The 70,931-nt window shown below is 33.5% G+C and overlaps 4 protein-coding genes across 6 annotated transcripts; 3 read left to right on the forward strand and 1 right to left on the reverse strand.

The window, feature by feature from the left end:
• The first annotated feature begins 3,151 nt into the window (after positions 1 to 3,151).
• LOC306794220 (DNA-dependent protein kinase catalytic subunit-like) lies at positions 3,152 to 9,510 on the forward strand. The gene is made up of 11 exons (XM_079292209.1): positions 3,152 to 3,430; positions 4,393 to 4,469; positions 4,553 to 4,657; positions 4,909 to 4,983; positions 5,181 to 5,289; positions 5,413 to 5,525; positions 5,641 to 5,740; positions 5,843 to 5,898; positions 6,004 to 6,034; positions 6,118 to 6,275; positions 6,408 to 9,510. The coding sequence occupies exons 1-11, from the start codon at positions 3,268 to 3,270 to the stop codon at positions 6,666 to 6,668; spliced, it is 1,248 nt and encodes a 415-aa protein (XP_079148335.1). The 5' UTR covers positions 3,152 to 3,267; the 3' UTR covers positions 6,669 to 9,510.
• Positions 9,511 to 19,837: 10,327 nt separating this feature from the next.
• On the reverse strand, positions 19,838 to 27,253 carry LOC306794292 (uncharacterized protein; the record flags this gene model as incomplete). The annotated part of the gene is made up of 3 exons (XM_079292331.1): positions 26,467 to 27,253; positions 21,779 to 21,934; positions 19,838 to 19,851 (listed from the first exon to the last, which is right to left on the reverse strand). Exons 1-3 carry the CDS (start codon positions 26,636 to 26,638, stop codon positions 19,838 to 19,840), a joined length of 342 nt encoding a protein of 113 aa, XP_079148457.1. The 5' UTR covers positions 26,639 to 27,253.
• Positions 27,254 to 27,256: 3 nt separating this feature from the next.
• Positions 27,257 to 33,481, forward strand: LOC306794029 (uncharacterized protein). Of its 3 annotated transcripts, XM_079291890.1 has the most exons (5): positions 27,257 to 27,700; positions 27,834 to 27,964; positions 28,058 to 28,278; positions 28,959 to 29,071; positions 30,899 to 31,150. In XM_079291890.1, exons 3-5 carry the CDS (start codon positions 28,171 to 28,173, stop codon positions 30,978 to 30,980), a joined length of 303 nt encoding a protein of 100 aa, XP_079148016.1. In that variant the 5' UTR covers positions 27,257 to 27,700; positions 27,834 to 27,964; positions 28,058 to 28,170; the 3' UTR covers positions 30,981 to 31,150. The 3 variants fall into 3 exon arrangements, with proteins under 3 accessions (XP_079148016.1, XP_079148017.1, XP_079148015.1); XM_079291891.1 differs by lacking the exon at positions 30,899 to 31,150 and adding an exon at positions 31,903 to 33,481 and having other exon boundaries at positions 27,257 to 27,964; XM_079291889.1 differs by having other exon boundaries at positions 27,257 to 27,964.
• Positions 33,482 to 44,156: 10,675 nt separating this feature from the next.
• LOC306793990 (DNA-dependent protein kinase catalytic subunit-like) lies at positions 44,157 to 47,497 on the forward strand (the record flags this gene model as incomplete). Its single annotated transcript, XM_079291837.1, has 11 exons — positions 44,157 to 44,255; positions 45,222 to 45,298; positions 45,382 to 45,486; positions 45,738 to 45,812; positions 46,010 to 46,118; positions 46,242 to 46,354; positions 46,470 to 46,569; positions 46,672 to 46,727; positions 46,833 to 46,863; positions 46,947 to 47,104; positions 47,237 to 47,497. The coding sequence occupies exons 1-11, from the start codon at positions 44,228 to 44,230 to the stop codon at positions 47,495 to 47,497; spliced, it is 1,113 nt and encodes a 370-aa protein (XP_079147963.1). The 5' UTR covers positions 44,157 to 44,227.
• Positions 47,498 to 70,931: the final 23,434 nt, after the last annotated feature.

Raw genomic sequence — 70,931 nt, forward strand, 5'->3', positions numbered from 1 at the left:
GTGGCCTACTTGGAAAAATACCATACACTTAACATTATTTTGGATGATTACAAAGAAATTGCATCATATATGTTTTTTTTATAACATTTGGATCCACCAATTTGCCCGGATGGACACATTGAATAAAATGATACTGGCTATTGTAACACTCCAAGGTAGGTATCGTTTGCTAGATGAATATGCTGAACTCTGGGATAGTATCAGATGGTTATACGCAGTGGCGCTGGTGCACATGTAGGTAGGGCTGTTTTCTATTTCCCTTTAATAACTTGAGGGTTACCGTAATAATTCCCTTTAACAGGAAACGATACAATCTAACTATATTCAGGTTACCTTTAATTCGAGTTTACAACAAACGCAACACACACAATTTGGAAAAATTAAATGAAAGAAAACCCCTCGTCGCTCCACGGCGCTAAATCTATTTGAGGACGCTGATTGGCAAAATTGGATTTCACTCATTTATATCTTTAATCAGCATTAAAGCATCATTGGCTAAACTGTTTCATAGACCCGCCTCTTTGGGGCAGATTGCATGCTGGGTGTGTGTGTGTGTGTGTGTGTGTGTAGGGGTGCTGCCGGCTCGCAGATGGAAACCACGAGTGTGAATACAGATCGCGAGGAGTAGTATAAATCTTCGTCAGTGACTATGAGCTTTAAGTATTAGAGTAAATTTAACGTGTTCTGTGAAGCATAGAACACACTCGGGGTCGGCGATCTCAGAGCGAGGGCCGGTTGATGATGGAGGTGGTCCGGTATTGGACCGGCCCAAACCCCGTTAGCCTACCGTGGATTTCCCCGGTATCCCCGATGGCCAGTCCGCCCCTGTCCTCGTTAGTGGCAGGCTATATAAGGCTGCCATAATCATTACATCTAGTGCTGTCGCTGCCAGGACCACATGCTGCCCGTGGTCCCTGAAAGAGTTATGCCATGTATTTGTTTGTTTTTTGTCGGTGAAATAAACACCTGGTTGGTTTACACGTACTCTCTGTGTCCGTCCTCCTGCTTCCGAAGTCCGGCCGCTGCGTGCCAGCGTAACAGACGGACAGACAGAGATGGACAGAATGTCAGAGAGACAGACAGAAAAATCACATAAACAGACCGTTACATTCCCCTTTTTGGCATCTAAGGGATGCGGGGAGTAAAGGTGCTAATTTCCCGGGGACAGGGAGACTGAGCAATGATGAAAATCAACAAAATAGTATTTATTTAGAAGTAGCAGGATCTGGGAGTGTTAATCTTGCACAGTGTTGTTTTTACACTAGAAACAGCACACGGGTCAGAGCTGCTCTCATCAGCTGTGAAGCTGTTTCCATCCACACGTTGTCTCACTCACAGGTCTGCTGTCGTGTTTCACAATGTGTGTAATGTGTGTGATATTTCTCCTTTTGTCAACTGACTGACATGTTTGGATTTGTACCACCTTAACCTCGATGCACATTAAGAGTTTTGCTGCATGCAAGTCGATGATTGAAAGATCAATTTGAAAAGTCGTGGTTCACGTCCATTAAACGCTTTTTCTGCTGACATGTCAAAATGTCTGTTAAAAAGCACTACACTGACAAGTGATGGATAAATAAAATCGCATTTCTTCAGAATGTGGATACAGGAAGTGTTCACTTTATTAAAACATATGGGTCAATGTTGCAAATGTTACTCAATTGGACATTATTACCGTAATGTAACCAGTTGTTTTGTAACCAGGATGAAAACTCACCTCTTCAAGAAGGCCTACCCTTAGCCTTCCTCTAAGCACTTACTGAGCATCTATTGTATTCATACTAGCTTATTGCACTTATTCTATTCATATTAGTTTGTGGCACTTATTGCGTTTGTTTCTGCACTGTACGTTGGCTCTGGTTATGCTCTTAGATGCTTGTTTGAGGAAAGGACATGCACTTATTACTTCTGGTGTCTAGTTGTCTCGAAAACCGATGTTGAATACACTAATTGTAAGTCGCTTTGGATAAAAGCGTCTGCTAAATGACTGTAATGTAATGTAATGTAATAATGCACGGGGAAAGTCATGTCACAAGTAATGACACAATAATAGTTAAATAAGTGAACTTGGCCGCAAAGGATGCTCCTCTGAATGATAGTGCAAAGGGCTAGATTGTAGAGACGCAGTATTAAGGGTGCAGGTCTGCTGGGGGGGGGGGTCCTCTGGGAGGTGGGTACTGGGGGGGGGGGGGGTACTGGGGCTGGTGTGGGGCTGCTGTGGACCTGGTAGCTCTGCTCAGACAAACAGCTAAAACAGAAACAGATAGATTAGTACAACAAACATGCTCTTCATATCAATGCAGTCATTGATAACGTTATTACGTATAAAGTTACAGAGACACACTGGAACTGATCTTCATTGACTTACATCAGCAGCATAGTTTTAGGAAAACGCAATCTTTCCTGCAATGAACTAAACGCCCCATTGGCGCACGATAGCAATTCATCTACCACATCGACAGTTTTACTTTGAAATATTCACCGGAAAACGTAGCACGATATTGTGTCTGCGGATACCATATATCCATGGATTGTTGATGGCTGAGAAACAAAGCATTAACAGATCATTAGTGTACACTGCCCCCCAGTGGTCATAGTGTACAACTACAGCGTTGTTTGTCAAAAATTGTATTCTATTACATATTTTATTAATGCGGTATTATATGTTCTGTGACCCCTAAAAGGCAGGGACAATCCTTTCACTCATGTTAAATGAAGATTAAATTTTCTTGGAAGTTGTCGGCTCTTCTGTCTCCTTAGTGGCCTTTCCCCTTTGCAAAGACGCTCTCCAAAAGTGATTTACTCATTTTCGCTAATTTGCGGGCTTAATTTTTGAGGTCACGTGACCGAGAAAAGCGTCTTGACATGTCAAGAGCCACAGACGGATGAAATTGCGAGAGAATCCGGTCATCTTTCAAAATAAAACTTCTTTCAGACGTTGATAATCAATAAAACGGAAATAATATAATATGTATTCTTTCTGTGCGGCACGGTACCGGTCCGCGGCCTGGTGGTTGGGGTCCACTGAACTAGAGGATACTTTATTTCACCAGAAGTTCACGGGACCTTCGCCATCGGAGCTTTTATTTTGAAACAGATGCATCCCATCCTGACTCTTCCTGATGTGCGTGACTGTTTGAAATGTAATGGCTCTTCCCTAGCATGTCTGCCAGAGTGTACTCTTTCTGACTACTTACTGTTGTACTTATGAGAGAAAGTAATGTGGCTGATGGGATGCTAATGTTAGCTTAGATCCGCGCTGCAGTTATGTCTTCCGAGAGGAACCCTGCTGGAGGCATTCAAGTGCTTCTTCTGAAACTTCACGAATCTCTCTCGGACGAAGACACCCGAGCTGCAGCTTTGAGATGTCACGATATCATCGGTGACTTGGGACAGGAGTGCATGCTAACAACAACCGAGAACGAACTTGGTAAGACCATAAAGTCCGTCAAATACTCCGAGCCAAACTCCAATAACAATCTGGCAGTTTAATGTTGACGATGCTTCTGCTGTGCATGAGCCTTAAACACTTTGTAGGGTGAGGTGGTGTGTGGATCTTTAGAAGCTACTTGTTGATTCGTAATGCATAAATTATTTCAATAATTGCGCATTTACTTTTGTTTTGTTTTGCTTGCCTGCATCACATCAGGCTCTTCCGCCAAAACTCTCTGCGGTGGGCGGTAACGCTCAGTCAGAATGCAATATAAATACCACGTGACAATAAGCCAAGCGTGGACGCTCCTAACGCTACTCCATTGGAAGTCTGTAATAGTACACGAGTGAAACAGTCTCCAAGCATAAAGTGTGGCAGCATTAAAATACTTAAGTGGATTTGCAACAACGGATTCAAAAGTCTGCACGCCACAGACTCCATGCATGACTCCTTTTCCTCAGGGGAACCAGTTAGTTCTTACCTCATGCAAAACATAACATTATGACCATATTTTCATACTGCATGCTCGACCTATGACCGTGGCCATCTCTCTTTCTTGGCTCCACTCAGCATCCTGGCATCAGCTTCTGCGCTCAGTGAGAGCTACAGAGTCACTCCCTGTTTATCTAACATGTGTTCTCGCTTGCTCTCCACTTCACTTCAATTCAACTAAAGTGTTCTTCATGATATCTAGATTATTGTTTTAGGTCCTCAAACTGATCAAGTGTGAAGTAAAGTTATAGCACATTACTAACACAGTTGGTGTTTAGTTGTTGTTTGGAGGCAGAATAACACATTTGATGATTAGAGGCTTAATTAAAGATTGCACAGATGTATTCATGTATCAAAGTTCACAGTGCTCCTAAATGTGCAGAGTTTTGTGTTTGGTGACACACACACTGCGAAAACAAATATTAACATTTCCTTCTGATTCCGTCTTTGCATCTTTGGTCTTGAAGCTTTACAGACGTCCTTATTGTTCTCAAAAGACTGTGGACTGCTCAGCTTCCTCAGGAAGTCCCTGGCATCAGATGAGGTAGGCATCTAGGAACATCGAGTGAACAATGACGTCGCTACACTGAAAAGTTCTCGTGTTGACAGAAAACATCTGTTTTCCAGTTCCGGGACACCCGAGTTGAGACCTTGGGTTTTTTGGAGAAGTTCTTGGACAGGGTCTCACCAAGAGTCAAAGGTTGGGAGAAGACTTACGCCACTGACATAAGAGTAAGTTCCCCCTTTAGAACCATGAAAAGGAACAATCTTTACACATAATGCTGCATCCGTGCACTCAAAGTAAATTCAGTGTCCGACTGAAACTGATACTGACGCAAAGTAGCCTCTATATATGTATTCTTCATACACCTCTCAGTATAACACAAGACAAGTGAAACGTACCACAAATAAAACTGACTTTTGTTTGTGTACATGTAATACCTCAAATGAATCATGTTGTTTTTCTCCATTTCTTTGTGCAGGACACATGCATGGCTGTGTATACAAAGGAAAAAGCAGCCAAGTGTAGGACTCTCGTGCTGGAGCTCCTTATCAAGGTTGGTTTCTCTTGGCCTCCTGGGTTCTTTGACATCAGCCGAGTGTGTTAGCTGTGCAACATGAACTGAGCGAAAGAAAAGATCCACTGTTGACAAAATTCCTTATTTATATGATCTTGCGAGAGTCTGTTTGACATATTTGTGAATATGGAATATATCTGCTGGCTGGACCTTGTTCTTGTTCTTACTCTCCTCAGGTTCTCCAAACAACAAAGGCTTCCAGTGTGGTGGCAGAGCTTCGAATCTGTGATATATTCAACAGATATTACGGCGAGCTCTGTCAGAGGAGCAAACTGCCAGATTCAGGTGAGTCTTCGTTTTACGGCCCGAAGCCAAAGTTTGGTTTAACGCTGGAATGGAGATGACCGGAATTCATGCAGGAGATGAAAATGTAAATTACGTACATTTAAAAAAAATCTTTTGTTTTAGTCCTCGGCAAAATCTACGAGTTGCTGGGAGTTCTCGCAGAGGTTCACCCCAGCGAGATGGTCAACAACTCTGACAAACTCTACAGAGCCTATCTAGGAGAGCTCAAAGAACAGGTGTGTGAACAGGGGAGATGGCACCGAGTGTTTGGGCAGAACTGCTGTCCTCTGCACTTATTGTATTTTCAAACGTTCCCGTAATCAGTTGTGTCTGTCGATCTGTTCCTTTCAGATGACCTCTTCAACAAAGGAACCAAACCTTTTTGTTGTAGCTGGATGTTTGAGAGGAATCACCGCTCTTATGGTCAACTTCACTAAAACAATGGAGGAAGGTGGGACGCTATATCTATTTCTTTCACAATTTTCAACCAAACATGCCGTTTCTATGATTCGTGCGTGATGGTGCATGATTAGTGTGCGTCTCTGACTTGCAGACCCAGCGACGTCTAAGGACATTTTTCAGTACGCCCTGAAGGCCGTCAGCCCCCAGGTAAATATCCCCGTCTCTGCTGTCCAACTGTCGAAATATAACATCCCGATTGAAATTGACTGATATATTTTTAAAAAACGCTTGTTTTCTCATCTTTTGTTGTAGATGTCAATGACACGCTACGCAGTCACATTTGGTAAGGACTGTTATTTCCATAGCAACACGAAGACGAAACTCCCTGAAAACTCACGCGTCTGTGACTCTTTGTCTCTTGAACAGCCGGCCTCAGATTACTTGCCAGACATGCGTCCCAGTTCAGCAGCTGCCTCATGGACAACTACAGAGCTCTGTTCGATGTCATGTCCAGGCTCTGTGGACACATCAACGCTGAGATGAAGAAGACGAGTTACTACGCACTCGAGGCCTTCCTCAAACAGGTAAAAGCTCCGAGGCTTTTCCACACAGGCGAAGAAAACAAGTCGGGACGGGTTATCGGCACCATGATGAGAATAAAACCGCCTGTGATACACTCGTTGTCATTCCAACACATGTTTTTTTGTTATTTTAAGGTTGCAATGCTGGTGGCGGACAATATCGAGGAGCACAAAAGCAAGTTGAAGTTCTTCATGCAGAAGTTCTGCGGCATCATTAGAACCATGGACTCGACACATAAGGAGCTGTCCATTGCTATACGAGGATATGGATTCTTTGCCGCCGTACGTTTTATTTGCTTTCAATACAGCTGTAGAAACCAAAACCTATTTGACAATAAACGTATGCACATGCGTTTCAGACGTGCGTGTTTGCTGCGTCAGAGTCATGATGCCTAAGGCAAGGCAAGGCAAGTTTATTTGTATAGCACATTTCAACAACAAGGTAATTCAAAGTGCTTCACATAAAACCATTAAAAGCATCAAAACATAAGGCAAAAGAAAAGGAGATTTAAAAAAAATTAAGAACATTCATTAAAACATTAAAAAACAATGCAAGAAATAAAATGCAGTGGTAAAATGCAGAAATGCAGGAAATTGATTAATATATGAATTGAATGTGGTTCAATTAAAGGCAGCAGCAAACAGAAAAGTCTTCAATCTTGATTTAAATGAGCTGAGGGTCTCAGCAGACCTGCAGCTTTCTGGGACTTTGTTCCAGATATGTGGAGCAGAAAAACTGAACGCTGCTTCTCCATGTTTAGTTCTGACTCTGGGAACAGAAAGTAGACCGGTCCCAGACGACCTGAGGGGTCGGGATGGTTCATAAGGTAGCAGCAGATCAGAGATGTATTTTGGCCCTAAACCATTCAGTGCTTTGTAAACCAACAGCAGGATTTTAAAGTAAATTCTTTGTTGGACAGGAAGCCAGTGCAAAGACCTCAGAACTGGAGTGATGTGATCCAGCGTAATACACACGCTTAGTAAAGAGTCAAAAACAAAAGCCAAACAATGTAACAAGCTCTGCACCAAAGACAAACTGGTTTAAAGAATCACAGGAATTACATTTCATAAGATTTCTAGGAAATACAAAAAGTTATGAGTCTGTCAAATAAAATGTTACAAAAGTTTCAGTAACACAAAGAAAAAACAAACCCATTGATGCAGTTTCTTTAAGGCTACATCCACACTACATCTGAAAACCGAGTTTTAAAACTAAAACGATCTCGGTCCACACAACGTTTCAGCACCGTTTTCGAAATCTCTGTCCATACCAACGACTGAAAACGAATATCACGTGACTCTTCACGTACACTGGGCATGCACGTGGGTGTCTATGTAAACAGCAAGTAGATTGGTTGCTTAGTTAAAACAAATATGACAGAGTAATGACTCGTCTTTAATCATGAAAGGTCGTGTTTGATACTTAAGATCTTCTCTAAAATCTTTCTCTATGAACTCAGACACATTTCGTGGAAAGTTTTAGAAGTTTTATTTTCAGACTTAACGTTAGTTACAGCGCTGCAGGTCTTTCTCACACATCAAATTCACTTCAAAATCAACACTTACACATAATAGTTTACTAGCTTATGGATCCATGAATGTGGTCAACACACGTCTCTCACTCGTTCCCTCTCGGTTTTGTTGTTGTGCGTAGATCTCACTCGTAGCTCTGCTGGTGGCTGAAGTATCTGTCCTGCTGGAGAGCAATTACTGCTTTTGTTCCTTTACATTGTATCTGCGGACTTCACAACAGCTGTGCAGAACAAAATAAGCATTAATAAGGACAGGAAAGTCCTCCGTTTTGTGTCCATCACCCTCCCTAAAGCCGCCAACTGTGGCTTCAGACGTCCGCTCCGTAGATCTTATAACGCCGCTGGACACGCTGCTCACTGATCGCTCCAATAGCAGCTGCTTCCTCCGTAATAATGCAGACTTTAACTGAACAGTTGCTAGTAAAGACAACAAGGTCAGTACCGCCTGTAATCAGTTGTCCATGTTAAATTAACCTGGTAGTCGATCGGTAATCAATGTTGTTTGACTTCCGGGAATCGGTCACGTGATAGGTGTGTGACGAATCAGGGAAGGACACGTCATGACTGTTAAGAACCAATCAAGTAGCGAACGTGGGTGTGGGCGTCATCGGTTCCAAACGTATCCGTTTCAGACCGTCCAAACGAATAAGCAATCCCGGCGTTTTCAAACTCCTCCGTTTTCGGTGCTTGAAAATGCCAGCGTAGTGTGGGCGCTCAGTGTAAACGTAGCAAAACATGTGGTTTCAAACGAAAACAGAGTAGTATGGACATGGCCTAATACAGAAGGTCTCCTATTCCACCTTGTTAGAGCCAAATATGGCATTATAAATACCACTGCATTTCTTTCTTTGTACATTGGGTGGCGCTGTATTTCTGTCCTGGGCTCGGGTATATAGGTCCGGAAATTGGTGTGTTCGTCAGGTGTTTCACTCTGGAAGGGCAAACGGTTTTAACCGCAATACGTTACGCATTTACTGCGGTGTGGGAAAGAGTGGCTTTTGTGTGCATTGTTTCCACGACGAAAATAAATGAGCTACAGATCATACAGCAAAGGTCTCTGTGATCTGTCGAATGCACCACACCTCACAGGTAGTTTAGGCTGCCGCGAGCGCGTCAACCAGGCGACTCCGGAGGGAGCAGCACCTCAGGAGCTTACAGCCACACGACTGGGCTTCTTTAACACACCTATTACACTTTTAAAATACAATCAGTTTGAATATGTATCGATTAGACATTAAACTAAATGTTGCAATTCAAATACATATATTGCCCCTGATGAACAAAGTCTTTGGTTCCTGTTTTAGTTTCCACCATCTCAGACCTACTGTGTGTTGTCATTGATTTGAATGTAATTAAGATAGGAACCTGGTGACATCTGCCTCATCCAGCCCTTTGAGGTGCTCTGCCTCCAGACTGGTCCAGAGTTCCTCTGGTTCCTCTTTTATGGAGAGGGGCTCTTGGTCCTCCTGCTCCTCCTTTATGCGGAGGGGCTCTTGGTCCTCCTGCTCCTCCTTTATGCGGAGGGGCTCTTGGTCCTCCTGCTCCTCCATATGCGGAGGGGCTCTTGGTCCTCCTGCTCCTCCTTTATGCGGAGGGGCTCTTGGTCCTCCTGCTCCTCCTTTATGCGGAGGGGCTCTTGGTCCTCCTGCTCCTCCTTTATGCGGAGGGGCTCTTGGTCCTCCTGCTCCTCCTTTATGCAGAGGGAATCTTGGTCCTCCTGCTCCTCCTTTATGCGGAGGGGCTCTTGGTCCTCCTGCTCCTCCTTTATGTGGAGGGGCTCTTGGTCCTCCTGCTCCTCCTTTATGTGGAGGGGCTCTTGGTCCTCCTGCTCCTCCTTTATGCGGAGGGGCTCTTGGTCCTCCTGCTCCTCCTTTATGCAGAGGGATTCTTGGTCCTCCTGCTCCTCCTTTATGCGGAGGGGCTCTTGGTCCTCCTGCTCCTCCTTTATGCGGAGGGGCTCTTGGTCCTCCTGCTCCTCCTTTATGCGGAGGGGCTCTTGGTCCTCCTGCTCCTCCTTTATGTGGAGGGGCTCTTGGTCCTCCTGGTCCAGGCTGGGGCTCCACTCAGGAGGAATATCTTCCTTCATCACCAACAGCGGCTGAACATCTGCAGGGAGAACATTATAGACAACTGTGAGGTCACACTGATGTCTCTGATATCATTACATTATGTTACTGAGATCTAGTGTCACACATCATACCGATACTAAAGAAGTGTCGCAATACCCTGCTGTTAAAAAACAGTTCAATACCCCATTTCATGTACGGTTACTTTAAGAATGGCAGTACTTTATTAAGAGCCGTATTCCACTCGCTACAGACGTAGTGGGAGTGTTTTTCTCTCATTTGTAAATACAAGTGTCCTTATCTAATGTCCACGGCTCGTCTACAAATACGACAAACCGTGAAATAGGGCTCTAAAGTGCTGCAGGGTTTTAAATTTGTGTCTATATTTATCAGAGAGGCTCAGTCGTCCCCAAGAACCAGAGAATCAGACAGCTTTACAAAATGTTAAACACATGGTGGACTAGTGATTACTGAATGTCTTGGGACACAGTCTACTGTACAGGCCTATTGTACTGATTGTTAGAGCCAAATATGAGATCATAAATACCACTGTATTTCTTTCTTTGTGCATTGGGTGGCGCTGTATTTCCTGTCCTGGGCTCAGGTATGTAAGTCCCTAAATCGCTGTGTTTGTCAGGTGTTTGACCCCGGAAGGGCAAACGGTTTTGACCGCATACGCTACACATTTAATGCATTGTGGGAAAGAGTGGCTTTCGTGTAAATTGTTTCCACGACGAGAATAAATGAGCTACAGATCATCATACAAAGGTCTGTGATGTGTCGAATGCACCACACCTCAGGTAGTTTAGCCTGCAGCGAGCGCGTCAACCAGGCGAGTCCGGAGGAAGCAGCACCTCAGGAGCTTACAGCCACACGACTGGGCTTCTTTAACACTAATCATTGGACTCATTTACACAGTAACACAAGCTGTGTCTCAGTTCAGGGGCTGCATCCTTCGGAGGCGGCATTCGTAGACCAGTTCCGTCACAGCGCTGCGACTAGGCTGTCCCATATCGCATGTTTTCGAAGACTCCTTCAAATGCAGCTGACGAATGCGGCCTTCAGCCCCCAGATTCGGAGGACACAACTGATGTATCCTTCGCGGCCCACCGTATCCCAAGATGCACTGCGTGCCGATGAAAATATTATTTTATCCAACATGGCGGTGATTGATGCGGGAGCCGGAGAAGTAGCAGGATTCACTTTTAAATGCAAGTACTGGGTTTCAACTCACTCGAATGTCACCGATACCAATGTTAAAGCAAAATAAGAGCTCTTATAACATCACATGTGTGCTAAAATAATCCGTTAAGTCATGTGGCGATGTCTCATTAGAATGTCTGTCCCATCAACTTTCGATGGTACTACTCCGTAATATCTTACGGAGTTTGTGATGATTTTACAGATTATTTCTACTTCATATCATGTACATAAACGGACCAACGTGAGCTCAGGTAGACTGGTTGTGAACCTGAAATATCACTTTAAGACCGGTTAGGTTACAAATGTTGAGATTAACTACACGAATACACTGAATGAGTATTTTGCTGATTCTGTTCGTGTTTTGTTACAGAGAGCCAATAGCTGAGGAGAGAACGATGGACAAACATTCAGCAACCGTAGCTTTGAATTAAGACATTAGTGCATTTGTAATATCTCCATTTGACCATGATCCTGAACTTACGGTTACAGTTACATGAGCTCTCATCCTGTACAAAGCCTTCACTAATAAGACAACCAGTAGATCCTTCTGATGTGTTCATGTTGCCGTCAGAGAGATGACAGTTGTGATGTCATCTTTTTATTTTATTTATTTAAATTGAAATAAGACATCCATGTAAATTGTAAATTGCAATTTTTGCCCCCACTGACTGAAATCCAGGGGCATTTTCAAAAGATTGGGGGCACTTTTTGAAACTTGTGAAATAATATTTAACCGTTGTTCAAAATAATAAATATACTTAATTAGGCTTACAGTATATGAGCAATTGTCATCAAATGGCAATAATAAGACTATTAGGCAGTGGCCTACAGATTCAAAGTGTTTTCTTAGATTTGTTTAAACAAAAAACAAACAAATCAGACAATCATATTCAATTTTATTCTTATTTCGTTGTGGTTATTTATTGTTATTAAATTTTCTAAACAACTATTAACAATTATTAAGTCAACGATGCCTTGATTACATATACATCAGTCATTGTATGGAATTATTGAGAAAATATATTTTTGTAGCACCTCAAATATTGTGATATTACCCATTTTTGTCCTGAACTTATGCATTCGTCATTGTGTGAAATATTTGAGAACAACATTTTTATATCACCATAAAAATAAAAAAAATGTGCCATTTGAAGATACAAATTCAGTTCAGTTTTTACCGAGTAAAATATCTTAATTGACTGTCAGTCAGGTATTATTCATTTCCAGCAACCCTCAAATCACTTTTAGGTGTATTTTACCTTTAACTACAAATACTTAATGTGAATATAATTAATTTAATCTAATTACCATTATGCAATATGTGTACTTTGTTGGCATCTTATTCTGAAAACCGGATGTTCGTCTGAAGAAACAGGATGTTGTCTCACGTTAATCTTTCCGGTAACTTTCAAAGGCCTTCACTCGCTCCCGATCTGCGCCGTTGAATTTACCGTGAATTTCAGGATATAGGTGCACTAACATGTAAGTGTCTACTGAGTTGACCGCAGTCTCGCAGTCACAGGTCTGATTAAGAAGCGCTCCATTTTTTTATTCGTTTAGAAAGCATTTTTTGCCCCTCTCCTGGTGATATCAGGGGCAAAATTTAATTTCTTAGGGGCAGTTTTGCCCTTTGCCCTCATGTATTTCCAACACTGATGTAAACATATATGTATCTGTGAATGAAATAAAATAAAGTTATTGATAAATACATTGTTTTAATTACTAGAACTAGAACTGACGCGGCCGACGTAGAGCGTGAAGGCGGGTCCTCCGAAGGATGCAGCCCCTGAATTGGGACACAGCTTGTCTCACCCCTAAACTTTTATAGCTGTGGAAAACCAACTGACAAATCACGACATGGTCAAATGTGGATATGTGAAACACCAGGAAAGGAAGCCAACTCCAAAGCGGATGATACACGGATTACATCCGTCTCACCTGACGCTGTTTGGAGAGCGCTGCCTTCTCGGAATGGAGGGGCTAGTGCAGCGGCCGATGGGCCATCGCTAGTTTTCCCAGACAGGGTTTTACGGTTGCCTGCAGGCCGAGCCGCAGCATGCCCTGGAGGGACTACCAGCGCTGGAGCCGAGCCTGGAAGCTAAACTGACGGCCGGGAGCACCGCGGGTTTGTCGGAGGCTTCGTGCGTTTCGACATCGAGAAATGAGGCGGACACTACACTGACTGAGCCACAGAGTGTTCCGACCACTAATGACATCTGTTCAGGCAATACTACAAATTATTAGTTCGTTCATTTAAACGTTGCACTACTGTTTAGTGTATTTAATATTATTATATTTTATTGTATGTATTATGCATTTTTGATTGCTTACTTTTATCATAAATTCTGCTTTAGCGAACAAATCTCAGCTTTTGGGATTAATAAAGTATCTATCTGTCTTAATTCACCTTTCAGATGAAATGTTCCCTTTGTTTTTGTTTCTTTTCAGACATCATTTATAGCCGCACCGCTCCACAACCCGGAACTACATCTTACCAGTGTACGTGGGACACGTTTAAAATATGTTTTACTGTATGAAGAGGAGCAGCGACTCCGAGACGCTCGACATGTCTAAAGCCGAGATTCTGAGAGGAATAGTTACCGAGAAACTCACCATGTCCGCGCAGGAGATCTTGGCGGTGGTGGAGAGGACCGTGGCCGGCTACGAGGAGGAGGCGTCGGGCTTCAGGCGGGAGATCGACCGGCAGAAGAAGCAGCTGGCGGTCCTCCTGCAGCCTCGTGTCTCTCTGGAGAGGAGAGGTCTGTGGCGGAACTCCGTTCATCATTTCACTTTGTTTGCTTCCTGACGAAGCTGCAGACTTCAGAGTACATCAAATAAAACGCGTACACACTTTGTGATGATGTGGTTCACAACTCGGAACACATACAGTTGAACAAAGTAAGCCCGTTTTCCACGAATCAATGTGCTAATACGGTGAAATATCTTTGCGGGACCGTCGTGTGTGTCTCACTCTCTTTTACTTCCGGTTGGAAACACGAAGCTCTGTTTCCGGATGAGGAAGGTCACGAGGTGGTTGTTCTGAGTGAGTGAGGAAGGGGAGGAGTCACGGCAGTCACGTGAGTTACTTTATAAGTATTAGTGAAACTATGAAAATATAAATAATATATCATGTTCCTTCAGAATCAGAATCAGCTTTATTGGCCATGTATGTGTGCGCATACATGGAATTTGACTCCGGTTACACATTACTCTCATCGTACATACACACATATGAAATATATACAATAAACAAGAGAAATGTAAGAAAAACAAGGACATTTAACAGCTATATACAATATAAGTACAACTATATCCACCACAAAAAGTGTATGTATACATATACAAAATACAGGAGTATTTTTTATATTGTTCATATATATTTATTGTTCATGAGAGTGACGGCCAGTGGAAAGAAGCTGTTCCTGTGTCTGGTGGACTTGACGTACAGAGCCCAGTGATGCAGGAAGTATTCAGGTCCTTTACTGCAGTAAATGTACAAATAACACACTATAAAGTAGAAGTACTAGTACTACACTGTACAAATATTCTGTCACAGTAGAACTACTAATACCACACATTTAAGGTACTCTGTTGCAGTGAAAGTTCAAAAACCACACTTTAAAAGTACTCTCTCACAGTAAAAGTACTTTGTCACAGTATAAGTACTCGGACCCTCACTTAAAATGTACAGTAGAAGCGTTTTGAAACAGTGAAAGGGGTTGAAGTGTCTGTGATGAACTGAACTGGGAGTGGTGGTCTGAACTGGTCCAGCTGTGGAGGACACTGGGAGTCTGGGCCTCCTGTGGTTCGATAAGGAAGACGACCTCCAGACGGAGACGAGAAGACCTAAAGGACCCGGACTACCAAACCACTCAGTATGTAGCATGCTAGTTAGCTTAGCATGCTAGTTAGCCTAGCACCATATTACTATTTCAGTAAGCTTAGCATGCTAGTTTTAATGTATATTGAAATAAGTTCACAGTCTTTTATTTTGTTGTTCAGCCGAAGGTTAATTTTCCCCAGAGGCCGGTCTGACAGGAGAAAGCCCGGCAGACCTCGGCGCACTGACACATAGATCCAGCTGGTCCTGAGGGTCTGCGTCCTGGAGGACTCTTGGACCGTCGTGCTCTCGAACACCGGTTCGCTTCAAAAAGACAGCAGAGCGTCTTATTTTTTACAGCCGTGGTGATAAAAGTTAAAAATGTGTTTTTATATCTTCTTCGGTTTTTAAGAAGTTCCGGTTCAGGAGGTAAGGTGTCCTCGAGGACTCCAGGAGGAGGACTTCCTGGACCTGCTGAGGTCCACGTTCCCTCGGCTGGCAGATTAGAGACCATTTGACGTCTTCATGTCGGACCAGACGAAGACGTTCCAGCCTCTGAGGGTGGAGACGCTCACGCCTGAGGAGATCTGCAGGAGCATCCGGCTCTCCGGGGGAGGAAACTCTGCCCTGAAGGTGAGTCACGAGTCAGCTGGTTTACGAAAACATATATAGATTTAGCTGTAATTAAATCACAATAAGCAGATCAAAAAGATGCAGAAATAACAACATAATGATGTTGATTTGTTAAAAGTCTGAATTGATGTTTTGAAGCGTCTGTACGCAACACGACAAGCAAACAACTTTTAAACTGGTTGTTTTCTGAATGGAGTTAGTTTGATCCGTGCTATGCTTAGGTAACATTGTAGCAGCTCCAACAACACTCAAAATAACTTAATCTAGACATAAATACAGCAGCGATGGTATTGTTTAACACAAATAAATGTTACAGTTAATACACATACATATACACAGTTTCCTCTTGTCTGTGTACTACTATGGGGTAGAAAATTGTCTCTCTAGCTGACGGTGGAACATTGAGATAAAAACTGAAATGTTGATCTAATGTGCACTTTTTAATTCAATGTAATTTAATGGACATTCAGTTGAAATTTAATTTAATCGACCTTAAATGGAAATTAAATGAGACCAGTGGGTCTGTGGGACCACAATAATCTTTTTTACTGTCATTTCCAATTCAAAAAAGTCAGAATGTCAAAGATGAGAACAGAGACTGTGATTTCAGGAAAAAAATAAATGAAGAGAAACTGGCCGATCGTTAAAATGTGAGATGTGAACTTTAAATTGTTGTTTCAGAGCGGAGAGGATCCTCAGAGCAGCAGTGAAGACCTTCATGGTCTGCAGAGACCTGCTGGGTCTCAGTCCTGCTCGGCCACGACGTCGGTTGATTACATGGGAACCTTCATCAGGTAAATACAGAGAGACGAGACCTCAGGTGTCTGGTCACCGAGAGGAGAGACCTCAGGTGTCTGGTCACAGAGAGGAGAGACCTCAGGTGTCTGGTCACAGAGCAGGAAAACATATTTTATATGTTTATATGTAAGCAGATCTGAGTAAAGTAAATAAGTAAATAAGTAATCAAATAGTAAAATAATAATCATTAATGAATAATTTAAAACAATTTAATAAGAAATTAATAAATAAGTAGTAAGTAAATACAAAAATAAAATTTATGAATAAATAAAAAAAAGAATAATTATTATGAATAAATACATAAAAACTCTAGAATGAATACATCATTTCAAAAATGAATAAATCTAAAATAGAAAATAAATAAATGATAATTAATACTTTAATAATTAATATATAAAATATCTATCTTAAAATCTCCAAAATTAGTTTACAGGGCCAGGGGGAACAACATTCTTGCAAATTTATGATTTTATAATCTCAGAGAATTTTCAAGTTTTTTTTCTGTAAATGTACAAATTAAATCTCAGAAAATATTTACTTTTTTCAATAAATATACATCTTTTATTTGAAGGTTTTTCTCATATTTCCCAGTCTCCGTAACTACTATTATTGTTTCCCTAAAATTCCCTGAACATGCCGTCGTCATCCCACAGAAAAAAAACAACTTGAATAAAAATCACTAAAATCAGAATAAGATATTTACTGGATCATTTATATAAAAGTCGGAATAAAAAGCTATTTAAAAGATATATTTTAAATGTACTCGGTCAAAAATAGTGTTCTACATTAACTAATAAGCCCTAGCCCTATTTTTAGGCCTATGCTCGAAAATTGCATACCCATACTAAAAAGACGTACATTTGTAACTACAAGATGTATTTTAATAATTTTGATGGTATAATACAGGTAACACTTGTGAGATGTGTTCAGATGTGTACATATTGTGTATGTTACTGGTTAATCGTGAATGAAATGGCACACAGCTCAAATTGAAAAGTTTCAGGTTTACCTGAAAAAAAAGCACTGAAAGCATGAATATCTTTTTTTAATGATGCAGGTGAAAGCTAAAAACTCCCAAATCATAGCACAACATGTCAGAAGTCTCTCTGCAAATTATCTTGCTTTGATAAAGTGAAGCAAAAAAAATGAGGTTTTAGTATTGAGGTGTCACGGGAGGTCGAGATGATTTGTCATTTTGGAACCAGCTGTTCCATCTGTTCCATTGTACTTTTACATACTATAACTATATATTTCACTTGTTTTATCACTAATAGTATTCAATCTATCCAAATACAGCAGTTTGGCATCATTTTGAGAGCCTGAGGCCTCTCTAAACCCTGTCTGTGTCTGTGAACCACCGATCAATTCTCGTCTGCCTGTGTGTATGTGAGGCTTTTGTCAGCCTATGATTGGCCAATCCCAGACTATGACACCTCTTTAGACGCGTCAGAGTCATGATGCCTAAGGCAAGGCAAGTTTATTTGTATAGCACATTTCAACAACAAGGTAATTCAAAGTGCTTCACATAAAACCATTAAAAGCATCAAAACATAAGGCAAAAGAAAAGGAGATTTAAAAAAAATTAAGAACATTCATTAAAATATTAAAAAACAATGCAAGAAATAAAATGCAGTGGTAAAATGCAGAAATGCAGGAAATTGATTAATATATGAATTGAATGTGGTTCAATTAAAGGCAGCAGCAAACAGAAAAGTCTTCAATCTTGATTTAAATGAGCTGAGGGTCTCAGCAGACCTGCAGCTTTCTGGGACTTTGTTCCAGATATGTGGAGCAGAAAAACTGAACGCTGCTTCTCCATGTTTAGTTCTGACTCTGGGAACAGATAGTAGACCGGTCCCAGACGACCTGAGGGGTCGGGATGGTTCATAAGGTAGCAGCAGATCAGAGATGTATTTTGGCCCTAAACCATTCAGTGCTTTGTAAACCAACAGCAGGATTTTAAAGTCAATTCTTTGTTGGACAGGAAGCCAGTGCAAAGACCTCAGAACTGGAGTGATGTGATCCAGTGTAATACACACGCTTAGTAAAGAGTCAAAAACAAAAGCCAAACAATATAACAAGCTCTGCACCAAAGACAAACTGGTTTAAAGAATCACAGGAATTACATTTCATAAGATTTCTAGGAAATACAAAAAGTTATGAGTCTGTCAAATAAAATGTTACAAAAGTTTCAGTAACACAAAGAAAAAACAAACCCATTGATGCAGTTTCTTTAAGGCTACATCCACACTACATTTGAAAACTGAGTTTTAAAACTAAAACGATCTCCGTCCACACAACGTTTCAGCACCGTTTTCGAAATCTCTGTCCATACGAACGACTGAAAACGAATATCACGTGACTCTTCACATACACTGGGCATGCACGTGGGTGTCTATGTAAACAGGAAGTAGATTGTCATATTTGTTTTAACTAAGCAACCAGAGTAATGACTCGTCTTTAATCATGAAAGGTCGTGTTTGATACTTAAGATCTTCTCTAAAATCTTTCTCTATGAACTCAGACACATTTCGTGGAAAGTTTTAGAAGTTTTATTTTCAGACTTAACGTTAGTTACAGCGCTGCAGGTCTTTCTCACACATCAAATTCACTCCAAAATCAACACTTACACATAATAGTTTACTAGCTTATGGATCCATAAATGTGGTCAACACACGTCTCTCACTCGTTCCCTCTCGGTTTTGTTGTTGTCCGTAGATCTCACTCGTAGCTCTGCTGGTGGCTGAAGTATCTGTCCTGCTGGAGAGCAATTACTGCTTTTGTTCCTTTACATTGTATCTGCGGACTTCACAACAGCTGTGCAGAACAAAATAAGCATTAATAAGGACAGGAAAGTCCTCCGTTTTGTGTCCATCACCCTCCCTAAAGCCGCCAACTGTGGCTTCAGACGTCCGCTCCGTAGATCTTATAACGCCGCTGGACACGCTGCTCACTGATCGCTCCAATAGTAGCTGCTTCCTCCGTAATAATGCAGACTTTAACTGAACAGCTGCCAGTAAAGACAACAAGGTCAGTACCGCCTGTAATCAGTTGTCCATGTTAAATTAACCTGGTAGTCGATCGGTAATCAATGTTGTTTGACTTCCGGGAATCGGTCACGTGGTAGGTGTGTGACGAATCAGGGAAGGACACGTCATGACTGTTAAGAACCAATCAAGTAGCGAACGTGGGTGTGGGCGTCATCGTTTCCAAACGTATCCGTTTCAGACCGTCCAAACGAATAAGCAATCCCGGCGTTTTCAAACTCCTCCGTTTTCGATGCTTGAAAATGCCAGCGTAGTGTGGGCGCTCAGTGTAAACGTAGCAAAACATGTGGTTTCAAACGAAAACAGAGTAGTATGGACATGGCCTAATACAGAAGGTCTCCTATTCCACCTTGTTAGAGCCAAATATGGCATTATAAATACCACTGTATTTCTTTCTTTGTACATTGGGTGGCGCTGTATTTCTGTCCTGGGCTCGGGTATATAGGTCCGAAAATTGCTGTGTTCGTCAGGTGTTTGACTCTGGAAGGGCAAACGGTTTTAACCGCAATACGTTACGCATTTACTGCGGTGTGGGAAAGAGTGGCTTTTGTGTGCATTGTTTCCACGACAAAAATAAATGAGCTACAGATCATACAGCAAAGGTCTCTGATCTGTCGAATGCACCACACCTCACAGGTAGTTTAGGCTGCCGCGAGCGCGTCAACCAGGCGACTCCGGAGGGAGCAGCACCTCAGGAGCTTACAGCCACACGACTGGGCTTCTTTAACACACCTATTACACTTTTAAAATACAATCAGTTTGAATATGTATCGATTAGACATTAAACTAAATGTTGCAATTCAAATACATATATTGCCCCTGATGAACAAAGTCTTTGGTTCCTGTTTTAGTTTCCACCATCACAGACCTACTGTGTGTTGTCATTGATTTGAATGTAATTAAGATATATATAATGTTTGGAAACACTTCCCCTTTCTTCTCATTTACAAACAAAGACGAAAATATAAGAATGAAAACTGCAGTGGTTCCAGACAACATATTTATGTAATTCATCTTTCACAGCAAAGTGAAGATTTTATCCTGCGTGGATTCTTGAGTGTTTCTTCAGATTTCCCTGCTCTGTAAATCTTTTCCCACAAACATCACATCCAAATGGTTTCTCTCCTGTGTGAACTCTCATGTGTGTCTTCAGATTTCCCTGCTGTGTAAATCTTTTCCCACAAACATCACATCCAAATAGATTCTCTCCTGTGTGAACTCTCATGTGTTTCTTCAGATTTCCATGCTCTGTAAATCTTTTCCCACAAACATCACATCCAAATAGTTTCTCTCCTGTGTGAACTCTCATGTGTTTCTTCAGACTTCCCTGCTGTGTAAATCTTTTCCCACAATCATCACATCCAAATGGTTTCTCTCCTGTGTGAACTCTCGTGTGTCTTCAGACTTCCCTGCTTTGTAAATCTTTTCCCACAAACATCACATCCAAATAGTTTCCCTCCCTTTTGGATTATTTTCTGTGAATGAAAACCCTTGTCAGAAAATCTATTGCTACACTTGAAGAAGCTGAAGGATTTCTTGCCAGCGTTACAGACTACATCCCTAACAATGGTTTCCTTAACTTTCAGAGCATGTGTAGCAGAATCTGGTGCCCTGGTCACCTTCCAATCACTATCACTGTTCTCTGTTTTTGATCCAGAATCTAACAAAGGCTTTTGCCAATCATCAAAACGGACTTCCATCTCAGAGGAGTCAGAAACCATTTCATCATTAGCATTCGGTTGTGCAAGACGATCTGGATCTAGGTTCCCGGCTGGTCCTGATCCTCCACAGTCCTCTCCATCAGTAGCTGAGCTGCTGGCTGGAGGCTCTGCCTCTCTGTTATCCTCCTTTTGACGATGATGAAGCTGTGAAGACTGAGGTATCTCATCGTCATCTTCAATCTTCACACGAACAATATTGAATAGGAACCTGGTGACATCTGCCTCCTCCAGCCCTTTGAGGTGCTCTGCCTCCAGACTGGTCCAGAGTTCCTCTGGTTCCTCTTTTATGGAGAGGGGCTCTTGGTCCTCCTGCTCCTCTTTTATGCGGAGGGGCTCTTGGTCCTCCTGCTCCTCTTTTATGCGGAGGGACTCTTGGTCCTCCTGCTCTTCCTTTATGCGGAGGGGCTCTTGGTCCTCCTGCTCCTCCTTTATGCGGAGGGGCTCTTGGTCCTCCTGCTCCTCCTTTATGCGGAGGGGCTCTTGGTCCTCCTGCTCCTCTTTTATGCGGAGGGGCTCTTGGTCCTCCTGCTTCTCTTTTATGCGGAGGGGCTCTTGGTCCTCCTGCTCCTCTTTTATGCGGAGGGGCTCTTGGTCCTCCTGCTCCTCCTTTATGCGGAGGGGCTCTTGGTCCTCCTGCTCCTCCTTTATGCGGAGGGGCTCTTGGTCCTCCTGCTCCTCCTTTATGCGGAGGGGCTCTTGGTCCTCCTGCTCCTCCTTTATGTGGAGGGGCTCTTGATCCTTCTGCTCCTCTTTCATGTGGAGGGGCTCTGGGTCCTCCTGGTCCAGGCTGGGGCTCCACTCAGGGGGAATATCTTCCTTCATCACCAACAGCGGCTGAACATCTGCAGGGAGAACATTATAGACAACTGTGAGGTCACACTGATGTCTCTGATATCATTACATTATGTTACTGAGATCTAGTGTCACACATCATACCGATACTAAAGAAGTGTCGCAATACCCTGCTGTTAAAAAACAGTTCAATACCCCATTTCATGTACGGTTACTTTAAGAATGGCAGTACTTTATTAAGAGCCGTATTCCACTCGCTACAGACGTAGTGGGAGTGTTTTTCTCTCATTTGTAAATACAAGTGTCCTTATCTAATGTCCACGGCTCGTCTACAAATACGACAAACAGTGAAATAGGGCTCTAAAGTGCTGCAGGGTTTTAATTTGTGTCTATATTTATCAGAGAGGCTCAGTCGTCCCCAAGAACCAGAGAATCAGACAGCTTTACAAAATGTTAAACACATGGTGGACTAGTGATTACTGAATGTCTTGGGACACAGTCTACTGTACAGGCCTATTGTACTGATTGTTAGAGCCAAATATGAGATCATAAATACCACTGTATTTCTTTCTTTGTGCATTGGGTGGCGCTGTATTTCCTGTCCTGGGCTCAGGTATATAAGTCCCTAAATCGCTGTGTTTGTCAGGTGTTTGACCCCGGAAGGGCAAACGGTTTTGACCGCATACGCTACACATTTAATGCATTGTGGGAAAGAGTGGCTTTCGTGCAAATTGTTTCCACGGCGAGAATAAATGAGCTACAGATCATCATACAAAGGTCTGTGATGTGTCGAATGCACCACACCTCAGGTAGTTTAGCCTGCAGCGAGCGCGTCAACCAGGCGAGTCCGGAGGAAGCAGCACCTCAGGAGCTTACAGCCACACGACTGGGCTTCTTTAACACTAATCATTGGACTCATTTACACAGTAACACAAGCTGTGTCTCAGTTCAGGGGCTGCATCCTTCGGAGGCGGCATTCGTAGACCAGTTCCGTCACAGCGCTGCGACTAGGCTGTCCCATATCGCATGTTTTCGAAGACTCCTTCAAATGCAGCTGACGAATGCGGCCTTCAGCCCCCAGATTCGGAGGACACAACTGATGTATCCTTCGCGGCCCACCATATCCCAAGATGCACTGCGTGCCGATGAAAATGTTATTTTATCCAACATGGCGGTGATTGATGCGGGAGCCGGAGAAGTAGCAGGATTCACTTTTAAATGTAAGTACTGGGTTTCAACTCACTCGAATGTCACCGATACCAATGTTAAAGCAAAATAAGAGCTCTTATAACATCACATGTGTGCTAAAATAATCCGTTAAGTCATGTGGCGATGTCTCATTAGAATGTCTGTCCCGTCAACTTTCGATGGTACTACTCCGTAATATTTTACGGAGTTTGTGATGATTTTACAGATTATTTCTACTTCATATCATGTACATAAACGGACCAACGTGAGCTCAGGTAGACTGGTTGTGAACCTGAAATATCACTTTAAGACCGGTTAGGTTACAAATGTTGAGATTAACTACACGAATACACTGAATGAGTATTTTGCTGATTCTGTTCGTGTTTTGTTACAGAGAGCCAATAGCTGAGGAGAGAACGATGGACAAACATTCAGCAACCGTAGCTTTGAATTAAGACATTAGTGCATTTGTAATATCTCCATTTGACCATGATCCTGTACTTAAGGTTACAGTTACATGAGCTCTCATCCTGTACAAAGCCTTCACTAATAAGACAACCAGTAGATCCTTCTGATGTGTTCATGTTGCCGTCAGAGAGATGACAGTTGTGATGTCATCTTTTTATTTTATTTATTTAAATTGAAATAAGACATCCATGTAAATTGTAAATTGCAATTTTTGCCCCCACTGACTGAAATCCAGGGGCATTTTCAAAAGATTGGGGGCACTTTTTGAAACTTGTGAAATAATATTTAACCGTTGTTCAAAATAATAAATATACTTAATTAGGCTTACAGTATATGAGCAATTGTCATCAAATGGCAATAATAAGACTATTAGGCAGTGGCCTACAGATTCAAAGTGTTTTCTTAGATTTGTTTAAACAAAAAACAAACATAAATCAGACAATCATATTCAATTTTATTCTTATTTCGTTGTGGTTATTTATTGTTATTAAATTTTCTAAACAACTATTAACAATTATTAAGTCAACGATGCCTTGGTTACATATACATCAGTCATTGTATGGAATTATTGAGAAAATATATTTTTGTAGCACCTCAAATATTGTGATATTACCCATTTTTGTCCTGAACTTATGCATTCGTCATTGTGTGAAATATTTGAGAAAAACATTTTTATATCACCATAAAAATAAAAAAATGTGCCATTTGAAGATACAAATTCAGTTCAGTTTTTACTGAGTAAAATATCTTAATTGACTGTCAGTCAGGTATTATTCATTTCCAGCAACCCTCAAATCACTTTTAGGTGTATTTTACCTTTAACTACAAATACTTAATGTGAATATAATTAATTTAATCTAATTACCATTATGCAATATGTGTACTTTGTTGGCATCTTATTCTGAAAACCGGATGTTCGTCTGAAGAAACAGGATGTTGTCTCACGTTAATCTTTCCAGTAACTTTCAAAGGCCTTCACTCGCTCCCGATCTGCGCCGTTGAATTTACCGTGAATTTCAGGATATAGGTGCACTAACATGTAAGTGTCTACTGAGTTGACCGCAGTCTCGCAGTCACAGGTCTGATTAAGAAGCGCTCCATTTTTTTATTCGTTTAGAAAGCATTTTTTGCCCCTCTCCTGGTGATATCAGGGGGAAAATTTAATTTCTTAGGGGCAGTTTTGCCCTCATGTATTTCCAACACTGATGTAAACATATAACGGAGTTGTACCCCAAACCGGACAGTTTTTAGCTAATGTTTCAATACAATTCACTTACAATGTTGATAAAAATGTGTAATGTTTTCAGTTGATTTAATGGTGTTAAACTGAAGTTAAACTTCGTACCTTTCAAACGAAATATTGTTGTAATTATTACAGTTAGCTTTGCCTTTACCAGAGTCGTTAAAACGATGCTAACACCGGTGAATTAGCCGTGCACTGCTCTTGGCCTAATCCGTACAAACACGTTGTAAACACTGGCTGCTGCTGGTTTTTCGGGGATATTCGCTTGTTCGAGGGTCGCAAAAATGACCATCAATGCTGTCAACACATCCGGGACCGTAGTTCCCTCCTTCACAATAAGATATCACGCTTCAACAACTCCAAATGATGCAATAAAAGCTCCTTAATTTCCATTTGAGCTGTTTTAGCGTCGCCCGAGCGTTCTTTCTGCTTTCTCTCATCAAAGTCACTTTCCTATAGTATTTAGACATATAAACGTCCATATATATTCATGAAATTTGACACATAGATTATTTGATATGTATGAATTAATATTATTTACGTATGGTTGGCGATCGCCGAAGAAAATGACGGCGTAATGACCGGAAAGGGCGTCACGACGGAATCGTTCGAGACAGGCCAATAGCAGCTAGCGCCGACCGAGGCAGGCCACCGTTACGTTATGTATCTGTGAATGAAATAAAATAAAGTTATTGATAAATACATTGTTTTAATTACTAGAACTAGAACTGATTGAAAATGAGTTATTTAACATAGTAACTGATTTAATAATTAATTTAGAAAAACAATATTATGAGAAAGAACTATGAAAGGACGCGGCCGACGTAGAGCGTGAAGGCGGGTCCTCCGAAGGATGCAGCCCCTGAATTGGGACACAGCTTGTCTCACCCCTAAACTTTTATAGCTGTGGAAAACCAACTGACAAATCACGACATGGTCAAATGTGGATATGTGAAACACCAGGAAAGGAAGCCAACTCCAAAGCGGATGATACACGGATTACATCCGTCTCACCTGACGCTGTTTGGAGAGCGCTGCCTTCTCGGAATGGAGGGGCTAGTGCAGCGGCCGATGGGCCATCGCTAGTTTTCCCAGACAGGGTTTTACGGTTGCCTGCAGGCCGAGCCGCAGCATGCCCTGGAGGGACTACCAGCGCTGGAGCCGAGCCTGGAAGCTAAACTGACGGCCGGGAGCACCGCGGGTTTGTCGGAGGCTTCGTGCGTTTCGACATCGAGAAATGAGGCGGACACTACACTGACTGAGCCACAGAGTGTTCCGACCACTAATGACATCTGTTCAGGCAATACTACCAATTATTAGTTAGTTCATTTAAACTTTGCACTACTGTTTAGTGTATTTAATATTATTATATTTTATTGTATGTATTATGCATTTTTGATTGCTTACTTTTATCATAAATTCTGCTTTAGCGAACAAATTTCAGCTTTTGGGATTAATAAAGTATCTATCTGTCTTAATTCACCTTTCAGATGAAATGTTCCCTTTGTTTTTGTTTCTTTTCAGACATCATTTATAGCCGCACCGCTCCACAACCCGGAACTACATCTTACCAGTGGGACACGTTTAAAATATGTTTTACTGTATGAAGAGGAGCAGCGACTCCGAGACGCTCGACATGTCTAAAGCCGAGATTCTGAGAGGAATAGTTACCGAGAAACTCACCATGTCCGCGCAGGAGATCTTGGCGGTGGTGGAGAGGACCGTGGCCGGCTACGAGGATGAGGCGTCGGGCTTCAGGCGGGAGATCGACCGGCAGAAGAAGCAGCTGGCGGTCCTCCTGCAGCCTCGTGTCTCTCTGGAGAGGAGAGGTCTGTGGCGGAACTCCGTTCATCATTTCACTTTGTTTGCTTCCTGACGAAGCTGCAGACTTCAGAGCACATCAAATAAAACGCGTACACACTTTGTGATGATGTGGTTCACAACTCGGAACACATACAGTTGAACAAAGTAAGCCCGTTTTCCACGAATCAATGTGCTAATACGGTGAAATATCTTTGCGGGACCGTCGTGTGTGTCTCACTCTCTTTTACTTCCGGTTGGAAACACGAAGCTCTGTTTCCGGATGAGGAAGGTCACGAGGTGGTTGTTCTGAGTGAGTGAGGAAGGGGAGGAGTCACGGCAGTCACGTGAGTTACTTTATAAGTATTAGTGAAACTATGAAAATATAAATAATATATCATGTTCCTTCAGAATCAGAATCAGCTTTATTGGCCATGTATGTGTGCGCATACATGGAATTTGACTCCGGTTACACATTACTCTCATCGTACATACACACATATGAAATATATACAATAAACAAGAGAAATGTAAGAAAAACAAGGACATTTAACAGCTATATACAATATAAGTACAACTATATCCACCACAAAAAGTGTATGTATACATATACAAAATACAGGAGTATTTTTTATATTGTTCATATAGTGGAAAGAAGCTGTTCCTGTGTCTGGTGGACTTGACGTACAGAGCCCAGTGATGCAGGAAGTATTCAGGTCCTTTACTGCAGTAAATGTACAAATAACACACTATAAAGTAGAAGTACTAGTACTACACTGTACAAATACTCTGTCACAGTAGAACTACTAATACCACACATCTAAGGTACTCTGTTGCAGTGAAAGTTCAAAAACCACACTTTAAAAGTACTCTCTCACAGTAAAAGTACTTTGTCACAGTATAAGTACTCGGACCCTCACTTAAAATGTACAGTAGAAGCGTTTTGAAACAGTGAAAGGGGTTGAAGTGTCTGTGATGAACTGAACTGGGAGTGGTGGTCTGAACTGGTCCAGCTGTGGAGGGCACTGGGAGTCTGGGCCTCCTGTGGTTCGATAAGGAAGACGACCTCCAGACGGAGACGAGAAGACCTAAAGGACCCGGACTACCAAACCACTCAGTATGTAGCATGCTAGTTAGCTTAGCATGCTAGTTAGCCTAGCACCATATTACTATTTCAGTAAGCTTAGCATGCTAGTTTTAATGTATATTGAAATAAGTTCACAGTCTTTTATTTTGTTGTTCTGCCGAAGGTTAATTTTCCCCAGAGGCCGGTCTGACAGGAGAAAGCCCGGCAGACCTCGGCGCACTGACACATAGATCCAGCTGGTCCTGAGGGTCTGCGTCCTGGAGGACTCTTGGACCGTCGTGCTCTCGAACACCGGTTCGCTTCAAAAAGACAGCAGAGCGTCTTATTTTTTACAGCTGTGGTGATAAAAGTTAAAAATGTGTTTTTATATCTTCTTCGGTTTTTAAGAAGTCCCGGTTCAGGAGGTAAGGTGTCCTCGAGGACTCCAGGAGGAGGACTTCCTGGACCTGCTGAGGTCCACGTTCCCTCGGCTGGCAGATTAGAGACCATTTGACGTCTTCATGTCGGACCAGACGAAGACGTTCCAGCCTCTGAGGGTGGAGACGCTCACGCCTGAGGAGATCTGCAGGAGCATCCGGCTCTCCGGGGGAGGAAACTCTGCCCTGAAGGTGAGTCACGAGTCAGCTGGTTTACGAAAACATATGAAGATTTAGCTGTAATTAAATCACAATAAGCAGATCAAAAAGATGCAGAAATAACAACATAATGATGTTGATTTGTTAAAAGTCTGAATTGATGTTTTGAAGCGTCTGTACGCAACACGACACGCAAACAACTTTTAAACTGGTTGTTTTCTGAATGGAGTTAGTTTGATCCGTGCTATGCTCAGGTAACATTGTAGCAGCTCCAACAACACTCAAAATAACTTAATCTAGACATAAATACAGCAGCGATGGTATTGTTTAACACATATAAATGTTACAGTTAATACACATACATATACACAGTTTCCTCTTGTCTGTGTACTACTATGGGGTAGAAAATTGTCTCCAGCTAACGGTGGAACATTGAGATACAAACTGAAATGTTGATCTAATGTGCACTTTTTAATTCAATGTAATTTAATGGACATTCAGTTGAAATTGTATTTAATCGACCTTAAATGGAAATTAAATGAGACCAGTGGGTCTGTGGGACCACAATAATCTTTTTTACTGTCATTTCCAATTCAAAAAAGTCAGAATGTCAAAGATGAGAACAGAGACTGTGATTTCAGGAAAAAAAGTAAATGAAGAGAAACTGGCCGATCGTTAAAATGTGAGATGTGAACTTTAAATTGTTGTTTCAGAGCGGAGAGGATCCTCAGAGCAGCAGTGAAGACCTTCATGGTCTGCAGAGACCTGCTGGGTCTCAGTCCTGCTCGGCCACGACGTCGGTTGATTACATGGGAACCTTCAGCAGGTAAATACAGAGAGACGAGACCTCAGGTGTCTGGTCACAGAGAGAAGAGACCTCAGGTGTCTGGTCACCGAGAGGAGAGACCTCAGGTGTCTGGTCACAGAGAGGAGAGACCTCAGGTGTCTGGTCACAGAGCAGGAAAACATATTTTATATGTTTATATGTAAGCAGATCTGAGTAAAGTAAATAAGTAAATAAGTAATCAAATAGTAAAATAATAATCATTAATGAATAATTTAAAACAATTTAATAAGAAATTAATAAATAAGTAGTAAGTAAATACAAAAATTAAATTTATGAATAAATAAAAAAAAGAATAATTATTATGAATAAATACATAAAAACTCTAGAATGAATACATCATTTCAAAAATGAATAAATCTAAAATAGAAAATAAATAAATGATAATTAATACTTAATACTAATAATTAATACCAAAATTAGTTTACAGGGCCAGGGGGAACAACATTCTTGCAAATTTATGATTTTATAATCTCAGAGAATTTTCAAGTTTTTTTTCTGTAAATGTACAAATTAAATCTCAGAGAATATTTACTTTTTTCAATAAATATACATCTTTTATTTAAGGTTTTTCTCATATTTCCCAGTCTCCGTAACTACTATTATTGTTTCCCTAAAATTCCCTGAACATGCCGTCGTCATCCCACAGAAAAAAAACAACTTGAATAAAAATCACTAAAATCAGAATAAGATATTTACTGGATCATTTATATAAAAGTCGGAATAAAAAGCTATTTAAAAGATATATTTTAAATGTACTCGGTCAAAAATAGTGTTCTACATTAACTAATAAGCCCTAGCCCTATTTTTAGGCCTATGCTCGAAAATTGCATACCCATACTAAAAAGACGTACATTTGTAACTACAAGATGTATTTTAATAATTGTGATGGTATAATACAGGTAACACTTGTGAGATGTGTTCAGATGTGTACATATTGTGTATATGTTACTGGTTAATCGTGAATGAAATGGCACACAGCTCAAATTGAAAAGTTTCAGGTTTACCTGAAAAAAAAGCACTGAAAGCATGAATATCTTTTTTTAATGATGCAGGTGAAAGCTAAAAACTCCCAAATCATAGCACAACATGTCAGAAGTCTCTGCAAATTATCTTGCTTTGATAAAGTGAAGCAAAAAAAATGAGGTTTTAGTATTGAGGTGTCACGGGAGGTCGAGATGATTTGTCATTTTGGAACCAGCTGTTCCATCTGTTCCATTGTACTTTTACATACTATAACTATATATTTCACTTGTTTTATCACTAATAGTATTCAATCTATCCAAATACAGCATGCAAGTTTATTTGTATAGCACATTTCAACAACAAGGTAATTCAAAGTGCTTCACATAAAACCATTAAAAGCATCAAAAACATAAGGCAAAAGAAAAGGAGATTTAAAAAAGAATTAAGAACATTCATTAAAACATTAAAAACAATGCAAGAAATAAAATGCAGTGGTAAAATGCAGAAATGCAGGAAATTGATTAATATATGAATTGAATGTGGTTCAATTAAAGGCAGCAGCAAACAGAAAAGTCTTCAATCTTGATTTAAATGAGCTGAGGGTCTCAGCAGACCTGCAGCTTTCTGGGACTTTGTTCCAGATATGTGGAGCAGAAAAACTGAACGCTGCTTCTCCATGTTTAGTTCTGACTCTGGGAACAGAAAGTAGACCGGTCCCAGACGACCTGAGGGGTCGGGATGGTTCATAAGGTAGCAGCAGATCAGAGATGTATTTTGGCCCTAAACCATTCAGTGCTTTGTAAACCAACAGCAGGATTTTAAAGTCAATTCTTTGTTGGACAGGAAGCCAGTGCAAAGACCTCAGAACTGGAGTGATGTGGTCCACCCTCCTGGTCTAGTGAGGACTCGAGCTGCAGCGTTCTGAATCAGCTGCAGCTTTCTGACGGACTTTTTACAGAGACCTGTAAACACACCGCTACAGTAGTCCAGTCTGCTGAAGATAAATGCGTGGACACGTTTTTCCAAATCCTGTTGAGACATAAGTCCTCTAATCCTTGATATATTCTTCAGGTGATATTAGGCTGATTTTGTAATTGTCTTGATATGGCTGTTCAGGTTGAGGTCTGAATCCATAACTACACCTAGATTTCTGGCTTGGTTTGTGGGTTTTAACATCAGTGACTGAAGCTGAGTGGTGATTTTCATTTGTTCGTCCTTGGTACCGAAAACAATTACTTCTGTTTTATCTTTGTTTAATTGAAGAAAATTCTGGCACATCCAGTTGTTAATTTGTTCAATGCAGTTACCCAGCCCTTGTATGGGATTATAGTCCCCTGGTGCAAAACCTCTGAATCCTCTTGCAAAATGAAACTTTCGCCTCAAAACAGTTTTACCTGTGCTGAAAATCAAACACTGCTCTCAAATCATAAACAAAGTGATCAAAATAATATACACTATCAAGCAGTCAGTAAACAATACACCAATAAATAGAAAACACATTGTTCAAAACATATAGTTCTCAGGGAGAAGTAGATTTTTAATCTCAAAACAAAATTTCATATGAACGAAAACATGTTCTATGACAGTAGCTCAAAATTGATCAGAAATTACTACTGTGCTTTGCTCTTTGCAATTTATTTTGTTCTTCCTCCTCCTTGTACCCCTATTTTTACAGCACTGTACCCTGCATCTCACAAACGTGTCCTTTGTCTCTGTGATACTGTAATTCTTGTTCTTTGTTGATATGAACCTGCAGCCAGTCAAACTCTATTGAGCAGTCAGTGCTGTTACTGTAACAAATAGAAAGCACGATGTCCTCTCACATTGTTTCTTCTATCCATTCTCAGACTTTCTCCTTCCCACCTTCAACCACCTGTTGAACCACCTCTCTGAACTGGCTTATATTGGTTGTGTCACATCATTTGATACAAGTGAAATCAATTTTGAGTGATTGTGTTTAATCAATGACATGTGTTCTCTATTTGTATTTGATTGTTGCCACTTGTGTTTACCAGTATGGATGACATGTGCATTAGAGTGCAGAATGTGTTTTGAGACTGAGAATGTGTTTAGAGTTTTGCTGAAAAGTCTAAGTGAGATCTGAAAATTGTGTTTTACCATGTTAAACAGTTTAAGGTATTGACAACAGACTGCACAATTAGCTAAATGAGTTCAGGCAACTGAGAACTTTGTTCAGCCAATGGGTTTTTAGTGTTTTAGCAATTGAGAAAAACTGTAAAATGATACTGGCTATTGTAACACTCCAAGGTAGGTATCGTTTGCTAGATGAATATGCTGAACTCTGGGATAGTATCAGATGGTTATACGCAGTGGCGCTGGTGCACATGTAGGTAGGGCTGTTTTCTATTTCCCTTTAATAACTTGAGGGTTACCGTAATAATTCCCTTTAACAGGAAACGATACAATCTAACTATATTCAGGTTACCTTTAATTCGAGTTTACAACAAACGCAACACACACAATTTGGAAAAATTAAATGAAAGAAAACCCCTCGTCGCTCCACGGCGCTAAATCTATTTGAGGACGCTGATTGGCAAAATTGGATTTCACTCATTTATATCTTTAATCAGCATTAAAGCATCATTGGCTAAACTGCTTCATAGACCCGCCTCTTTGGGGCAGATTGCATGCTGGGTGTGTGAGTGTGTGTGTGTGTAGGGGTGCTGCCAGGGGCGGACTGGCCATCGGGGATACCGGGGAAATCCCCGGTAGGCCAACGGGGTTTGGGCCGGTCCAATACCGGACCACCTCCATCATCAACCGGCCCTCGCTCTGAGATCGCCGACCCCGACTGTGTTCTATGCTTCACAGAACACGTTAAATTTACTCTAATACTTAACGCTCATAGTCACTGACGAAGATTTATACTACTCCTCGCGATCTGTATTCACACTCGTGGTTTCCATCTGCGAGCCGGCAGCACCCAGAGATGGACAGAATGTCAGAGAGAATGTCGGACAGAAAGTCAGAGAGACAGACAGAAAAATCACATAAACAGACCGTTACATTCCCCTTTTTGGCATCTAAGGGATGCGGGGAGTAACGGTGCTAATTTCCCGGGGACAGGGAGACTGAGCAATGATGAAAATCAACAAAATAGTATTTATTTAGAAGTAGCAGGATCTGGGAGTGTTAATCTTGCACAGTGTTGTTTTTACACTAGAAACAGCACACGGGTCAGAGCTGCTCTCATCAGCTGTGAAGCTGTTTCCATCCACACGTTGTCTCACTCACAGGTCTGCTGTCGTGTTTCACAATGTGTGTAATGTGTGTGATATTTCTCCTTTTGTCAACTGACTGACATGTTTGGATTTGTACCACCTTAACCTCGATGCACATTAAGAGTTTTGCTGCATGCAAGTCGATGATTGAAAGATCAATTTGAAAAGTCGTGGCTCACGTCCATTAAACGCTTTTTCTGCTGACATGTCAAAATGTCTGTTAAAAAGCACAACACTGACAAGTGATGGATAAATAAAATCGCATTTCTTCAGAATGTGGATACAGGAAGTGTTCACTTTATTAAAACATATGGGTCAATGTTGCAAATGTTACTCAATTGGACATTATTACCGTAATGTAACCAGTTGTTTTGTAACCAGGATGAAAACTCACCTCTTCAAGAAGGCCTACCCTTAGCCTTCCTCTAAGCACTTACTGAGCATCTATTGTATTCATACTAGCTTATTGCACTTATTCTATTCATATTAGTTTGTGGCACTTATTGCGTTTGTTTCTGGACTGTACGTTGGCTCTGGTTATGCTCTTAGATGCTTGTTTGAGGAAAGGACATGCACTTATTACTTCTGGTGTCTAGTTGTCTCGAAAACCGATGTTGAATACACTAATTGTAAGTCGCTTTGGATAAAAGCGTCTGCTAAATGACTGTAATGTAATGTAATGTAATAATGCACGGGGAAAGTCATGTCACAAGTAATGACACAATAATAGTTAAATAAGTGAACTTGGCCGCAAAGGATGCTCCTCTGAATGATAGTGCAAAGGGCTAGATTGTAGAGACGCAGTATTAAGGGTGCAGGTCTGCTGGGGGGGGGGGGGGGGGGGGTCCTCTGGGAGGTGGGTACTGGGGGGGGGGGGGGGGGGTACTGGGGCTGCTGTGGACCTGGTAGCTCTGCTCAGACAAACAGCTGAAACAGAAACAGATAGATTAGTACAACAAACATGCTCTTCATATCAATGCAGTCATTGATAACGTTATTACGTATAAAGTTACAGAGACACACTGGAACTGATCTTCATTGACTTACATCAGCAGCATAGTTTTAGGAAAACGCAATCTTTCCTGCAATGAACTAAACGCCCCATTGGCGCACGATAGCAATTCATCTACCACATCGACAGTTTTACTTTGAAATATTCACCGGAAAACGTAGCACGATATTGTGTCTGCGGATACCATATATCCATGGATTGTTGATGGCTGAGAAACAAAGCATTAACAGATCATTAGTGTACACTGCCCCCCAGTGGTCATAGTGTACAACTACAGCGTTGTTTGTCAAAAATTGTATTCTATTACATATTTTATTAATGCGGTATTATATGTTCTGTGACCCCTAAAAGGCAGGGACAATCCTTTCACTCATGTTAAATTAAGATTAAATTTTCTTGGAAGTTGTCGGCTCTTCTGTCTCCTTAGTGGCCTTTCCCCTTTGCAAAGACGCTCTCCAAAAGTGATTTACTCATTTTCGCTAATTTGCGGGCTTAATTTTTGAGGTCACGTGACCGAGAAAAGCGTCTTGACATGTCAAGAGCCACAGACGGATGAAATTGTGAGAGAATCCGGTCATCTTTCAAAATAAAACTTCTTTCAGACGTTGATAATCAATAAAACGGAAATAATATAATATGTATTCTTTCTGTGCGGCACGGTACCGGTCCGCGGTCTGGTGGTTGGGGTCCACTGAACTAGAGGATACTTTATTTCACCAGAAGTTCACGGGACCTTCGCCATCGGAGCTTTTATTTTGAAACAGATGCATCCCATCCTGACTCTTCCTGATGTGCGTGACTGTTTGAAATGTAATGGCTCTTCCCTAGCATGTCTGCCAGAGTGTACTCTTTCTGACGACTTACTTTTGTACTTACGAGAGAAAGTAATGTGGCTGATGTGATGCTAATGTTAGCTTAGATCCGCGCTGCAGTTATGTCTTCCGAGAGGAACCCTGCTGGAGGCATTCAAGTGCTTCTTCTGAAACTTCACGAATCTCTCTCGGACGAAGACACTGTTGAGAATAAATCTCATGTTGAGGAGAAAACTCAGGTGAACAGACTTAGGTCGAGGCGTTTAGCTCAATTCAAGCAATAAGGTTTATTTGTGACAGAAGTATTATGTCCAGCAGTTAAACGTGCACGGACCTAAAAAGTTCACTCTGTAGGAGTGAATGAAAAGCTAAAAGGCGCTTAGACAGAGTGCGCATGCGTTCATATATTAGGTCCTCCTTTTGGAGCCTATTGGTCAAAGCAATAGTAGGAGGCGGATTTGTTTCTAGCATTCAAATGGCCTGATGGAGCACTGAGCATCTCCGCCCACACTGGCTCACGTCCGGGATCCGCCTTCTCTGGAACGTCAGTGTGAGATGTTGATTCAGCAGCATATTGTTATGTTCGGCCAACTAGATAAGCTAGGCGCTAGATATGCAAGGGCGCCTCTTTCTATCTCTAAGATGGAGCAGGCAGTTGAGACTGGTTCTCTGTAAGACTATGTGACATTTAACTGGGGCAAAAGCTATCCTTCAGAGTTCTAGTAATTTCCACTTTGTTCAGGCGAGTGCGAGAGTGCCCCACCTGGCGTTTTTGACCTTCGTGTACTAGAACTCACATATCCGCGTATAAGCTGTGTTTAACATTGAATGAATGTATATTTTTATTTACAAATCCCCCTTTTCACACCTGCTAGGTGTGAACTTCTATGTTTTGGAACTACTCATTCAATGGCTGTAACTCTATGTTTAGGTCCCTATCATCTGAATCGTCTGGATCGGAAACTGGTGGGGTGCTATGTCTAGTTCGGGTGTGTGTCTGATTCGGGGATGGAGAGGGAAGAGGGGCAGTTGAATGAGATGGGTGCTGGTGTGTCTGATACTTGGTTTCTAATCCCCAGATCAGTAAGGCAACTAGTATGCCCATTCCCACCCCCATTATAGTTTTCTTCCCACATCCCACCCCTTCCCAGGTGAAGCGCTGCCGACCTCGGTCGGCGGGGTTTGCATAAGGGTCCCCTAGACAGCGTCTAAGTTCCTGATGCATTTTCCAAATTAGTGCGAATTTCTCCTAGTGTTCTGGTTGGTACCGGTGCTGGGACACAATGTGTCAGGTGGTGCCAAGGGACGCCTGATTTGCCCTTGACCTGAACCGAGTGTGAAGTAACCTCCTTCACCTCGTACGGCCCAGTCCACCTGGGGTCAGTCCACTTGCGCTTGTGAACCTTGACCCTGACCCAATCACCTACTTGTATCTGCTTTCCAGCTGCCGCTGCTTCAGGTACTGCTCGAGTCCTCTCGATCTGTTTGGAGAGAGCTTCAGTAAGGGGAGTTAGGGCACTCATATAGTCAGACATTTCAATCTGCTGTACATCCAGAGGTGGCATATGACCTCCATCTCTGGGTGGACCTGGCATCGGCCGGCCAGTCATGATCTCGTGTGGGGAGAGATGTGTTTCTCCCCCTTTTCCGGACCTCATGGCCATAAGGGCCAGGGGCAGGGCCTCAACCCATGTTAATTTGGAGCCCGCGCAAACTTTGGCAATTTTGGCCTTAAGGGTCTGATTCGCTCGTTCCACCAGGCCCTGAGATTGCGGGTGATAGACTGACCCGAATCGGTGTGTGATTCCCAGAGATTGCTCTACCTGTGCGAGCATGGTGTTGCTAAAGTGTGATCCGTTATCAGAGCGGATGCATCTCGGCACTCCGTAACGGGGAATCAGTTCTGTCTGCAGCCACCTTACAACTGTCTGCGCATCTTCTCTCTTGGTGGGAATTGCTTCCACCCTATCTTGAAAATCTGTCTACCATTACCAAGATGTACCTCTTTCCCTGCACTCTGTTCTCTGGTCCCATATCTGTATAATCTATGCTGATGTCTTGGAAACAGGCAGAGGGCACGGGATAGGATCCCATCGGTGTCTTGAATGGTTTTCTTGGGTTGTGTTTTCCACAAATTTGACATTCATCGCAGAAGAGGAAAGATATCGCTTCCATGTGCGGATGCCACCATAGTTGTTTCAAATTGTCCAATGTCCGTTTCTTTCCCTCGTGTGTAGGTCCGTGGGCCCCTGGTAGGAGTGCTGCACACAGTTCTGCTGAGGCAACCACTCTGCCGTCGTGGGCTCTCCACAGACCTTCTTTGTCTTTTGAGGCTCCTTTTCGTGTCCATTCGGACCATTCATAAGGTCCTGCTTTCTTTTGATGTTCTTTGATGTGCTCGATTGTGAGCTCAGGTGGGCCGGAAATGGTTTTGAAGAATGATACATCAGTACCTGTCTCTCACCCCCCTTTTTCTGGAAGAGTACAGCATTGAGTAGGCTGTCTCTTTCGGAAACATCAAGGTGGAACGGTAGGGAGTAGTCTGGGGACATGAGTGCGGCGGCATGTGCAAGTGCTTGCTTCAAGTGGGAGAAAGCTGCTTCAGCCTCTTTTGTCCATGTGAGGGTGGCAGTAAGATTTCTGGTGCCCACTTCCTTCAACATCTCTCTGAGAATGGTGGTGTTGTTGGTGTAGTCTGGGATATGGGCTCGTGAGTAGCCTGTTAAACCCTAGATTTCGCGGCGGCCTCAGCCGCATCGTGTTCTTTGAGTTGTTTCTTGAGTAGGGCCTTCTGCAAGGTCTTAATTTCTGTTTCACTTCCAGCCTCAGTTTGAATGTGCTTGGAGAGGTAATGTCGGAGCTGGGCGTTCCACATGTCTTGTGTCATTTCCTCTAGGCCAACCACTGCGTCCATGCTCTGGCGAGGTCCATCAGGTAGGCCTCGTTTTACCATTGTGCGCCACAGTGCCACTGTGGTAATGCTTGCATCATGTGGTTCTCTGAAGGCCTCGCGCCACACCTGTTCTGCTCTGGCCAGATACAGGGGTGGGGGCTCTGCCGGGGCCCAGATGAATGCTGCCACTGCGCCTTGGTTCACTGGAGTAGGGAACTTAGTTCTGAGCTCCTGCCACAACGCTGTACGATATCGATCAAAGGGGTCGGCATCTGGTGCCACACCGGTGCCTGCCATGTATAGTAGGGTAGTACACTGGGTTGGGTCCAGACAGCGGGAGAGAAGTGCTCTCAGGTCGCCCACTGCCAGCTGTCGGCCAGCAGTCAAAGATTCCATGAGCTCAATCCATGGATTGGCTCCCGCGTGGAGGGATGGGAGCTGTTGTACCATGCTGGTCATGTCTGCAAACCCAAAAGGCACAAATTGATCACGCAGTGGGTCCGCGAGAGTGGGGGCTGCTCTCAGGGGATATTCACCGGCATCAATCTCTTCTGTTTCTCCTTTGAGGGGCGGGCCATGGGGCCGAAGGTGATACTGGGGGGGAGGAACCGGAGGAAGTGCTGGAGACAGGCCAGTTGAGGGCGGGGGAGGGGCCGAGGCCAGAGATGCCTGGCCCGGTTCCTGTTCAGTCTTTTCCAGACCTACCGGGGCTTGAGTGGTAGGGGTGATGTCGAGGGGGGTAATGTCAAGGGGGGTGATGTCGAGTGCCTGATGGGGCCTGGTTTGTTCTTTTCCGGTCGGCATGTCCACCTGTATCCGATCCGTCATGGCCGTTCCTAGTGCCATCATTGCCACTCGCTGTTCCTCTTCTCTGTCTTTGCGGGCTTGCTTCAGGGGGTTAATGAACACACGTCGTTTGGTTTGATTATTCTCTGCTGTCTGTGCGTAGGCCACTCGTTTTGTCGAATCTTTGGCAAAGAATCGGAGGTTGTTGGCTGATGGAGGCAGTGGACTAGCCGCCTTCCACCATCCCTCCTTTGTCCATCGTTTCATGCAGTTATCCCTGTTGGGCTCTGATACATGGCTTAAACATGTGCTGTGGACAAAGAAATCAGGCCTTCACTTTGTCAAGCAAAGGTCTCATCCTGATTTGTAGTTTGAGGAGAGCAAAGGGATTTCACACTCAGGTGTGAATTCCCCCCCCCCCAAATAACCATGGTAACCGCGGCAATCTCATTGGCCGAGAGCCAAGAGACCCGAGGACCCCTGTGGTTCGGCCACTGTTCTATAAAACTCTCTGCTGCCCCCACCTCATAGCTTTCCCCCTTCGACCTCGGTTGAGTTAGGAGGCACACAACCGCTCTCTTCGCCCGGACCCCCCCCCCCGTCCAGGCCACAGAGAATCCAGCTTTTCCCCTTCGACCTCGGTTGAGTTAGGAGGCACACACCGCTCTCCTCGCCCGGACCCCCCCCCCCCCCCCCCCGCTGTCCAGGCCACAGAGAATCCAGCTTTCCCCCTTCGACCTCGGTTGAGTTAGGAGGCACACACCGCTCTCCTCGCCCGGACCCCCCCCCCCGCTGTCCAGGCCACAGAGAATCCGGCTTTTCCCCCTTCGACCTCGGTTGAGTTAGGAAGCACGCAACCGCTCTTCACCCGGACCTTCGTCCTGGACGCATGAAGACACCTCGGCCTCTCCTCCCCCCTCCAGCACGCACGAGGCCACGAGGAAACAACGGCCCTCAAACCCTCAAACCCTGACAGGTCACACGCCGTTTTGCTGGACGAAACGACAGTGTTCCACTTTGAGTACGGCTCCACTCAGCCCGCGAAACGAATCCGCATCAGCGATCCGTTCTCTGCTTTTTGTTTCTTTTTATTTTGTGCACAAACCGGCACAGAGGAGCCCGACGAAGCCTCGCTCCTCTCGTGACCGAGGATTCCCGGCAAGACGCGCAGACACGTCGTCTCATCCGAAGTTAACTGTTCTCCCTGCAGCGAGTACAGACCGGACCTGCGTTTGCTCCAGAGCCACGCTAACGGACCGAAGCCGCGCCAGCTCACCGCCGCGCGACACACAGCGCCCGCGGCAAAGCCGCGCCGACCCGCAAGCTCCCCCCTGTCCCCCTTCCCGACGAGGAAAACGGACAGCTTTGCCACAAACACTTCCACGTTGCAACGAAGCATCTACAAGTAAGATTCTTGGCATTTGGGCATAGCTTAGCTTAAATTAACGTAAGTTTAATTCAGGCCATTCATTTATATGTTGATATTCCCGTGTTTTTGTGTGTTTAAGACTGTCGCGTGATATTGAGGTATTACGCAATCATTACGGAACTCCTCGCGGACGAGAGAAGCTCCGCTGTATTCGTGTATTAACTGTGACTGTTTGCTTGGATTTATTTGATTTCTTTTCATTGGTTTTACTACACTTCGTGTAGTATTCTCTGCTCATTAAATCAGCTCTGTGAGTGAAGTGTGGAATCTCGGCTATTGTACATAACTGCTGGCAGTTCTACCGACAACGGCACGTTATGTACGATACGCCAGACACCCCCATTATCACTACAACGCGGACAGCACGCAGAAGTCTGATCCATGAGCCCCCACCTTTTTTCTCGTTCCTCCTTTCACGAAACACGCACATACACATAGCTCCTAGTTCTACTCCTGGGGAACCTCGTTCAAACGAGCGCCTCACATCACGTGCTGCCCAGGCACACGTGAGTACATACAGCAGCCTAACTGCCATTTTGTCCGGGTCCCTCGACTCCGCCATCTTTGTAGTTTTTAGCTGTAGTTCTTAAGGCCCCTCCCCTTTGGCCAGCGTCACTCGACGCCGCCATCTTTGTAGTCTTTAGCGTAGCTGTAAGACTCCCTCCTTTTCACCCACAGACCCACACACACACACACACACACAGACATACACTCTCATCCATTTTATTCATTCTTTAGTTTAGGCATATAAAATTGTATGATAACGTTTGTTGGTTGCAATATTAATTGATCTGATCATTTATTATTTTGATTTAATAAACTCTGTTATACTTTAAGGAGCAGTCGTCTGTGATTACTTGTGCATATGTATTTGATAAGACTGTATGTAGTAGCCGGTGCTCAAACTTAAAAACCTTCACTGTCACTGAATGTATAGTCATACGCAGACTATTGACATTATGAGTGACTACTAATTATGAGACTTAGTTTTATCGTTTGGTTATTGGTCCCTGTTCGCAGGGTGGTGCCCCGTTTATATTAATAATCATTAATAATTGTTACATACATCAATACTTCTATTGATGTCAAGAATTCAGTTTCTTAAATGCTGATAACCCAAACACGCTCCTTTAGATCCCAACATCCCAATGAATCTTGTCTCTTTTCCATGCAATCTTGCCTCTTGTGTCTGTTGCAGCTTTTTTCAGTTTTGCACGCAGTGCTCCTGAGTAGCCACCAGATGGAGCCACAGCTCCAGCCATGTCTTCTTGTGTTCTTCTTTTCTTTTTTTTTCAGTTCGTTTTTTTTTTTTTTTTTTTTTTTTTTTCAATTCAAATTTCAAATTTCAAATTTTAAATTTCAAATTTTTCAATATAAAATGTTTGGATGCAGTACTCCCGAATGTCCACCAGATGGAGCCAAAGCTCCTCTCAAATGTTCTTCTTGCAGTTCCTGAAGCACCCACAGAGGGAGCCAAAGCTCCTGTCAAATGTTCTTGTGCAGTTCCTGAAGTACCACCAGAGGGAGCCAAAGCTCCTGTCAAATGTTCTTGTGCCCTCTGTCCTAGTTGTTATCTCTCCCTGTTTTGGCTGCAGCTGTCTTTCTTATCTAAGATGTTCACTCCCTTGCCTCTGTGCCTTTGTCTGCTGTGTCTTCGCTCCTAACTCTGTTCACGGTCCCTATGGAACACAATTTCCAATAAATCTGTATTCTTTGTAACTCTACCAGTAAAACTCACACATATATTAACCCTCAGCTTTCCTCTTCTATCCTAGTGTTTTGTGGTTCTGTGTTTGAGTGCAAAGTTTGTGTCTTATGCGTGTGCTCTGCTCCACTGACCGTCAATCTCTGAAAAGCACACCAACCTGGTGAAAAACACTACAACTTTACAACTTCACATGTACTCTCTAACACCTGTACGCTTCACACAGTCACTCACATCCATACCAGATTGACACCATACACTGCCGTCGCTGAAATACGCACAAATCACATATAGATCTGCTCTTATAGCGTTTTCACGAGCACGGTCCCCTAAGGAAATGGATACCTCCCTGAGGCATTACTCAACACTCAACCGACCATACACAGCCGTGATTTTACAATTACAATTTTGAATCTATGTCTCCCTGAGACATTATGTTGCACGCAATCAACCATACACTGCAGAGTTCTACGAATTATTCATACACAAACCACGTCTGGAAAAGATCTCTGCCGATCTGCGTTTTCCAGTGTATGCCTTCGTATGAACTCGGTCCCTTAAGGAAATGGCAATATCTTGTGCATTCTCTGAATTCTGACCTGCGTCTCCCTGAGACATTACCCAGCACTCAATCGACCACACACTGCCGTGATTCCACAAATAATCGCACACAGACCTCGTCAGGAAAGGTCTATTGACCTTTTTGTTTACAGTGTACGCCTTGTGCGAGCACGGTTCCTAAGAAAGTGGCGATATCTTGTGCTACAATTGAATCGATGTCTCCCTGAGATCATCTATGCTGCATGCAAACCCATACACTGCCACTTCTGCAATACTGGTACACAAACCTCATCAATTACCTCAATTTGACCTCATCAATTTATTTTTCTCAATTAAAATTCTCTGGATGGATCTTCGTTTTACAGTGTACAACATGCATGAACGTGGTCCCTTTAGGAAATGGTGTTTTGCAGTCTCCAGACACACTACTTTTCACATCAGCGTATTTCAACAACATTTCTATATACTCGATCCAAATCTCAGCTTGCAACTTCGCATAAATCAACAGTGTGGCCCGGAATTCAGTCTTTCAGACCGTCATTGGTCAGCGAACCGAAGCTTTCGCCACGGCTGTGTAACCTCCGAACAGTTATCAAAACTTACACGGTGAACACGATGCCAGTTTATAGAATTTACAATCCTTAATTTCTGTTAGATCCACTCACACACATGTACATTCTATGCTAAAAAACCCCCACTGCTGTCATAACAATCCTGTCACAATGCTTCGGCAATTTATCTTTAAAAATTTAGTCAAAGCAATTCTTTACTCACACCCGGTACTCCTGATCAATTCAATTTGGTTTTTCCTACATACAATTCTGCAGATTTCATTTAAATAGGCTCTGCTCACCTTTTGATTCAGCGCTGTTTGATCAGTTCCCCGAGGTGATAAGAATCGTTCCGGCAGGCCTCCGGAATCCCCAGCCTCTCGGGAAAACACCTGTTGTTTTCTGTGGACAGAAGAAAAAGTCCGTCACGAGATGTCTCTCCTACTGATCGTTAAAACCATCCTCTGCTACCATGTTGAGAATAAATCTCATGTTGAGGAGAAAACTCAGGTGAACAGACTTAGGTCGAGGCGTTTAGCTCAATTCAAGCAATAAGGTTTATTTGTGACAGAAGTATTATGTCCAGCAGTTAAACGTGCACGGACCTAAAAAGTTCACTCTGTAGGAGTGAATGAACAGCTAAAAGGCGCTTAGACAGAGTGCGCATGCGTTCATATATTAGGTCCTCCTTTTGGAGCCTATTGGTCAAAGCAATAGTAGGAGGCGGATTTGTTTCTAGCATTCAAATGGCCTGATGGAGCACTGAGCATCTCCGCCCACACTGGCTCACGTCCGGGATCCGCCTTCTCTGGAACGTCAGTGTGAGATGTTGATTCAGCAGCATATTGTTATGTTCGGCCAACTAGATAAGCTAGGCGCTAGATATGCAAGGGTGCCTCTTTCTATCTCTAAGATGGAGCAGGCAGTTGAGACTGGTTCTCTGTAAGACTATGTGACATTTAACTGGGGCAAAAGCTATCCTTCAGAGTTCTAGTAATTTCCACTTTGTTCAGGCGAGTGCGAGAGTGCCCCACCTGGCGTTTTTGACCTTCGTGTACTAGAACTCACATATCCGCGTATAAGCTGTGTTTAACATTGAATGAATGTATATTTTTATTTACAACACCCGAGCTGCAGCTTTGAGATGTCACGATATCATCGGTGACTTGGGACAGGAGTGCATGCTAACAACAACCGAGAACGAACTTGGTAAGACCATAAAGTCCGTCAAATACTCCGCGCCAAACTCCAATAACAATCTGGCAGTTTAATGTTGACGATGCTTCTGCTGTGCATGAGCCTTAAACACTTTGTAGGGTGAGGTGGTGTGTGGATCTTTAGAAGCTACTTGTTGATTCGTAATGCATAAATTATTTCAATAATTGCGCATTTACTTTTGTTTTGTTTTGCTTGCCTGCATCACATCAGGCTCTTCCGCCAAAACTCTCTGCGGTGGGCGGTAACGCTCAGTCAGAATGCAATATAAATACCACGTGACAATAAGCCAAGCGTGGACGCTCCTAACGCTACTCCATTGGAAGTCTGTAATAGTACACGAGTGAAACAGTCTCCAAGCATAAAGTGTGGCAGCATTAAAATACTTAAGTGGATTTGCAACAACGGATTCAAAAGTCTGCACGCCACAGACTCCATGCATGACTCCTTTTCCTCAGGGGAACTCACCAGTTAGTTCTTACCTCATGCAAAACATAACATTATGACCATATTTTCATACTGCATGCTCGACCTATGACCGTGGCCATCTCTCTTTCTTGGCTCCACTCAGCATCCTGGCATCAGCTTCTGCGCTCAGTGAGAGCTACAGAGTCACTCCCTGTTTATCTAACATGTGTTCTCGCTTGCTCTCCACTTCACTTCAATTCAACTAAAGTGTTCTTCATGATATCTAGATTATTGTTTTAGGTCCTCAAACTGATCAAGTGTGAAGTAAAGTTATAGCACATTACTAACACAGTTGGTGTTTAGTTGTTGTTTGGAGGCAGAAGAACACATTTGATGATTAGAGGCTTCATTAAAGATTGCACAGATGTATTCATGTATCAAAGTTCACAGTGCTCCTAAATGTGCAGAGTTTTGTGTTTGGTGACACACACACTGCGAAAACAAATATTAACATTTCCTTCTGATTCCGTCTTTGCATCTTTGGTCTTGAAGCTTTACAGACGTCCTTATTGTTCTCAAAAGACTGTGGACTGCTCAGCTTCCTCAGGAAGTCCCTGGCGTCAGATGAGGTAGGCATCTAGGAACATCGAGTGAACAATGACGTCGCTACACTGAAAAGTTCTCGTGTTGACAGAAAACATCTGTTTTCCAGTTCCGGGACACCCGAGTTGAGACCTTGGGTTTTTTGGAGAAGTTCTTGGACAGGGTCTCACCAAGAGTCAAAGGTTGGGAGAAGACTTACGCCACTGACATAAGAGTAAGTTCCCCCTTTAGAACCATGAAAAGGAACAATCTTTACACATAATGCTGCATCCGTGCACTCAAAGTAAATTCAGTGTCCGACTGAAACTGATACTGACGCAAAGTAGCCTCTATATATGTATTCTTCATACACCTCTCAGTATAACACAAGACAAGTGAAACATACCACAAATAAAACTGACTTTTGTTTGTGTACATGTAATACCTCAAATCAATCATGTTGTTTTTCTCCATTTCTTTGTGCAGGACACATGCATGGCTGTGTATACAAAGGAAAAAGCAGCCAAGTGTAGGACTCTCGTGCTGGAGCTCCTTATCAAGGTTGGTTTCTCTTGGCCTCCTGGGTTCTTTGACATCAGCCGAGTGTGTTAGCTGTGCAACATGAACTGAGCGAAAGAAAAGATCCACTGTTGACAAAATTCCTTATTTATATGATCTTGCGAGAGTCTGTTTGACATATTTGTGAATATGGAATATATCTGCTGGCTGGACCTTGTTCTTGTTCTTACTCTCCTCAGGTTCTCCAAACAACAAAGGCTTCCAGTGTGGTGGCAGAGCTTCGAATCTGTGATATATTCAACAGATATTACGGCGAGCTCTGTCAGAGGAGCAAACTGCCAGATTCAGGTGAGTCTTCGTTTTACGGCCCGAAGCCAAAGTTTGGTTTAACGCTGGAATGGAGATGACCGGAATTCATGCAGGAGATGAAAATGTAAATTACGTACATTTAAAAAAAATCTTTTGTTTTAGTCCTCGGCAAAATCTACGAGTTGCTGGGAGTTCTCGCAGAGGTTCACCCCAGCGAGATGGTCAACAACTCTGACAAACTCTACAGAGCCTATCTAGGAGAGCTCAAAGAACAGGTGTGTCAACAGGGGAGATGGCACCGAGTGTTTGGGCAGAACTGCTGTCCTCTGCACTTATTGTATTTTCAAACGTTCCCATAATCAGTTGTGTCTGTCGATCTGTTCCTTTCAGATGACCTCTTCAACAAAGGAACCAAAACTTTTTGTTGTAGCTGGATGTTTGAGAGGAATCACCGCTCTTATGGTCAACTTCACTAAAACAATGGAGGAAGGTGGGACGCTATATCTATTTCTTTCACAATTTTCAACCAAACATGCCGTTTCTATGATTCGTGCGTGATGGTGCATGATTAGTGTGTGTCTCTGACTTGCAGACCCAGCGACGTCTAAGGACATTTTTCAGTACGCCCTGAAGGCCGTCAGCCCCCAGGTAAATATCCCCGTCTCTGCTGTCCAACTGTCGAAATATAACATCCCGATTGAAATTGACTGATATATTTAAAAAAAACGCTTGTTTTCTCATCTTTTGTTGTAGATGTCAATGACACGCTACGCAGTCACATTTGGTAAGGACTGTTATTTCCATAGCAACACGAAGACGAAACTCCCTGAAAACTCACGCGTCTGTGACTCTTTGTCTCTTGAACAGCCGGGCTCCGATTACTTGCCAGACATGCGTCCCAGTTCAGCAGCTGCCTCATGGACAACTACAGAGCTCTGTTCGATGTCATGTCCAGGCTCTGTGGACACATCAACGCTGAGATGAAGAAGACGAGTTACTACGCACTCGAGGCCTTCCTCAAACAGGTAAAAGCTCCGAGGCTTTTCCACACAGGCGAAGAAAACAAGTCGGGACGGGTTATCGGCACCATGATGAGAATAAAACCGCCTGTGATACACTCGTTGTCATTCCAACACATGTTTTTTTGTTATTTTAAGGTTGCAATGCTGGTGGCGGACAATATCGAGGAGCACAAAAGCAAGTTGAAGTTCTTCATGCAGAAGTTCTGCGGCATCATTAGAACCATGGACTCGACACATAAGGAGCTGTCCATTGCTATACGAGGATATGGATTCTTTGCCGCCGTACGTTTTATTTGCTTTCAATACAGCTGTAGAAACCAAAACATATTTGACAATAAACGTATGCACATGCGTTTCAGACGTGCGTGTTTGCTGCGTCAGAGTCATGATGCCTAAGGCAAGGCAAGGCAAGTTTATTTGTATAGCACATTTCAACAACAAGGTAATTCAAAGTGCTTCACATAAAACCATTAAAAGCATCAAAACATAAGGCAAAAGAAAAGGAGATTTAAAAACAATTAAGAACATTCATTAAAACATTAAAAAACAATGCAAGAAGTAAAATGCAGAAATGCAGGAAATTGATTAATATATGAATTGAATGTGGTTCAATTAAAGGCAGCAGCAAACAGAAAAGTCTTCAATCTTGATTTAAAGGAGCTGAGGGTTTTTCCAAAGTAACTAAAAAAAAAAAAAAATTTCCAAAGAAACTAAAAAAATATTTTTTTTTCCAAAGTAACTAAAAAAATATTTTTTTTCCAAAGAAACAAAAAAAATATTTTTTTTTCCAAAGTAACTAAAAAAAATTTTTTTTTTCCAAAGTAACTAAAAATTATTTTTTTTTTCCAAAGTAACTAAAAAAATATATTTTTTTTCCAAAGTAACTAAAAAAATATTTTTTTTTCCAAAGTAACTAAAAAAATATTTTCTTTTCCAAAGTAACTAAAAAAATATTTTTTTTTCCAAAGTAACTAAAAAAATATATTTTTTTTCCAAAGTAACTAAAAAAATATTTTTTTTTCCAAAGTAACTAAAAAAATATTTTTTTTTCCAAAGTAACTAAAAAAATATTTTTTTTTCCAAAGTAACTAAAAAAATAATTTTTTTTCCAAAGAAACTAAAAAAATATTTTTTTTCCAAAGTAACTAAAAAAAATTTTTTTTTCCAAAGAAACTAAAAAAAAATTTTTTTTTCCAAAGTAACTAAAAAAATATTTTTTTTTCCAAAGTAACTAAAAAAATATTTTTTTTTCCAAAGTAACTAAAAAAATATTTTTTTTTCCAAAGTAACTAAAAAAATATTTTTTTTTCCAAAGTAACTAAAAAAATATTTTTTTTTCCAAAGTAACTAAAAAAATATTTTTTTTTCCAAAGTAACTAAAAAAATATTTTTTTTTCCAAAGAAACTAAAAAAATATTTTTTTTCCAAAGTAACTAAAAAAAATTTTTTTTTTCCAAAGAAACTAAAAAAAAATTTTTTTTTCCAAAGTAACTAAAAAAATATTTTTTTTTCCAAAGTAACTAAAAAAATATTTTTTTTCCAAAGTAACTAAAAAAATATTTTTTTTTCCAAAGTAACTAAAAAATTTTTTTTTTTCCAAAGTAATTAAAAAAATATTTTTTTTCCAAAGTAACTAAAAAAACATTTTTTTTTCCAAAGTAACTAAAAAAATATTTTTTTTTCCAAAGTAACTAAAAAAATATTTTTTTTTCCAAAGTAACTAAAAAAATATGTTTTTTTTCCAAAGTAACTAAAAAAATATTTTTTTTTCCAAAGTAACTAAAAAAATATTTTTTTTCCAAAGTAACTAAAAAAATATTTTTTTTTCCAAAGTAACTAAAAAAATATTTTTTTTTCCAAAGTAACTAAAAAAATATTTTTTTTCCAAAGTAACTAAAAAAATATTTTTTTTTCCAAAGTAACTAAAAAAATATTTTTTTTCCCAAAGTAACTAAAAAAATATTTTTTTTTCCAAAGTAACTAAAAAAATATTTTTTTTTCCAAAGAAACTAAAAAAATAAATTTTTTTCCAAAGTAACTAAAAAAATTATTTTTTTTCCAAAGAAACTAAAAAAATATTTTCTTTTCCAAAGTAACTAAAAAATTATTTTTTTTTCCAAAGTAACTAAAAAAATATTTTTTTTTCCAAAGTAACTAAAAAAATATTTTTTTTTCCAAAGTAACTAAAAAAATATTTTTTTTTCCAAAGTAACTAAAAAAATATTTTTTTTTCCAAAGTAACTAAAATTTTTTTTTTTTTTCCAAAGTAACTAAAAAAATATTGTTTTTTCCAAAGTAACTAAAAAAAAAAAAATTTTTCCAAAGTAACTAAAAAAATATTTTTTTTTCCAAAGTAACTAAAAAAATATTTTTTTTTCCAAAGTAACTAAAAAAATATTTTTTTTTCCAAAGTAACTAAAAAAATATTTTTTTTTCCAAAGTAACTAAAAAAATATTTTTTTTTCCAAAGTAACTAAAAAAATATTTTTTTTTCCAAAGTAACTAAAAAAATAATTTTTTTTCCAAAGAAACTAAAAAAATATTTTTTTTCCAAAGTAACTAAAAAAAATTTTTTTTTCCAAAGAAACTAAAAAAAAATTTTTTTTTCCAAAGTAACTAAAAAAATATTTTTTTTTCCAAAGTAACTAAAAAAATATTTTTTTTTCCAAAGTAACTAAAAAAATATTTTTTTTTCCAAAGTAACTAAAAAAATATTTTTTTTTCCAAAGTAACTAAAAAAATATATTTTTTTCCAAAGTAACTAAAAAAATATTTTTTTTTCCAAAGTAACTAAAAAAATAATTTTTTTTCCAAAGAAACTAAAAAAATATTTTTTTTCCAAAGTAACTAAAAAATTTTTTTTTTTTCCAAAGAAACTAAAAAAAATTTTTTTTTTCCAAAGTAACTAAAAAAAATTTTTTTTTTCCAAAGTAACTAAAAAAATATTTTTTTTTCCAAAGTAACTAAAAAAATTTTTTTTTTCCAAAGTAACTAAAAAAATATTTTTTTTTCCAAAGTAACTAAAAAATTTTTTTTTTTTCCAAAGTAACTAAAAAAATTTTTTTTTTCCAAAGTAATTAAAAAAATATTTTTTTTCCAAAGTAACTAAAAAAACATTTTTTTTTCCAAAGTAACTAAAAAAATATTTTTTTTTCCAAAGTAACTAAAAAAATATTTTTTTTTCCAAAGTAACTAAAAAAATATGTTTTTTTTCCAAAGTAACTAAAAAAATAATTTTTTTTCCAAAGTAACTAAAAAAATATTTTTTTTTCCAAAGTAACTAAAAAAATATTTTTTTTTCCAAAGTAACTAAAAAAATATTTTTTTTTCCAAAGTAACTAAAAAAATATTTTTTTTCCAAAGTAACTAAAAATTTTTTTTTTTTCCAAAGTAACTAAAAAAATATTTTTTTTCCCAAAGTAACTAAAAAAATATTTTTTTTTCCAAAGTAACTAAAAAAATATTTTTTTTTCCAAAGAAACTAAAAAAATAATTTTTTTTCCAAAGTAACTAAAAAAATTTTTTTTTTTCCAAAGAAACTAAAAAAATATTTTTTTTTCCAAAGTAACTAAAACAATTTTTTTTTTCCCAAAGAAACTAAAAAATTTTTTTTTTTCCAAAGTAACTAAAAAAATATTTTTTTTCCAAAGTAACTAAAAAAATATTTTTTTTTCCAAAGTAACTAAAAAAATATTTTTTTTTCCAAAGTAACTAAAAAAATTTTTTTTTTTTCCAAAGTAACTAAAAAAATATTTTTTTTTCCAAAGAAACTAAAAAAATATTTTTTTTTCCAAAGTAACTAAAAAAATATTTTTTTTTCCAAAGAAACTAAAAAAATATTTTTTTTCCAAAGTAACTAAAAAAATATTTTTTTTTCCAAAGTAACTAAAAAAATATTTTTTTTTCCAAAGTAACTAAAAAAATATTTTTTTTTCCAAAGTAACTAAAAAAATATTTTTTTTTCCAAAGTAACTAAAAAAATATTTTTTTTTAAGTAACTAAAAAAAAATTTTTTTTCCAAAGTAACTAAAAAAATATTTTTTTTCCAAAGTAATTAAAAAAATTTTTTTTTTTCCAAAGTAACTAAAAAAATATTTTTTTTTCCAAAGTAACTAAAAAAATATTTTTTTTTCCAAAGTAACTAAAAAAATATTTTTTTTTCCAAAGTAACTAAAAAAATATTTTTTTTCCAAAGTAACTAAAAAAATATTTTTTTTTCCAAAGTAACTAAAAAAATATTTTTTTTTCCAAAGTAACTAAAAAAATATTTTTTTTTCCAAAGTAACTAAAAAAATATTTTTTTTTCCAAAGAAACTAAAAAAATATTTTTTTTTCCAAAGTAACTAAAAAATTTTTTTTTTTTCCAAAGTAACTAAAAAAGTAACTTTTTTTCCAAAGTAACTAAAAAAGTAACTTTTTTTCCAAAGTAACTAAAAAAGTATTTTCTTTTCCAAAGTAACTAAAAAAATATTTTTTTTCCAAAGTAACTAAAAAAATATTTTTTTTTCCAAAGTAACTAAAAAAATATTTTTTTTTCCAAAGTAACTAAAAAAATATTTTTTTTCCAAAGTAACTAAAAAAATATTTTTTTTTTCCAAAGTAACTAAAAAAATATTTTTTTTTCCAAAGTAACTAAAAAAATTTTTTTTTTCCAAAGTAACTAAAAAAAAAAAAAAATTTTCCAAAGAAACTAAAAAAAATTTTTTTTTTCCAAAGTAACTAAAAAAATTTTTTTTTTCCAAAGTAACTAAAAAAGTAACTTTTTTTCCAAAGTAACTAAAAAAGTAACTTTTTTTCCAAAGTAACTAAAAAAGTAACTTTTTTTCCAAAGTAACTAAAAAAGTAACTTTTTTTCCAAAGTAACTAAAAAAGTAACTTTTTTTCCAAAGTAACTAAAAAAGTAACTTTTTTTCCAAAGTAACTAAAAAAATATTTTTTTTTCCAAAGTAACTAAAAAAATATTTTTTTTTCCAAAGTAACTTTAAATATATTTTTTTCCAAAGTAACTAAAAAAATATTTTTTTTTCCAAAGTAACTAAAAAAATATTTTTTTTTCCAAAGTAACTAAAAAAATATTTTTTTTTCCAAAGTAACTAAAAAAATATTTTTTTTTCCAAAGTAACTAAAAAAATATATTTTTTTCCAAAGTAACTAAAAAAATATATTTTTTTCCAAAGTAACTAAAAAAATATATTTTTTTCCAAAGTAACTAAAAAAATATATTTTTTTCCAAAGTAACTAAAAAAATATATTTTTTTCCAAAGTAACTAAAAAAATATTTTTTTTTCCAAAGTAACTAAAAAAATATTTTTTTTTCCAAAGTAACTAAAAAAATATTTTCTTTTCCAAAGTAACTAAAAAAATATTTTTTTTTCCAAAGTAACTAAAAAAATATTTTTTTTTCCAAAGTAACTAAAAAAATATTTTTTTTTCCAAAGTAACTAAAAAAATATTTTTTTTTCCAAAGTAACTAAAAAAATATTTTTTTTTCCAAAGAAACTAAAAAAATAATTTTTTTTCCAAAGTAACTAAAAAATTATTTTTTTTCCAAAGTAACTAAAAAAATATTTTTTTTTCCAAAGAAACTAAAAAAATATTTTTTTTTCCAAAGTAACTAAAAAAATATTTTTTTCCAAAGAAACTAAAAAAATATTTTTCTTTCCAAAGTAACTAAAAAAATTTTTTTTTTTCCAAAGTAACTAAAATTTTTTTTTTTTTCCAAAGTAACTAAAAAAATATTTTTTTTTCCAAAGTAACTAAAAAATATATTTTTTTTCCAAAGTAACTAAAAAAAAATTTTTTTTTTCCAAAGTAACTAAAAAAATATTTTTTTTCCAAAGTAACTAAAAAAATATTTTTTTTTCCAAAGTAACTAAAAAAATATTTTTTTTTCCAAAGTAACTAAAAAAATATATTTTTTTCCAAAGTAACTAAAAAAATATTTTTTTTTCCAAAGTAACTAAAAAAATATTTTTTTTTCCAAAGTAACTAAAAAAATATTTTTTTTTCCAAAGTAACTAAAAAAATATTTTTTTTTCCAAAGTAACTAAAAAAATATTTTTTTTTCCAAAGTAACTAAAAAAATATTTTTTTTTCCAAAGAAACTAAAAAAATAAATTTTTTTCCAAAGTAACTAAAAAAATTTTTTTTTTTCCAAAGTAACTAAAAAAATATTTTTTTTTCCAAAGTAACTAAAAATTTTTTTTTTTTCCAAAGAAACTAAAAAAAATATTTTTTTTTCCAAAGTAACAAAAAAATTTTTTTTTTTCCAAAGAAACTAAAAAAATATTTTTTTTTCCAAAGTAACTAAAAAAAATTTTTTTTTTCCAAAGTAACTAAAAATTTTTTTTTTTTTCCAAAGTAACTAAAAAAATATTTTTTTTCCAAAGTAACTAAAAAAATATTTTTTCCCAAAGTAACTAAAATTTTTTTTTTTTTCCAAAGTAACTAAAAAATTTTTTTTTTTTCCAAAGTAACTAAAAAAATATTTTTTTTCCCAAAGTAACTAAAAAAATATTTTTTTTTCCAAAGTAACTAAAAAAATATTTTTTTTCCAAAGTAACTAAAAAGATTTTTTTTTTCCAAAGTAACTAAAAAAATATTTTTTTTTCCAAAGTAACTAAAAAAATATTTTTTTTTCCAAAGTAACTAAAAAAAAATTTTTTTTCCCAAAGTAACTAAAAAAATATTTTTTTTTCCAAAGTAACTAAAACAATTTTTTTTTTCCAAAGAAACTAAAAAAAAATTTTTTTTTCCAAAGTAACTAAAAAAATATTTTTTTTTCCAAAGAAACTAAAAAAATATTTTTTTTTCCAAAGTAACTAAAAAAAATTTTTTTTTTCCAAAGTAACTAAAAAAATATTTTTTTTTCCAAAGAAACTAAAAAAATATTTTTTTTTCCAAAGTAACTAAAAAAATATTTTTTTTTCCAAAGTAACTAAAAAAATATTTTTTTTCCAAAGTAACTAAAAAAATATTTTTTTTTCCAAAGTAACTAAAAAAATATTTTTTTTCCCAAAGTAACTAAAAAATTTTTTTTTTTTCCAAAGTAACTAAAAAAATATTTTTTTTTCCAAAGTAACTAAAAAAATATTTTTTTTTCCAAAGTAACTAAAAAAATATTTTTTTTTCCAAAGTAACTAAAAAAATATTTTTTTTTCCAAAGTAACTAAAAAAATATTTTTTTTTCCAAAGAAACTAAAAAAATATTTTTTTTTCCAAAGTAACTAAAAAAATATTTTTTTTTCCAAAGTAACTAAAAAAATATTTTTTTTTCCAAAGTAACTAAAAAAATATTTTTTTTTCCAAAGAAACTAAAAAAATATTTTTTTTTCCAAAGTAACTAAAAAAAATTTTTTTTTTCCAAAGTAACTAAAAAAATATTTTTTTTTCCAAAGTAACTAAAAAAAATTTTTTTTTTCCAAAGAAACTAAAAAAAATATTTTTTTTTCCAAAGTAACAAAAAAAAATTTTTTTTTCCAAAGAAACTAAAAAAATATTTTTTTTTCCAAAGTAACTAAAAAAAATTTTTTTTTTCCAAAGTAACTAAAAATTTTTTTTTTTTTCCAAAGTAACTAAAAAAATATTTTTTTTCCAAAGTAACTAAAAAAATATTTTTTTTCCCAAAGTAACTAAAAATATTTTTTTTTTCCAAAGTAACTAAAAAAATTTTTTTTTTTCCAAAGTAACTAAAAAAATATTTTTTTTCCCAAAGTAACTAAAAAAATATTTTTTTTTCCAAAGTAACTAAAAAAATATTTTTTTTCCAAAGTAACTAAAAAGATTTTTTTTTTTCCAAAGTAACTAAAAAAATATTTTTTTTTCCAAAGTAACTAAAAAAATTTTTTTTTTCCAAAGAAACTAAAAAAATATTTTTTTTTCCAAAGTAACTAAAAAAAATTTTTTTTTTCCAAAGTAACTAAAAAAATATTTTTTTTCCAAAGTAACTAAAAAAATATTTTTTTTTCCAAAGTAACTAAAAAAATATTTTTTTTCCCAAAGTAACTAAAAAAATATTTTTTTTTCCAAAGTAACTAAAAAAATATTTTTTTTCCCAAAGTAACTAAAAAAATATTTTTTTTTCCAAAGTAACTAAAAAAATATTTTTTTTTCCAAAGTAACTAAAAAAATATTTTTTTTTCCAAAGTAACTAAAAAAATATTTTTTTTTCCAAAGTAACTAAAAAAATATTTTTTTTTCCAAAGAAACTAAAAAAATAATTTTTTTTCCAAAGTAACTAAAAAAATATTTTTTTTTCCAAAGTAACTAAAAAATTTTTTTTTTTTCCAAAGTAACTAAAAAAATATTTTTTTTTCCAAAGAAACTAAAAAAATATTTTTTTTTCCAAAGTAACTAAAAAAATATTTTTTTTTCCAAAGTAACTAAAAAAATATTTTTTTTTCCAAAGAAACTAAAAAAATATTTTTTTTTCCAAAGTAACTAAAAAAATATTTTTTTTTCCAAAGTAACTAAAAAAATATTTTTTTTCCAAAGTAACTAAAAAAATATTTTTTTTTCCAAAGTAACTAAAAAAATATTTTTTTTCCCAAAGTAACTAAAAAAATATTTTTTTTTCCAAAGTAACTAAAAAAATATTTTTTTTCCCAAAGTAACTAAAAAAATATTTTTTTTTCCAAAGTAACTAAAAAAATATTTTTTTTTCCAAAGTAACTAAAAAAATATTTTTTTTTCCAAAGTAACTAAAAAAATATTTTTTTTTCCAAAGAAACTAAAAAAATATTTTTTTTTCCAAAGAAACTAAAAAAATAATTTTTTTTCCAAAGTAACTAAAAAAATTTTTTTTTTTCCAAAGTAACTAAAAAAATATTTTTTTTTCCAAAGTAACTAAAAAAATATTTTTTTTTCCAAAGAAACTAAAAAAATATTTTTTTTTCCAAAGAAACTAAAAAAATATTTTTTTTTCCAAAGTAACTAAAAAAATATTTTTTTTTCCAAAGTAACTAAAAAAATATTTTTTTTTCCAAAGTAACTAAAAAAATATTTTTTTTTCCAAAGAAACTAAAAAAATAATTTTTTTTCCAAAGTAACTAAAAAAATATTTTTTTTTCCAAAGTAACTAAAAAAATATTTTTTTTTCCAAAGTAACTAAAAAAAATTTTTTTTTTCCAAAGAAACTAAAAAAAATATTTTTTTTTCCAAAGTAACAAAAAAATTTTTTTTTTTCCAAAGAAACTAAAAAAATATTTTTTTTTCCAAAGTAACTAAAAAAATTTTTTTTTTTCCAAAGTAACTAAAAATTTTTTTTTTTTTCCAAAGTAACTAAAAAAATATTTTTTTTCCAAAGTAACTAAAAAAATATTTTTTTTCCCAAAGTAACTAAAAATTTTTTTTTTTTCCAAAGTAACTAAAAAAATTTTTTTTTTTCCAAAGTAACTAAAAAAAATTTTTTTTTCCCAAAGTAACTAAAAAAATATTTTTTTTTCCAAAGTAACTAAAAAAATATTTTTTTTCCAAAGTAACTAAAAAGATTTTTTTTTTTCCAAAGTAACTAAAAAAATATTTTTTTTTCCAAAGTAACTAAAAAAATATTTTTTTTTCCAAAGTAACTAAAAAAAATTTTTTTTTTCCAAAGTAACTAAAAAAAATTTTTTTTCCCAAAGTAACTAAAAAAATATTTTTTTTTCCAAAGTAACTAAAACAATTTTTTTTTTCCAAAGAAACTAAAAAAAAAAATTTTTTTCCAAAGTAACTAAAAAAATATTTTTTTTTCCAAAGAAACTAAAAAAATATTTTTTTTTCCAAAGTAACTAAAAAAAATTTTTTTTTTCCAAAGTAACTAAAAAAATATTTTTTTTTCCAAAGAAACTAAAAAAATATTTTTTTTTCCAAAGTAACTAAAAAAATATTTTTTTTCCCAAAGTAACTAAAAAAATATTTTTTTTTCCAAAGTAACTAAAAAAATATTTTTTTTTCCAAAGTAACTAAAAAAATATTTTTTTTTCCAAAGTAACTAAAAAAATATTTTTTTTTCCAAAGTAACTAAAAAAATATTTTTTTTTCCAAAGTAACTAAAAAAATATTTTTTTTTCCAAAGTAACTAAAAAAATATTTTTTTTCCCAAAGAAACTAAAAAAATAATTTTTTTTCCAAAGTAACTAAAAAAATTTTTTTTTTTCCAAAGTAACTAAAAAAATTTTTTTTTTTCCAAAGTAACTAAAAAAATATTTTTTTTTCCAAAGAAACTAAAAAAATATTTTTTTTTCCAAAGTAACTAAAAAATTATTTTTTTTCCAAAGAAACTAAAAAAATATTTTTTTTTCCAAAGTAACTAAAAAAAATTTTTTTTTTCCAAAGTAACTAAAAAAATTTTTTTTTTCCAAAGTAACTAAAAAAATATTTTTTTTCCCAAAGTAACTAAAAAAATTTTTTTTTTTCCAAAGTAACTAAAAAATTTTTTTTTTTTCCAAAGTAACTAAAAAAATATTTTTTTTCCCAAAGTAACTAAAAAAATATTTTTTTTTCCAAAGTAACTAAAAAAATCTTTTTTTTCAAGTAACTAAAAAATATTTTTTTTTTCCAAAGTAACTAAAAAAATATTTTTTTTTCCAAAGTAACTAAAAAAATATTTTTTTTCCAAAGTAACTAAAAAAATATTTTTTTTTCCAAAGTAACTAAAAAAATATTTTTTTTTCCAAAGTAACTAAAAAAATATTTTTTTTTCCAAAGTAACTAAAACAATTTTTTTTTCCCAAAGAAACTAAAAAAATATTTTTTTTTCCAAAGTAACTCAAAAAAAAATTTTTTTTCCAAAGTAACTAAAAAATTTTTTTTTTTCCAAAGTAACTAAAAAAATATTTTTTTTTTCCAAAGTAACTAAAAAATTTTTTTTTTTCCAAAGTAACTAAAAAAATTTTTTTTTTCCAAAGTAACTAAAAAAATATTTTTTTTTCCAAAGTAACTAAAAAAATTTTTTTTTTCCAAAGTAACTAAAAAAATATTTTTTTTCCAAAGTAATTAAAAAAATATTTTTTTTTCCAAAGTAACTAAAAAAATATTTTTTTTTCCAAAGTAACTAAAAAAATATTTTTTTTTCCAAAGTAACTAAAAAAATATTTTTTTTCCAAAGTAACTAAAAAAATAATTTTTTTTCCAAAGTAACTAAAAAAATATTTTTTTTCCAAAGTAACTAAAAAAATATTTTTTTTCCCAGAGTAACTAAAAAAATATTTTTTTTTCCAAAGTAACTAAAAAAATATTTTTTTTTCCAAAGTAACTAAAAAAATATTTTTTTTTCCAAAGAAACTAAAAAAATATTTTTTTTTCCAAAGTAACTAAAAAAAATTTTTTTTTTCCAAAGTAACTAAAAAATTTTTTTTTTTCCAAAGTAACTAAAAAAATATTTTTTTTCCAAAGAAACTAAAAAAAAATTTTTTTTTCCAAAGTAACTAAAAAATTATTTTTTTTTCCAAAGAAACTAAAAAAAATTTTTTTTTCCAAAGTAACTAAAAAAATATTTTTTTTTCCAAAGTAACTAAAAAAATATTTTTTTTTCCAAAGTAACTAGAATTTTTTTTTTTTTTCCAAAGTAACTAAAAAAGTAACTTTTTTTCCAAAGTAACTAAAAAAGTAACTTTTTTTCCAAAGTAACTAAAAAAGTAACTTTTTTTCCAAAGTAACTAAAAAAGTAACTTTTTTTCCAAAGTAACTAAAAAAGTAACTTTTTTTCCAAAGTAACTAAAAAAATATTTTTTTTTCCAAAGTAACTAAAAAAATATTTTTTTTTCCAAAGTAACTAAAAAAATATTTTTTTTTCCAAAGTAACTAAAAAAATATTTTTTTTTCCAAAGTAACTAAAAAAATATTTTTTTTTCCAAAGTAACTAAAAAAATTTTTTTTTTCCAAAGTAACTAAAAAAATATTTTTTTTCCAAAGTAACTAAAAAAAAAAAAAAATTTCCAAAGTAACTAAAAAAAATTTTTTTTTTCCAAAGTAACTAAAAAAAATTTTTTTTTTCCAAAGTAACTAAAAAATTTTTTTTTTTCCAAAGTAATTAAAAAAATTTTTTTTTTCCAAAGTAACTAAAAAAATATTTTTTTTTCCAAAGTAACTAAAAAAATATTTTTTTTTCCAAAGTAACTAAAAAAATATTTTTTTTTCCAAAGTAACTAAAAAAATATTTTTTTTTCCAAAGTAACTAAAAAAATATTTTTTTTTCCAAAGTAACTAAAAAAATATTTTTTTTTCCAAAGTAACTAAAAAAATATTTTTTTTCCAAAGTAACTAAAAAAATAATTTTTTTCCAAAGTAACTAAAAAAATATTTTTTTTTCCAAAGTAACTAAAAAAATAATTTTTTTTCCAAAGTAACTAAAAAAATATTTTTTTTTCCAAAGTAACTAAAAAAATAATTTTTTTTCCAAAGTAACTAAAAAAATATTTTTTTTTCCAAAGTAACTAAAAAAATATTTTTTTTTCCAAAGTATAAAAAAATATTTTTTTTTCCAAAGTAACTAAAAAAATATTTTTTTTTCCAAAGTAACTAAAAAAATATTTTTTTTTCCAAAGTAACTAAAAAAATATTTTTTTTTCCAAAGAAACTAAAAAAATATTTTTTTTTCCAAAGAAACTAAAAAAATATTTTTTTTTCCAAAGTAACTAAAAAAATATTTTTTTTTCCAAAGTAACTAAAAAAATTTTTTTTTTTCCAAAGTAACTAAAAAATTTTTTTTTTCCAAAGTAACTAAAAAAAAATTTTTTTTTCCAAAGTAACTAAAAAAATATTTTTTTTTCCAAAGTAACTAAAAAAATATTTTTTTTCCAAAGTAACTAAAAAAATTTTTTTTTTCCAAAGTAACTAAAAAAAATTTTTTTTTCCAAAGAAACTAAAATTTTTTTTTTTTTTCCAAAGTAACTAAAAAAATTTTTTTTTTTCCAAAGTAACTAAAAAAATATTTTCTTTTCCAAAGTAACTAAAAAAATATTTTTTTTTCCAAAGAAACTAAAAAAAAATTTTTTTTTCCAAAGAAACTAAAAAAATATTTTTTTTTCCAAAGTAACTAAAAAAATATTTTTTTTTCCAAAGTAACTAAAAAAATATTTTTTTTTCCAAAGTAACTAAAAAAAATTTTTTTTTTCCAAAGTAACTAAAAATATTTTTTTTTTCCAAAGTAACTAAAAAAATATTTTTTTTTCCAAAGTAACTAAAAAAATATTTTTTTTCCAAAGTAACTAAAAAAATATTTTTTTTTCCAAAGTAACTAAAAAAATATTTTTTTTTCCAAAGTAACTAAAAAATTTTTTTTTTTTCCAAAGAAACTAAAAAAAAATTTTTTTTCCAAAGTAACTAAAAAAATATTTTTTTTTCCAAAGTAACTAAAAAAATATTTTCTTTTCCAAAGTAACTAAAAAAATATTTTTTTTCCCAAAGAAACTAAAAAAATATTTTTTTTCCCAAAGAAACTAAAAAAAATTTTTTTTTTTCCAAAGTAACTAAAAACAATTTTTTTTTTCCAAAGTAACTAAAAAAAAATTTTTTTTTCCCAAAGTAACTAAAAAAATTTTTTTTTTCCAAAGTAACTAAAAAAATATTTTTTTTCCAAAGTAACTAAAAACATTTTTTTTTTCTAAAGTAACTAAAAAAATATTTTTTTTTCCAAAGTAACTAAAAAAAATTTTTTTTTTCCAAAGTAACTAAAAATTTTTTTTTTTTCCAAAGTAATTAAAAAAATATTTTTTTTTCCAAAGTAACTAAAAAAATATATTTTTTTCCAAAGTAACTAAAAAAATATTTTTTTTTCCAAAGTAACTAAACAATTTTTTTTTTTCCAAAGTAACTAAAAAAATATTTTTTTTTCCAAAGTAACTAAAAAAATATTTTTTTTTCCAAAGTAACTAAAAAAATATTTTTTTTTAAGTAACTAAAATTTTTTTTTTTTTTCCAAAGTAACTAAAAAAATATTTTTTTTCCAAAGTAATTAAAAAATATTTTTTTTTCCAAAGTAACTAAAAAAATATTTTTTTTTCCAAAGTAACTAAAAAAATATTTTTTTTTCCAAAGTAACTAAAAAAATATTTTTTTTTCCAAAGTAACTAAAAAAATATTTTTTTTTCCAAAGAAACTAAAAAAATATTTTTTTTTCCAAAGAAACTAAAAAAATATTTTTTTTTCCAAAGTAACTAAAAAAAATTTTTTTTTTCCAAAGTAACTAAAAAAGTAACTTTTTTTCCAAAGTAACTAAAAAAGTAACTTTTTTTCCAAAGTAACTAAAAAAGTAACTTTTTTTCCAAAGTAACTAAAAAAATATTTTTTTTTCCAAAGAACTAAAACAATATATTTTTTTCCAAAGTAACTAAAAAAATATTTTTTTTTCCAAAGTAACTAAAAAAATATTTTTTTTTCCAAAGAAACTAAAAAAATATTTTTTTTTCCAAAGTAACTAAAAAAATATTTTTTTTTCCAAAGTAACTAAAAAAATATTTTTTTTCCAAAGTAACTAAAAAAATATTTTTTTTTCCAAAGTAACTAAAAAAATATTTTTTTTCCCAAAGTAACTAAAAAAATATTTTTTTTTCCAAAGTAACTAAAAAAATATTTTTTTTTCCAAAGTAACTAAAAAAATATTTTTTTTTCCAAAGTAACTAAAAAAATATTTTTTTTTCCAAAGTAACTAAAAAAATATTTTTTTTTCCAAAGTAACTAAAAAAATATTTTTTTTTCCAAAGAAACTAAAAAAATATTTTTTTTTCCAAAGTAACTAAAAAAATATTTTTTTTTCCAAAGTAACTAAAAAAATATTTTTTTTTCCAAAGTAACTAAAAAAATATTTTTTTTTCCAAAGAAACTAAAAAAATATTTTTTTTTCCAAAGTAACTAAAAAAAATTTTTTTTTCCAAAGTAACTAAAAAAATATTTTTTTTTCCAAAGTAACTAAAAAAAATTTTTTTTTTCCAAAGAAACTAAAAAAAATATTTTTTTTTCCAAAGTAACAAAAAAAAATTTTTTTTTCCAAAGAAACTAAAAAAATATTTTTTTTTCCAAAGTAACTAAAAAAATTTTTTTTTTTCCAAAGTAACTAAAAAATTTTTTTTTTTTCCAAAGTAACTAAAAAAATATTTTTTTTCCAAAGTAACTAAAAAAATATTTTTTTTCCCAAAGTAACTAAAAATATTTTTTTTTTCCAAAGTAACTAAAAAAATTTTTTTTTTTCCAAAGTAACTAAAAAAATATTTTTTTTCCCAAAGTAACTAAAAAAATATTTTTTTTTCCAAAGTAACTAAAAAAATATTTTTTTTCCAAAGTAACTAAAAAGATTTTTTTTTTTCCAAAGTAACTAAAAAAATATTTTTTTTTCCAAAGTAACTAAAAAAAATTTTTTTTTCCAAAGAAACTAAAAAAATATTTTTTTTTCCAAAGTAACTAAAAAAAATTTTTTTTTTTCCAAAGTAACTAAAAAAATATTTTTTTTCCAAAGTAACTAAAAAAATATTTTTTTTTCCAAAGTAACTAAAAAAATATTTTTTTTCCCAAAGTAACTAAAAAAATATTTTTTTTTCCAAAGTAACTAAAAAAATATTTTTTTTCCCAAAGTAACTAAAAAAATATTTTTTTTTCCAAAGTAACTAAAAAAATATTTTTTTTTCCAAAGTAACTAAAAAAATATTTTTTTTTCCAAAGTAACTAAAAAAATATTTTTTTTTCCAAAGTAACTAAAAAAATATTTTTTTTTCCAAAGAAACTAAAAAAATAATTTTTTTTCCAAAGTAACTAAAAAAATTTTTTTTTTTCCAAAGTAACTAAAAAAATTTTTTTTTTTCCAAAGTAACTAAAAAAATATTTTTTTTTCCAAAGAAACTAAAAAAATATTTTTTTTTCCAAAGTAACTAAAAAAATATTTTTTTTTCCAAAGTAACTAAAAAAATATTTTTTTTTCCAAAGAAACTAAAAAAATATTTTTTTTTCCAAAGTAACTAAAAAAATATTTTTTTTTCCAAAGTAACTAAAAAAATATTTTTTTTCCAAAGTAACTAAAAAAATATTTTTTTTTCCAAAGTAACTAAAAAAATATTTTTTTTCCCAAAGTAACTAAAAAAATATTTTTTTTTCCAAAGTAACTAAAAAAATATTTTTTTTCCCAAAGTAACTAAAAAAATATTTTTTTTTCCAAAGTAACTAAAAAAATATTTTTTTTTCCAAAGTAACTAAAAAAATATTTTTTTTTCCAAAGTAACTAAAAAAATATTTTTTTTTCCAAAGAAACTAAAAAAATATTTTTTTTTCCAAAGAAACTAAAAAAATAATTTTTTTTCCAAAGTAACTAAAAAAATTTTTTTTTTCCAAAGTAACTAAAAAAATATTTTTTTTCCAAAGTAACTAAAAAAATATTTTTTTTTCCAAAGAAACTAAAAAATATTTTTTTTTCCAAAGAAACTAAAAAAATATTTTTTTTTCCAAAGTAACTAAAAAAATATTTTTTTTTCCAAAGTAACTAAAAAAATATTTTTTTTTCCAAAGTAACTAAAAAATATTTTTTTTTCCAAAGAAACTAAAAAAATAATTTTTTTTCCAAAGTAACTAAAAAAATATTTTTTTTTCCAAAGTAACTAAAAAAATTTTTTTTTTTCCAAAGAAACTAAAAAAAATATTTTTTTTTCCAAAGTAACAAAAAAATTTTTTTTTTTCCAAAGAAACTAAAAAAATATTTTTTTTTCCAAAGTAACTAAAAAAAATTTTTTTTTTCCAAAGTAACTAAAAATTTTTTTTTTTTCCAAAGTAACTAAAAAAATATTTTTTTTCCAAAGTAACTAAAAAATATTTTTTTTCCCAAAGTAACTAAAAATTTTTTTTTTTTCCAAAGTAACTAAAAAAATTTTTTTTTTTCCAAAGTAACTAAAAAAATTTTTTTTTTCCCAAAGTAACTAAAAAAATATTTTTTTTTCCAAAGTAACTAAAAAAATATTTTTTTTCCAAAGTAACTAAAAAGATTTTTTTTTTTCCAAAGTAACTAAAAAAATATTTTTTTTTCCAAAGTAACTAAAAAAATATTTTTTTTTCCAAAGTAACTAAAAAAAATTTTTTTTTTCCAAAGTAACTAAAAAAATTTTTTTTTCCCAAAGTAACTAAAAAAATATTTTTTTTTCCAAAGTAACTAAAACAATTTTTTTTTTCCAAAGAAACTAAAAAAAAAATTTTTTTTCCAAAGTAACTAAAAAAATATTTTTTTTTCCAAAGAAACTAAAAAAATATTTTTTTTTCCAAAGTAACTAAAAAAAATTTTTTTTTTCCAAAGTAACTAAAAAAATATTTTTTTTTCCAAAGAAACTAAAAAAATATTTTTTTTTCCAAAGTAACTAAAAAAATATTTTTTTTCCCAAAGTAACTAAAAAAATATTTTTTTTTCCAAAGTAACTAAAAAAATATTTTTTTTTCCAAAGTAACTAAAAAAATATTTTTTTTTCCAAAGTAACTAAAAAAATATTTTTTTTTCCAAAGTAACTAAAAAAATATTTTTTTTTCCAAAGTAACTAAAAAAATATTTTTTTTTCCAAAGTAACTAAAAAAATATTTTTTTTCCCAAAGAAACTAAAAAAATAATTTTTTTTCCAAAGTAACTAAAAAAAATTTTTTTTTTCCAAAGTAACTAAAAAATTTTTTTTTTTTCCAAAGTAACTAAAAAAATATTTTTTTTTCCAAAGAAACTAAAAAAATATTTTTTTTTCCAAAGTAACTAAAAAATTATTTTTTTTCCAAAGAAACTAAAAAAATATTTTTTTTTCCAAAGTAACTAAAAAAAATTTTTTTTTTCCAAAGTAACTAAAAAAATTTTTTTTTTCCAAAGTAACTAAAAAAATATTTTTTTTCCCAAAGTAACTAAAAAAATTTTTTTTTTTCCAAAGTAACTAAAAAAATTTTTTTTTTTCCAAAGTAACTAAAAAAATATTTTTTTTCCCAAAGTAACTAAAAAAATATTTTTTTTTCCAAAGTAACTAAAAAAAATCTTTTTTTTCAAGTAACTAAAAAATATTTTTTTTTTCCAAAGTAACTAAAAAAATATTTTTTTTTCCAAAGTAACTAAAAAAATATTTTTTTTCCAAAGTAACTAAAAAATATTTTTTTTCCAAAGTAACTAAAAAAATATTTTTTTTTCCAAAGTAACTAAAAAAATATTTTTTTTTCCAAAGTAACTAAAACAATTTTTTTTTCCCAAAGAAACTAAAAAAATATTTTTTTTTCCAAAGTAACTCAAAAAAAATTTTTTTTTCCAAAGTAACTAAAAAATTTTTTTTTTCCAAAGTAACTAAAAAAATATTTTTTTTTTCCAAAGTAACTAAAAAATTTTTTTTTTTCCAAAGTAACTAAAAAAATTTTTTTTTTCCAAAGTAACTAAAAAAATATTTTTTTTTCCAAAGTAACTAAAAAAATTTTTTTTTTCCAAAGTAACTAAAAAAATATTTTTTTTCCAAAGTAATTAAAAAAATATTTTTTTTTCCAAAGTAACTAAAAAAATATTTTTTTTCCAAAGTAACTAAAAAAATATTTTTTTTTCCAAAGTAACTAAAAAAATATTTTTTTTCCAAAGTAACTAAAAAAATAATTTTTTTTCCAAAGTAACTAAAAAAATATTTTTTTTCCAAAGTAACTAAAAAAATATTTTTTTTCCCAGAGTAACTAAAAAAATATTTTTTTTTCCAAAGTAACTAAAAAAATATTTTTTTTTCCAAAGTAACTAAAAAAATATTTTTTTTTCCAAAGAAACTAAAAAAATATTTTTTTTTCCAAAGAAACTAAAAAAATATTTTTTTTTCCAAAGTAACTAAAAAAAATTTTTTTTTTCCAAAGTAACTAAAAAATTTTTTTTTTTCCAAAGTAACTAAAAAAATATTTTTTTTCCAAAGAAACTAAAAAAAAAATTTTTTTTCCAAAGTAACTAAAAAAATATTTTTTTTTCCAAAGTAACTAAAAAAATATTTTTTTTTCCAAAGTAACTAGAATTTTTTTTTTTTTCCAAAGTAACTAAAAAAGTAACTTTTTTTCCAAAGTAACTAAAAAAGTAACTTTTTTTCCAAAGTAACTAAAAAAGTAACTTTTTTTCCAAAGTAACTAAAAAAGTAACTTTTTTTCCAAAGTAACTAAAAAAGTAACTTTTTTTCCAAAGTAACTAAAAAAATATTTTTTTTTCCAAAGTAACTAAAAAAATATTTTTTTTTCCAAAGTAACTAAAAAAATATTTTTTTTTCCAAAGTAACTAAAAAAATATTTTTTTTTCCAAAGTAACTAAAAAAATATTTTTTTTTCCAAAGTAACTAAAAAAATTTTTTTTTTCCAAAGTAACTAAAAAAATATTTTTTTTCCAAAGTAACTAAAAAAAAAAAAATTTTCCAAAGTAACTAAAAAAAATTTTTTTTTTCCAAAGTAACTAAAAAAAATTTTTTTTTTCCAAAGTAACTAAAAAAATTTTTTTTTTCCAAAGTAATTAAAAAAATATTTTTTTTCCAAAGTAACTAAAAAAATATTTTTTTTTCCAAAGTAACTAAAAAAATATTTTTTTTTCCAAAGTAACTAAAAAAATATTTTTTTTTCCAAAGTAACTAAAAAAATATTTTTTTTTCCAAAGTAACTAAAAAAATATTTTTTTTTCCAAAGTAACTAAAAAAATATTTTTTTTTCCAAAGTAACTAAAAAAATATTTTTTTTCCAAAGTAACTAAAAAAATATTTTTTTTCCAAAGTAACTAAAAAAATATTTTTTTTTCCAAAGTAACTAAAAAAATAATTTTTTTTCCAAAGTAACTAAAAAAATATTTTTTTTTCCAAAGTAACTAAAAAAATAATTTTTTTTCCAAAGTAACTAAAAAAATATTTTTTTTTCCAAAGTAACTAAAAAAATATTTTTTTTTCCAAAGTATAAAAAAATATTTTTTTTTCCAAAGTAACTAAAAAAATATTTTTTTTTCCAAAGTAACTAAAAAAATATTTTTTTTTCCAAAGTAACTAAAAAAATATTTTTTTTTCCAAAGAAACTAAAAAAATATTTTTTTTTCCAAAGAAACTAAAAAAATATTTTTTTTTCCAAAGTAACTAAAAAAATATTTTTTTTTCCAAAGTAACTAAAAAAATTTTTTTTTTTCCAAAGTAACTAAAAAAATTTTTTTTTCCAAAGTAACTAAAAAAAATTTTTTTTTTCCAAAGTAACTAAAAAAATATTTTTTTTTCCAAAGTAACTAAAAAAATATTTTTTTTCCAAAGTAACTAAAAAAATTTTTTTTTTCCAAAGTAACTAAAAAAAAATTTTTTTTCCAAAGAAACTAAAATTTTTTTTTTTTTTCCAAAGTAACTAAAAAAATTTTTTTTTTTCCAAAGTAACTAAAAAAATATTTTCTTTTCCAAAGTAACTAAAAAAATATTTTTTTTTCCAAAGAAACTAAAAAAAATTTTTTTTTTCCAAAGAAACTAAAAAAATATATTTTTTTCCAAAGTAACTAAAAAAATATTTTTTTTTCCAAAGTAACTAAAAAAATATTTTTTTTTCCAAAGTAACTAAAAAATATTTTTTTTTTCCAAAGTAACTAAAAATATTTTTTTTTTCCAAAGTAACTAAAAAAATATTTTTTTTTCCAAAGTAACTAAAAAAATATTTTTTTTCCAAAGTAACTAAAAAAATATTTTTTTTTCCAAAGTAACTAAAAAAATATTTTTTTTTCCAAAGTAACTAAAAAAATTTTTTTTTTTCCAAAGAAACTAAAAAAAATTTTTTTTTCCAAAGTAACTAAAAAAATATTTTTTTTTCCAAAGTAACTAAAAAAATATTTTCTTTTCCAAAGTAACTAAAAAAATATTTTTTTTCCCAAAGAAACTAAAAAAATATTTTTTTTCCCAAAGAAACTAAAAAAAATTTTTTTTTTTCCAAAGTAACTAAAAACAATTTTTTTTTTCCAAAGTAACTAAAAAAAAATTTTTTTTTCCCAAAGTAACTAAAAAAATTTTTTTTTTCCAAAGTAACTAAAAAAATATTTTTTTTCCAAAGTAACTAAAAACATTTTTTTTTTCTAAAGTAACTAAAAAAATATTTTTTTTTCCAAAGTAACTAAAAAAAATTTTTTTTTTCCAAAGTAACTAAAAATTTTTTTTTTTTCCAAAGTAATTAAAAAAATATTTTTTTTTCCAAAGTAACTAAAAAAATATATTTTTTTCCAAAGTAACTAAAAAAATATTTTTTTTTCCAAAGTAACTAAACAATTTTTTTTTTTTCCAAAGTAACTAAAAAAATATTTTTTTTTCCAAAGTAACTAAAAAAATATTTTTTTTTCCAAAGTAACTAAAAAAATATTTTTTTTTAAGTAACTAAAATTTTTTTTTTTTTTCCAAAGTAACTAAAAAAATATTTTTTTTCCAAAGTAATTAAAAAATATTTTTTTTTCCAAAGTAACTAAAAAAATATTTTTTTTTCCAAAGTAACTAAAAAAATATTTTTTTTTCCAAAGTAACTAAAAAAATATTTTTTTTTCCAAAGTAACTAAAAAAATATTTTTTTTTCCAAAGAAACTAAAAAAATATTTTTTTTTCCAAAGAAACTAAAAAAATATTTTTTTTTCCAAAGTAACTAAAAAAATTTTTTTTTTTCCAAAGTAACTAAAAAAGTAACTTTTTTTCCAAAGTAACTAAAAAAGTAACTTTTTTTCCAAAGTAACTAAAAAAGTAACTTTTTTTCCAAAGTAACTAAAAAAATATTTTTTTTTCCAAAGAACTAAAACAATATATTTTTTTCCAAAGTAACTAAAAAAATATTTTTTTTTCCAAAGTAACTAAAAAAATATATTTTTTTTCCAAAGTAACTAAAAAAATATTTTTTTTTCCAAAGTAACTAAAAAAAATTTTTTTTTTCCAAAGTAACTAAAAAATTTTTTTTTTTCCAAAGTAACTAAAAAAATATTTTTTTTTTCCAAAGTAACTAAAAAAATATTTTTTTTTCCAAAGTAACTAAAAAAATATTTTTTTTTCCAAAGAAACTAAAAAAATATTTTTTTTTCCAAAGTAACTAAAAAAAAATTTTTTTTCCAAATAAACTAAAAAAATATATTTTTTTTCCAAAGTAACTAAAAAAATTTTTTTTTTTCCAAAGTAACTAAAATTTTTTTTTTTTTTCCAAAGTAACTAAAAAAATATTTTTTTTCCAAAGTAACTAAAAAAATATTTTTTTTCCCAAAGTAACTAAAAAATTTTTTTTTTCCAAAGTAACTAAAAAAATTTTTTTTTTTCCAAAGTAACTAAAAAAATATTTTTTTTCCCAAAGTAACTAAAAAAATATTTTTTTTTCCAAAGTAACTAAAAAAATATTTTTTTTCCAAAGTAACTAAAAAGATTTTTTTTTTCCAAAGTAACTAAAAAAATATTTTTTTTTCCAAAGTAACTAAAAAAATATTTTTTTTTCCAAAGTAACTAAAAAAAAATTTTTTTTTCCAAAGTAACTAAAAAAATTTTTTTTTTCCAAAGTAACTAAAAAAATATTTTTTTTTCCAAAGTAACTAAAACAATTTTTTTTTTCCAAAGAAACTAAAAAAATATTTTTTTTTCCAAAGTAACTAAAAAAATATTTTTTTTTCCAAAGAAACTAAAAAAATATTTTTTTTTCCAAAGTAACTAAAAAAAAATTTTTTTTTCCAAAGTAACTAAAAAAATATTTTTTTTTCCAAAGAAACTAAAAAAATATTTTTTTTTCCAAAGTAACTAAAAAAATATTTTTTTTTCCAAAGTAACTAAAAAAATATTTTTTTTTCCAAAGTAACTAAAAAAATATTTTTTTTTCCAAAGTAACTAAAAAAATATTTTTTTTCCCAAAGTAACTAAAAAAATATTTTTTTTTCCAAAGTAACTAAAAAAATATTTTTTTTTCCAAAGTAACTAAAAAAATATTTTTTTTTTCCAAAGTAACTAAAAAAATATTTTTTTTTCCAAAGTAACTAAAAAAATATTTTTTTTTCCAAAGTAACTAAAAAAATATTTTTTTTTCCAAAGTAACTAAAAAAATATTTTTTTTTCCAAAGAAACTAAAAAAATAATTTTTTTTCCAAAGTAACTAAAAAAAATATTTTTTTTCCAAAGTAACTAAAATTTTTTTTTTTTTTCCAAAGTAACTAAAAAAATATTTTTTTTTCCAAAGAAACTAAAAAAATATTTTTTTTTCCAAAGTAACTAAAAAAATTTTTTTTTTCCAAAGAAACTAAAAAAATATTTTTTTTTCCAAAGTAACTAAAAAAATTTTTTTTTTCCAAAGTAACTAAAAAAGTAACTTTTTTTCCAAAGTAACTAAAAAAATTTTTTTTTTCCAAAGTAACTAAAAAAATTTTTTTTTTCCAAAGTAACTAAAAAAATATTTTTTTTTTCCAAAGTAACTAAAAAAATATTTTTTTTTCCAAAGAAACAAAAAAAAAAATTTTTTTTCCAAAGAAACTAAAAAAATATTTTTTTTTCCAAAGTAACTAAAAAAATATTTTTTTTTCCAAAGTAACTAAAAAAATATTTTTTTTTCCAAAGTAACTAAAAAAATATTTTTTTTTCCAAAGTAACTAAAAATATTTTTTTTTTCCAAAGTAACTAAAAAAATATTTTTTTTTCCAAAGTAACTAAAAAAATATTTTTTTTCCAAAGTAACTAAAAAAATATTTTTTTTTCCAAAGTAACTAAAAAAATATTTTTTTTTCCAAAGTAACTAAAAAAAATTTTTTTTTCCCAAAGAAACTAAAAAATTTTTTTTTTTCCAAAGTAACTAAAAAAATATTTTTTTTTCCAAAGTAACTAAAAAAATATTTTTTTTTCCAAAGTAACTAAAAACAATTTTTTTTTTCCAAAGTAACTAAAAAAAATTTTTTTTTTCCAAA

Source organism: Melanostigma gelatinosum (genome assembly GCF_949748355.1).
Source record: "Melanostigma gelatinosum genome assembly, chromosome: 20".
NCBI lineage: Eukaryota > Metazoa > Chordata > Actinopteri > Perciformes > Zoarcidae > Melanostigma > Melanostigma gelatinosum.

Excerpts from the sequence above, each read along its gene's own strand:
- LOC306794220 (XM_079292209.1), top strand. The coding sequence starts at position 3,268 with ATGTCTTCCGAGAGGAACCCTGCTGGAGGCATTCAAGTGCTTCTTCTG. Across the intron at positions 4,470-4,552 it reads AGTCCCTGGCATCAGATGAG|TTCCGGGACACCCGAGTTGA; the intron begins GTAGGCATCTAG and ends TCTGTTTTCCAG. Across the intron at positions 5,526-5,640 it reads TAGGAGAGCTCAAAGAACAG|ATGACCTCTTCAACAAAGGA; the intron begins GTGTGTGAACAG and ends TGTTCCTTTCAG.
- LOC306794029 (XM_079291889.1), top strand. The coding sequence starts at position 28,171 with ATGTCGGACCAGACGAAGACGTTCCAGCCTCTGAGGGTGGAGACGCTC. Across the intron at positions 28,279-28,958 it reads GAGGAAACTCTGCCCTGAAG|AGCGGAGAGGATCCTCAGAG; the intron begins GTGAGTCACGAG and ends TTGTTGTTTCAG. Across the intron at positions 29,072-30,898 it reads TACATGGGAACCTTCAGCAG|GAAGCCAGTGCAAAGACCTC; the intron begins GTAAATACAGAG and ends TTTGTTGGACAG.